The sequence below is a fragment of the Pelecanus crispus genome, chromosome 6, assembly GCF_030463565.1.
Source record: "Pelecanus crispus isolate bPelCri1 chromosome 6, bPelCri1.pri, whole genome shotgun sequence".
NCBI classification, from domain to species: domain Eukaryota; kingdom Metazoa; phylum Chordata; class Aves; order Pelecaniformes; family Pelecanidae; genus Pelecanus; species Pelecanus crispus.
In genome coordinates this window covers 43,321,054-43,393,142 of record NC_134648.1, presented here as the reverse complement: position 1 = coordinate 43,393,142, position 72,089 = coordinate 43,321,054, and the positions used below count along the sequence as shown (strand labels likewise).

Here is a 72,089-nt window from a genome sequence, read left to right as displayed (position 1 = left end):
CTACTATGATTCTACTATGACTGGAATTTGTATGGCAGAACCGATTCATGCTCTAAATCAGTCAACCCACTTTACCAAAATAGACTAACTAATGAGAAGACTAATCTGTAGGTTTGTGCATTGCAATCATTTGCCAGTTGCTTATTTTATGAACTAATTTGCTATTGAAGCTCAGTTAGGACTAATGGGGGAAAGGGAAATTGAGTTAATACATAGTGAATACATTTAATTGTCCTATTTTTGTCTGGTTTAGAACAGAATACTATAAACTTGCATGACAATATTTTTTTATTTCAGATTGAAAAGGGGAAAGATAAAACTGGCAGGCGTTACTGCCGAAGTAGATGCTAATTTGAATCAGTGCATGGTTAACACTCTGTTGACCAATTAGGGGAAAAAAACGTATCAAAGAATCGAGGTTAGCTATGAATCCAATAAATACAGATTCTTACCCTCATGTAAGCACTGCTGGCACAAAGCAACCCTAAGGCTGATGTATCTGGAGATGCAAGGAGCACCCTGCATCCGTATCCCTCATTATTCCAACTGATTTGTACGAGTTGGGCATTAATACAGCATTACTTAGAGCTGATATCATGTATACTGGGAGCAGGGCGAGATCATTCTTGGGAAGAACTGAGCAAGACTGTATTTCTTACTGATGATATTTTGTCTTGCCCTGTGCTCACGTAACATTCAGCATTATGAGATACTAATCTGGAGTGGGTCTCCGCCTGTTACCACAACAGAGTGAATAATCATCGTAACAATGATAATAACAGCAATAATATTCTAAAAATTATTCTAGATTTGGTTTTATTTGTTTCTGAGCTAAACATGATCAATCCTTCGCAAATATTACTAGGTCTTTCTGTTACCTCAGGACTGTCAGATAGAGCAGCCTTTGTTTTTCTGGAGTTCATTATGGAAAACAATGTAACACCAACAGTGTTTGAATATAAATTGTTCAGTTGACCTTTCTCACAAGTTGAATGGCAGATCGCTTTATGTTGAGCAGCGGCAACTCATCTTCTGATGAAAATGAGGTTAACTGAGCAAATAACTTTTTCCTGGGGGTGTACATTATTTTCGATACTAGGGGTTAACACCTTTACACCAGTAGAAGTTTGCAGTTGATTTCTGTGAAATATACTATGGAAATAGTTTCCTGCCCCAGGTATGAGGCATTTATGTATTCTTCATTACCACATCCATTGGCAGGATTTTTTTTGTAAAAGGTCATTGCATCAATGCTCGTTTTCTTTATCACAGGCGATTTAGTAAAAATGAAACCAGTGTCCATATACGGTAATGCAGCCTGGTGCTCTTGGCATCTGCAGCAAGATGTAATCAGGCAGTTCTGCGTGCACTCTTTGAAATATTCCTCAGTGGTATCATCTACATGACTGAATACAGATGTTCACAGAGGATCACACTGTGTGTAAACTTTACATGTTGAACCTATTTGAAGACGAATTTACAGGCTTATGTAAGGGCTAGACACGATTTCGGCTCCTATGCTTATGCATCCCAGGCATTATTCCCTCCCCATGATGGTTTGTACCACTTCAAAGAAGATGGCCCCAGAGAACCCAGTTTGTGGAGAGGAATCTTAGTTTTCCACTTTGAGATTCAACCAATGTCACACTGTGGGAATAAGAAGACAGAAGATCATCTTTAAGATTTTTTGCATAGTCAAAACCAGTGTTTCATTCCAGAAGGGATTATTTCTTCAACTTCGTAGCAGCAGCTAAAGTAGTGGAATTAAAACAGAACATCTCAATCCCACCGAACTAGCTTGTTGCCAGCAGAAACCAGACCTGATGTCTGTCTGCCAGTTTGCTCTGCTAGGTAGCTGGTAGGATGCAAAAACAATCCAGACATGGCTGGGCATCAGCTACAAAACCGCAATAAGATTATTGTTTGCTTATTTTTAAACTAAGGAATGGTTGAGCAACGTCTGTTTTCCCTTTATGAAGGCAGAACTTGAACTCTGAAGACAGAATTCAGGAAAGAAAGTCCCCCCAACAGGAATTTTCTCACGACCAGTGAATTTGCTTATGAAAATTTCCAAGGGTGGAAGTCATTCCCGACGATTTAGCAACCTCTTTCGGTTGGAGCACCTATGCAGTAGGGGGAAAAAAAAAAAAAAAAAACAGGTGAAAAAGCCGGAGGGGCCCATGTCTGACCTTGTCGGTCCGACACAGGATGACTCAGTGACTTGGGATCCCATCTCCATTTGGGTTCAAAGCTTCCACTGGTGAAACCCAAGTGTAACAACTTTTGCAAATGTTGGGTTTGACAGATGGTTAAGAATAGAAACGGCGCGTTTCTGTCACCGCAGTGGTGCAGTGCCAGGGTCCCTCTCCAGAAAGTACAGATGGGTGCCTAAAATCGAAGTCACGGCAGACCCCGATCAGAGCCAGGTCCAAATACAGTGACAATTGAGCCACCTTAAAAAAAAAAAAATCACCAAGAGGAGTTCTTTTTTCTTGTTTTCGGCGGGAGAGCGCTGGCCCCTGGCCGTGCCCCCCTCACGCTGCCGCAGCGAGCGGGAGCAGCGCAGAGCCCGCTCCCCGCCCCAGCGGCTGCAGAGCCGCGGAGCGACCCCGGGGGCGGCGACCCCGTCCCCTGCGGCTCCCCGACACCCCGCCGCGGCCCTGCGCCTCCGGCCCGCCGCCGCCCCGGGGCTCGGCGCTGCCCCGGGCCGCTCCCGCCCTCCGGAGAGCCGAGGCCCCGCTCGATGGCTCCGGGCCCGATTGCACAGCCCTGAGCGGCGGCGCCGGCGCCCTCCCCGCTGCCGGCCCCCCCCCGCCGGCGGGCGGCAGCGGCGGCGGCCCGGGCGCAGGCCCCCGCCGCCCCCCCGCGCCGGAGGAGGGCGGGCGGAGGGAGCCGAGCCCGCAGCGCCGCCGCCGCCGCCCCGCAGAGCGGCGCGGGAGCCTTGCGGCGGGCCGGGCCGGGCAGGTACCGCGGGCGGGGAGGGGCGGAGGGCGCCGGTCCTGCTTCGCCGGCCGCCGGGGCAGGCGGGGAGTGGGCGTCCGAGAGGGCGAGGAGAGGGGCGTGGGGAGCCCCGGCGGCCGCCTGGGCGAGGGCGCGAAGGCCTGCGGGGGGGGGACGGGAACGCAGCCGGCGGGGGGGAGGGCGGGGATGAGCCTAAACCAGCGGGGTGCCGCACCCCCGCGCCGGGCGGGAGGGGATGCCCGGGCACGGCAGAAGGCGGCCAGAAGGGCCGAGGGGAGCCGCGGAGCTCGCTGAGGGGCTGGGGCGGCCCGAGGCCTGCGCCTGGAAAGTGCTCGATCGCCCCCGGAGCTGCCTGGGTGGGTGGGTGAGGCGGCCCAGCCGGCTCCGAAGGCGGCGGGCGGGCGGGCGGCTCCCGGGCTCCCTCAGCCCGTCCCGCCCCCGGCGGGGCAGGGCAGGGCAGGGCAGGTCTCAGGCCCGTGAGGGGAGCGGAAGGGTCTTCCCGCCGCGGGGCGAGGCAAGGCGGCCGCAGGCCTGGTGCCGTCCGTGTCGCCCCCGCGGTGTCACGGGGGGGGGGCGGGAGAGCGACCGTGCCCCCGGGTTTGGGGTGAGCAGGAATGGGGCGCGGGGTAGGCGAGGGTGGGTGTTCGCCTGCGCCGGGTCGGTACAGACTGCAGGGACGGATTTGACATTCGCTTGCAGCGAGTCTTCGTGGTTTTAGGGGCTGCTTTAATATTAGCTTATCAATCTTTTTAATTAAGAATGTTTTGGGAGAAGGGTGGCAGGGTTGGACGTTCCGGCATGCAGAAATGTTATTGCAGGCTCTTGCAGTTTGAATTCCTGGCTGTCCAGCTAGGGCAGTGAGCAAGTCTGCAGTGTGTAACTGGTAAAAGCTTTGCACGGGGATGTGAAACCTGTGAAGTTGCATTAGTGTTGACGTTTTGGAATGAGGGAAAGGGTAACAGGCGTCGTAAGTTAAAGTTAGTTAAAATAAGAGTAAAGTTTACTGAGATGTGGGTGAGAGGGTGATAAGAGAGGAGGAAGGAAGATAAAGTTGAGTTCAGCTTCGTGCTTCTGTAAAAGAAATTCGATATTTTTGGAAGTTTGGATTCCTTATTTGTAATGTTTCTTTAAGTTTGGGGTTTGATTTGATAGGATTAATTGTTTATAGTTGCGACCATGAATAATAGGATTAATTGTTTATAGTTGCGACCGTGAATTGTACCGAACTTTTATTTTAGTCTCACGTGCCGGAAATATTTTCCCTGTCTTCAGAAATAGTCAAGCTGTATTATATGTCTTGGTGTCTTGCTACATGCTACGTAATATTCTCAATTCATATATGAAATAACAATTGAGACCCAGAAGAGAGATCACTTCTGGTTGTGCACTGAATGAAGTTTGGGTTTCTTTTCCTTTTCCTGAAGGTTTGACACAATGAAAAGGAGGTGGGGGGAGGGAGGAAGCCAGTTTAATGTTAGACTAAGTCTAGCGATATGCTGAAAACTTGTGCTTGATTCTTGAACAGAGGATTGTTTTTATTGCCAGTAAAGTATCTGAATTACTGACTAGTTCATGATGTTGTATCCCAACATGTCAAAAACTTTGTTAGTCAAAGCAGGATGATTTTCTGTTTTAAAATTCGGAACACCCTGATGAGACAGGAGGTTAGAAACAGCTTCTTACACAAATATTTTCAGATTGTGGGATGTTTGTTTTATTCAGTTCTTAGCCTTGCAATTTTTACTGGTTTAAGGAAGCAGAACCTTAAAAAAGACATGAAGTACGTCTACATCTACACTGCAAACCAAAAAAAAAAATCATTAAATCTCTGTACAGTTAAGTTTTTTGAGCTGTTCTGGAGTTTTCTTTGGGGAGCAGCCATTTAAAGTATCTAGAGAATCAACCATCACAGTGAGGTATGTCAGTGATTTATGCCTGGATAGTGGTCTCTGATCTGCCAAACAAGTCTCCTGCAGAGTCTGCACCTGTGAGGGCTTCTGCTGCTAAATTTCTGTGTTAGTGTAGTTATTTCAGTGCAGTTGAAGCCTAGTCACACCACTAGTTAAGCTAGGACAATGATAGCCAGAACGATTTTCAGGAAAAATAAGTATACTTTTTCAGGATTTCAGAATATCTTCAGCAAAAATGTCCCATGGTTTAATTTAATGCTAAGCTAGACTGGATTCAGCGTTTACCTTAATGGAAAATTGGTAATTAAAATCAACCTGCCCTTTGGATTATCTGTATGTATATACATCACCTACTATAAGTCAATTTAACATTTTAACAAATAATTTAATTCCACAAAACTCCTATCATTGTGACAAAAAAACCCTGTCAGTGTACTCAGTTCGATACATTTTGTCTATATTAGATAAACAATATAATCTACAATATTGTCAGGAATAAAGCCGTGTTCAGACATATATTGAAATTATTTTTAGGATTTAGGTGGATGGTGATACTTCTGTGATTTTTGTGCACTTGCCTTGCTATCACACCAGCTTTTAAACCTGCAAAGAAATAAAACCAAAGCATACTATGCATTTTTATTCAGAGTGAAGTTAGTTATTGCTTATTGAAGTTTAGTTAGACAGATTGGGGGGGGGGGGGGGCGGAATCTTTTAAACTCACTTTGTCAGAATCAGACTTCCAGATATGATACCATTTATCAAACTATTAGAAGCATTGGTTAATTATTTATATGCAGTTTGCCAGGTTGCCTGTAAATAAAGTAATGTTCTGAGGTTCCTGTAATGGAGTCAAGTTTATCTTTTGACTTAAAACTTTCGGAAATTAACCTAACTAATATTCAAGAGGTGTGGATGCTAGGGGGGACAGAACATGCCAATAGTGCCTGCTGTGGAGCTCAGGAAGTGGCTGGTTTATATTTTTCAATAACTGAATGTGGCTGTTTCTTGGTTTCCTGGAATAGTTCTGCTCATGTGGAGATGAAGAGTAAAGTGATGATAAGAAAAGCAAACTACATGTACTTTTTAACACGATGAATGAATGTCTTTCAAAATCTGGGTTTTTAAAAATGTCTTGAATGCTTTGCATTGCTAAAACAGCTATTGCATTTCCAGGCACATTTTTTTCAGGGTATTTTTTGTCTAGTTATGTCAAGCTTTGTCCTCAAAACTTCAGAGAAATCATTCAGCATTCCTAGCAGACATTGTCTTGTCATTTCTTTCACACTTCAGCAAATGTATATTGTGTTGTAGTTCTTATCAATGTCACCGTTATGTATGAGGGTTGTGGGTGGTCACATTCTTTGTGCGAATATTTTTAAAACCAGCAAGCCCAGAACAAGGATTCTGATAGATCTAACTTAGATCTTTGTTGCCTTTAAGCTTTGTTCCTTTTTCGGATATAGGGTGATTCTTCTGAAACTTGGAAATCAATAACATTTGATAAGCATTTTTCTAGGAAAACCAGTGGTTTGGAGTAAACAAGTACTTTGTCTGAGCATCAGTGTTCACAATACATCAAAATACAGCCCTTTTGTTTTGCAACACAGATGAAAGTAGCTGAGAAACTAACAAGAATTCTGTTTGGGCTGCATGATATTTGTTCTTTAGCACAGTGTGAAATGCTATGTGAACGTCACAAGACCTACATGGAAGGTGCAATATACGAAGATGCACTTGGATTACATCTTTAACAACTACCTGCGTAAATGCTACCAAATTTTCAGTGGCAGAGTAGATGCATAGTTTTCCTGGGGCAAATTGCTTCATCCAGAACACTGTTAAGTGGAGAGCCTGAAAGAAAGGGGTCTTGTTTCAACATCTATGATTTCAGAATCGTGTTTCTAAGCTGGATAATTGCATACAAAAATATAACGTAAGTGGAAGTTGTCCCAGTGTGAAATCTTTGGCAGTAGTTAGAGGAAATGGATGTTTGTGTAATAATCTGTTATTTTTTGTTGCCCTTAGTCAAACAGATTCTTCATTGCTTTTTGCTATTTGGGATAAGCATGTGATGCAAGTGCATACATACTTTTATTTAAAAAGGAAGATAGCTTGATTTGTGAGTGCAATTGAATCCCTTCATAACACAGAATAGGCAATAAAACATACGAGTACTTGACTGTGAGATTTACTGTCTGGTGTGTTTTTCACATGCTAGTGCACTTAAAATCTGATATTAAGAGAGTTACAGTTCTGCTTGATTTAAAAGTCTTAAAATCTTGGACCTTCTCCTCCGTGGCCTGGTATTCTTTTTCCATATGCTCTGGGTTATGGACTTGTGATGACTTTCTCTTGTGGCCTGTTCTTGCAAACTGCTGTTGAACATCACTGTTAGTCCCATCTTCTCCACGCTTGGCTTCAAATTTCCCCACTGCTGACGAATATAACATAACACTGCAAAATACCTGGCATTCTTATGGCAGTATGTTAATTTTGGATGAAAAGCAATCAAGTCTGTTTGATGCCAAGGAGTAATTTGGTCCAAACTGATGAGACCAATCACGGATAAATTCAACCATGTGTGTGTATGTATTTAAAGACTGGGCTCTGGTTTCATAACCTCTTCATAGTCCTCCTCATCAAGGGTTTAATCAATTCAAGATAGCAACGCTTCTGCTAAAGAAACAGTCGGTCTTCAGGGGAGTTAACTTCCTCTCTTCCCCCTGCCTTCTCTTGGTGTTGAAATGCCCTAAATTTGCTTGTGTGTTTTCTTTGAAACTACATGCAGGAAAGCAGTGAAAGGGCACATGAAATTCCTAGCTTTTTTTCAGTTGAATGGGAGGCCAACAGTGATTAGCACTGCTGAACATAAAATATATACAGAGGGGTCAATGTTGTGTTGGGACCAGCAGTTACCTGCCATTGCTTCACGTGGCTCTGCAGAGTGCGTGATTTAAGGCTTCTGTGCACAGAGAAAAGGCACAAATTGGCTGAATGCTGAGCATCCTGCCACACAAAGGATATGGGAGTACTGATGTACTTACACTGACACTTTTATTTAGCTTTGCCTTCTCTTACTGAAGATTTTGAGGCAGACATTGCTTCTGTGTGTTAGCTGGGTAATAGTTTGTAGAAGTCAATAAGTAAAAGGCTGCCCTGTATTTCTCTAGCTGTTGAATATTCCCACTTCAGTATATTTCCACTGTCTAAGTTCCAAGCTCATCTGAGCTGGAATTTTAGTTGTTTTTTATTTCTTATCAAATTATTAAGATCCTATCATTGTAGTTTACTTAAATTATTTCTATGTGTGCTATAAATTCTAGTTAGATTACAGGTGAAGATAACTCCATCCTTTGTTCCCTGGTGAATCAGGTCTCCCATTTGAAGTTGCTGGGAGTTTGATCCTGCGCTTTCTACCTTCTCCAGACTTCTTGGCCTCCTCATGTTTGCCTACTAGCATAAACGATGCTAGTAGATCCAAACTATTGGATTTTGGTCTATGTTTCATTCATCAGTAGCTGAATTTGGCTGGTGGTTTTTTGGCCCAGCTGGCAAAAAGAGCATCATACTCAGTTTCTCTTGTCAGAAGTAAGCCCAGGGGAGCTGGGCAGGAGTTTTGTTCATGTTTGGGAGACACTCTAAGCAGGTATGTGTAAGGGCTTAGCATAGGCTTGAGCATTGATCGTCTTGCCATGCAGTCAGCTCAGATGCACGGGTAACGATCATCCCATTAAACTTTTAAAACAGTGCTGCAGGAGTAACATTGATCTGAACTGTTAATGACTAGAACTAAATGTGTCAGGCTGGAAGGCTTTCTCTTAAATGTATTGGTTCGCTTGTTAGATAGATGATAATAAATCTTGCTTTCTGAGGAAAAAAAACATGAATTTGAAGTCAGTTAAAATACCACTGCGATGCAGCAAAGGACAGCTTGATGCTAATGAATGTGCTTCAGCTCTGTTTTTCAGCAATGTGATGGTTATGACATTGATTGTGTAGTCAGCCCAATGGCAGCCGTTATGAAAACACTGGTAATTATCACTGGTCATTTTTTCATCTTACTCATTACTATTACTCATTGCTGGCAATGAGTAATAGTGATCATTCTTAGAAGAATAATGTCCTTTTTACTTCTCTGCTAGACTGGTCTTTGGTACAAAATTGAATCCACAGGTTTATTATCTTTATGCTTTATATCAGATTTAATGTAGGATTATTTTAATACTTGTGAAATTAGAAAAATATAAATAATTATTAAGTTATACAGCACTTTATTTTCTTGACTATGCAGTAGATGTAAAGGACCTAGATTGTCATCTAGATTGTATACTAGATCATCTGCGTGTCATGCTCAGAGGGCACAGGTTGGTCTGATTTCTGTTTGAGCAGCACTTGTTCCTGGCAAAGACAAGCTGCTGGTACAACGAAAGATCAAATGTGAGAAATCTTAAGAGAAAATAAATTTGTAAGTACATACATGATCTGTGTGGTAGTTTCCATTACTTGTGCTGATTTTCCTTGAAATGATGAGTCATAATTTAAAGGCTTGATTTTTTTTAGTGAGAGATCAGTTAGGAGTCTGCTTTATTGCAGAGTATCTTTTTTTTTTTTTTTATTAGCAGAGACAAAATATGCCATGGGGTGAAAGGAAGGGGAAAAGTAAAATTCATTAAGTTGCCACTACTGCTCATAGCTTTTCCTTTGTTGTGTATTAATTTTTGTCTTAGACTTCCATGTGAAAGAACAGTCTATGGACTGCTTCCCTCAGCTTGTGAAGCATGAGGAGATAGCTGTCTCAGAACAAATGATATATGTAATAGATCTATTTTAAATTTCAGCTTGGTTTTTTGGCTCTGTTATAACTTTGTCACGGGTGATCTGTTGGTTCTCATATTTTAAAGCCAGTTGCTAAAAGCACCTATTCAGATCCATCTTCCCCAGGTTCAGTCACTTTTTTTAAAAGAAGACTACAAGTCCCTTTTTTCTCTCTGTGTTTTATCAGGAACTTTTGAAACTCAGTTGCTGTTGCCTTTTAATGCTTGATTCACCTTATTCCTTTCATTTTTCAGGGCAGCGTTCCATCTAGTGCTTGTTCTAAGAGCTTTTCTGAACTCTCTTCTGATCAGTGTTGAACAATCCTGCTTGCCAAATTGGCAGTTGGCAAATGAAAAATATTTCATCAGTAATAAGTAGGAACAATTTCTGCCTTGTCCAATAAATCTTTGTGGCAGTTTTGTAGCACAGTATAAATGTAAAATAAACTTACCTCATAGGAAAAAAGAGGGGTTTTTGTTTGATCTGCTGTTGTATCACTGATGGGAAAGTAAATCTTGTAATTACTTCAGTTATCTAAAGACAAAACCAAAACAATGGTGCATCCTGCTAGCTAGAAAATTCCGATTTTTTTTATCACCCACGTATGCCTTTTCATTTTTGTTGATGGCATAGTATGTTATTCATTCAATGACATTTCACTTTTTTTTTTTTTCCAGATTTAATTTTCAGATTGAGAAGGATCAAAATCCTAACACCAGGGGAAAGGGACTTTGAAATCTTTCAACATTTTTCAGCATGGGTTTCATGTAAATATGGATGCATCTTTACATGCCTAGCTTGTACTTGCATCGATTTACTAGGGTGTGAGGACGTTCAAGAAACTGTCATACCTGCAATGACTGGCATAACATTCAGTCTTTCATCATGCTTGCCTAGCCCACCACATGGCTATGCCATGTCTCTAATTAGAGCAAAGTTGTGCCCTTGTCTGGACTGTATGTATTTAGGTTTCCTTCTGCACTTAGAAATTGCCTAGTAACATCTTGTGTGCATAACAAGGACATATTTAATATTAATCAAACCCAGCTCGTCCCCACATTCTGTTCTTGTGTTCTGTTTTGCGTAGCTTTGTAAGCACCGTGCCTTTTGCGTTGTTCCCAATATGACTGCAAAATGAATATGCTGCAGTAAAAACTTGATTCCCTACATTCTCACCTGTCTTCTCACAAGGTTGTATGCCTGTGCCTTTTTTTATTATTATTTTTGAAGCTTCATATCTCTGGTGTGCAGGCTTACAACTCATAAAGGGGAATCTCAGTAGGTGTTTGGGATAAGGTTTTTCTTTTTGATAGGATGGAGAGTATACTGCTGTGTACGTAGCTTCATGGAACCAAGGTTTGGTTGTTGGCCAGCACTGGAAAGATCAGGTCTGTGTTTTTTTTGTTGGGTGGTTAGTTCTCAGTTTCTACAAAACTAAATCTTGCATAATGACCAATCAGCTTCTGTAATTCAGAACTGATAGAGTCTTTCCTCTGAGAAATGCTAGCGGTTCTAGCCACGTTAGCAGGTGTTCATTACAAAGATCAGCAATTACAGCATAACATTTTTCTTTTTTAATTTAGACTATGCAAATCCTAAAAAAAAAATTTCCAGTTGATTTTTGCAAATATGTGCTTATATAGTAGAAGTGTCACATATAGAAACATGTTACAATAATAACTTTAGTTATAAACATGAACTTTTACCTTCGACTAACATTAACAGAAGAATGTATGTTGGCAGTGTGAGTTGTGGGCAGGATAGTTGACAAAATGTAGACTCGTCCAAGTTGGAAGGGGCCCAAGGGGAAGTCTTTTTGTCCAACCTTTCGCTCAAAGGAGGGTTAACTCTTGAGTTCAGACCAGTTTGCTTAGGGTTTTTTCCATCTAGTCTTAGAAATCCATAAGGGTGTTCTGCAGCCTCTCGGCATGTGTCCCAGTGGCTGATAATCCTTACAGTGAAAATATTTCTTTCTTCTGTCCCATTGGAACCTTCCCCATTTCAATTTATGATACTTCTGATATTATTCCCTCCCATACACTTCAGTAAAGAACCTGTCTTCATCTTCTCGGTAATCTTCCCTTGTGAAGGCTGCTATTAGGTCCCCCTGAGCCTTCTCTTTGCCAGGCTGAACACTGGTTCCCCAGGCTGAAAGAAGCTTAGATTACTTTGAAATCTGCACATACGTTTAATTTGTTCTCAACTTCATTCTTTTAAAGACTGATTGAAAACTGATTGCTTTTAAAATAGCACGCAACCTATATTTCATGTCCTGCCAGACTAAGTTCAAGCTGAATGAGGTTTAAAAGGAAATGTTTTGCCCGTTGATTCTAATATTAAAATTCTATCTGTGAGTTAGGAGAATGGATTGATAATCCTCATGTCTTTTTGCATCCATAGTATTGTACATGAATATTTCGGAACAGCTGAGTCACCTTTGCCAGCTCTGCTGGTTGTTGATTTAGACATGAATGCTGTTGTATTGCTTATGACTTAATGATAAGGGCATGCTCATTCATGATAGCATTCCAAATTAATATAATAAATATTTGCCACCTATCCTTTTTTAGCTATATTAAAGTAATACAGGTCTGATGAAGGCACTGAAATAATCTTCCTAGAAAATAATTATGGTATTATGCTGTCTGAGCCTACTTTTTTTTTGTTTGTTTGTTTTAGAATTAATCTAACAAAACAGAAATAAGAAAGGTGGTTTCAGTAGTTACAGGAATCAAATTGTATGGTGAATATGATGGGTCTGCCCAATTCAAATGCAATATATAAACAGCTAATAATATTTATTGAACTTCAGTTCAGTGCCTTTTGGTGAGCTATTAGCTAATAAAAATTGTCAGTATGCAAGACTGGAATTGGGTGTGGGTTTTTTTGGTAGAACAGACACTTGTATTTCATGTGCTTTTAAAAAGTTGATTTTTGTGTTAACTCTTTTTCTAGAAAATCGAGCTCTTGACATCCTTTATCCAAGAACCTGGAGCAGCAGAGGACCACTTTTTACAATGAGGAGAAGTTATCTGCTAGGTAAGTGCCAGTGTGTGACAATGACTTGTAATCTTTTCAGTTTGGGAAAACAGCTATGAGTTGTAGTCCTCAGCTCTGTAAGTAAGTTGCATCAGTTGCTGTGGCAGTAGGTGATTTAGATATACTAGACATTGGGACAGGCCTTGGGTGAGATAAAAAGGAGGATTTGTGTAATTTCCATGCTGAGCAGTGATGAAACTCTACTCAAATATTCAATGAAATATGTAATCCTACCTTTTTTGTATGTTTCAAAAATGTGAGGAGTTAAGTTCTGTGGGTGTTCTAGGAGTGAGGTAACTGGTAAATTGTGAACATCTGTGTACCTAGGCAGATTAAATATAGATAGGTATACTTAGGTATGTATACTTATCGCTGGTTGTCATTTTATGGTGTGGTACCTTGTCAAACCGCCTGGTATTTCAGGTAAATTTGAAGTGACAGTTCACTAAAGTAAATTGGGTGTGACTAATTTCTTTTGTGAGTAAATTTTACATAAAAATTATGTAGAAAGGATTAAAGGTAACCCTCTGCTGTGCATTTGATGACAACCCGACTACTGAATTATTTACCATTGCTTTGTATTGCCCATTTACTATTTGATGGATCATTTTACACTATTAATATTGTTACTACATAGGAAGAAAAAGTGTATTCAGCAGTCCTAGCGACCTCTGGAAAAGAGAATTTGTTTGGGAATTTAAAATACGGTTGACATTTTACCAGAATTTCCTTGACTATTTTTGTTTGCGAAGCCTACAGAATATTATATTGTGTAGTTTGAGACTATATGGCATTTAAATAGTGGAAAAAAAAGTTATCATTAGAAGTATTTTTCTTCTTGGTTTGCTTCTAGTTATGCCTATCGACAATGTGAAAATTCCCAAAATAGTCCGAGAGACATAAGTAAAATATAACTTCTTTTGAACTTTGAGTCTTTGAAACAACCTTTTTTCAGGTGTGGGGTTTTTTTGAAAAAAGCATTAGAGGTTGTTCAGCAATGAAATTCTGTTTTTTCTTTATGCCTTGCTTGGCACTGAGAATACATGAAGTGTTTGAGTGAGATGTTAGCATTTCTATTTATGAATATAATTAACATGAGTTTGCTAGGTGTAGGTTACTGCTATTGCTGCACTTAATTCTAGATCTCAAAAGTCATTATATTTTGGGCCAGCTGATCATTATTTTCAGGCATATACATGATCAAGTACTAGTAAACCCCACTTCATGCAAAACAAGATGAAGAAAAAATAGTAGTTCAGTGAGAACCCCTCTGATTTTTCTGAAGTATATTTAACTTTAGTTTGTATATTACATCAATGCCATTATCTCATTTCCAAAACCATAACTATCACTAAAGCCACCTAAATAAAACTACTGTAATCTTATTTTAAGTTTTCTTTTGAAAGTTTAGTTTTAATAAGCCAAACATAAATATAATATGATTGCTGACTGTCTAGTAATTTTTTTTCTTTTTCTGTTTAGGTGTTTAAACTTCTGATTCAGTCACCACATATTAATGGGGAAGAAAACCTGATTGATTAACACAGTTCTGGTAGTTTGGTTTGTTTTGTTTTGTTTTTTTTTTTCTATTCCACGGTGTTTGAGGAGAGATTTGAGGAAGATTTCAAGGAATGGAGTTAGCTCACAGTTTATTACTTAATGAAGAAGCGTATAACCAGCTTGGTGAATTTCAAAGAGCAGAGTTTATTTTTGAATGGTTACAGTTTTTGGAAAAACTTTTACCAGTGACTAGCAGAGTAAGTATAATGAGACTTGTGAATAAAAACACATTATACAGCTATTTCTCTCTGTCTTTTTTGTTATTTTGTTTAAAAACAAAGAACAGTATTCAATTTCATTTGCTTCATGTCTTTTATGTACATGCAATGGAAGTATGTTCAGTGTTAGCAGTAACTTTCTAAATGTTACAAGTTTTTGATCACAGCCCTTCAAGTGACAGAGCCACTTGTCCAATGAAAGGAATTTGAGAAATAAGCATTAAGTGATTTTTAAATTTTTTTTTTAAACTCAGATTGTTACTGCAAGATTTTGCAACACCATGATGAAGAATAGTAGTCATGCTTCCACCTAGCATGGCACAATTATGTGGTAGTTCTCTAACAAGCAAAAATGTAACACCTTTCTCTTTTGTTTTTTATTTTCCTAATCAAATGAGAAAAGATCTGTTTCCAGGCAACTGTCCAATTGTTTGGTTCACTGTTTAGTGTATATTAAGTAGCATAGGTGGATATTTAACAGTAAACCAACCTAGATAATGCTGTTTAAGAGCTATGTTATTTGTGTTAAAATATGTAACCAAAATACAGTGCCAGGCTCGTAATCTATAAGACTAAAATAGATCATTATTTTAAGGGAGGTTCTTTCCTTTCTAATGCTCAACTTCTTGAAACTCTGGTAATGTTCTTCTTTACTACTTAAATTACTATATTTCTATGACTTGTTTTGTTTTGAAACAGGCATAAAAGAAGCAAGAAGTGGCAATTTTGTCTTATCAAGATATAACTATTCAAATAGCATAGGGAAAATACTCCTGAAATGCTACTAGAAAGAATCATGCTCTGAAAAATGTGATTTTTTTTTTTTAAAAGAATAAAATAATCACATATTTGAGATGGCTTTTCTCAGAGTAGAAAGGTGCAATAAAATGTTCATTTTTAATTCAGAATGTCAGAGTATCAGAATGGTAGTAATGAAAAGTGAAGAGAATTAGCATTAATTATCTTTAATCGACTTTTGAATTTAATTGAAATTTAACTGGTTGCTGATTTTATTTCCAGGCTGATATAAGGGAAAACCAGAAGAAACTGGTTGAACAATTGACTTCTTTATTAAACAATTCACCAGGACCTCCTACCAGACGGCTTGTTGCCAAGAATTTAGCTGTACTTTATAGCGCTGGAGACACTTTTTCTGTTTACCAGACAATTGACAAATGCAATGAACTCATTCGGAGTAAAGATGATTCACCAAGTTATCTGCCTACGAAACTGTAAGTGCTTTTTTAACCCAAAACTTCAAATCCAGTAATAACAAGAGAGACAGATTTACATGGTGAGAAGTTAATGTAAGAGAGAGTATGCTCTTGTCGTTTCTGCCCATTGTCCAGTAGCTTTATACCATACAACACACAGAATTTGGGAGCCTCCCTGATTAATATCATTATTGTGGGTGTATCCAGTTGTAAAAAGTAATTTTTTTCTTTGATATTACATCTCTAAAATTTTTAGACTTGAGTATTACAAAGAGAAACGGAATTCATCTGAAACCTGAAAGCAAATTCAAATTGCTACCTTCCCTCTAGGTATTATAACACTTTTATTTTAATCATTTAATATATGCTGCCTTCAGGGAAGAATTATGAGTGGTTAAGTACTTGTGTAGCATTTTATATTTTCCTTTCTGTGTCTTTACTGGAAAGTTTTGAGTAAGAAGTTCAGCTGCATGTTGGAGGGAGGGGATGTCAGGTCAGTCCTTTACAACATAAATTGCCCTTGAAAGTTTAATAAGAAAATATATTTTTTTCCTTGTTTAGAAGTTTCTTGTTACGATTCACAGAAATATAACATAAAATCAATCACATGAAGATGCTTTAAAATCACATTACTTTTGAAGCATTTAATGCAGAGGCAATTTGGTGGCTCATGTGAGTCAGTGTAGATTGCATATGTTAGAACAAAATTTGACCTGCCTAACTAGCTAGTGTTTACTGGATCCACTGGAAAGAAATGTCTTGAGTGATTTGAAAGCTAAGCTAAGCTAAATTAATTTATTTAGGAGTGTAGGAATGCTAAACTTGTTGCTATCATTCAGAACTATAATGACCATAGTATGCTTTAAGGTAATAGGGTGAACTGAGGCTGGTTTGTGCCTTATGTTTTTGTTCAGTGAGGGGACAAAACCGGCTAGCAATACATACTGCCATATTGAATAAACCATGCTTTAAAGCAAGTCAAACAAACACTGCTTATTACAAAAAAGGTGAAGAAAGCTTTTTGTAAGTAGCTTATTTAACATTAGTAAAAGAAAAAAAAATATTTACCTGTCATGATGCATCCGAGTTCACTACCACAGGATAGATAACAAAACAAATAATGTGGTAGTATTAGATACTGTATGTGTGCAGCAGGAACCAAAAAGGTAGAAGACAGTTGGTATCTCCAGCCAGACAATAGAAAGTCAGGCCAGAGAGAATACCAGCAATGGATAACAGACTTATGAGGGGGCAGGTGTTTGAAAAACAAGGAAAAGGTAATATACTGCTGAGTAGAGCAGTAAAACAGAGAAGTACAACTCCAGGTGCAAAACACAGTTATTGAGTGCATTTCTTAATCCAACTGGGAAACTGGATATGGTTAATTGGAGACATCTGAATGTTTGTAACTAAATGCCTAAAACCTAGCCAACAGAACAGAGAAACGTCAACTGTTATTGCAGGATGTGAAACCAAATCTTAAGGTGCAGAAATATTATGAATAACCTTAATTCCTGAAACAATGCACATCTTTCACTGTAGTGGAGAAAATTAAAGGTAGAGATAATAAAACATCACTCTGCATTAATGATACAGTATACAAAGCAGGGAAGAATCTGTCTTCCTTCTTTACGTCACATGCTAATCCAGTTTGTGACAACTCAAGAGAAGTTTCCTGAAAATAGATTTTTGCAAGGATTCAGTTGTATTTTCCAATGCCATAATATTTTTTTGTTTCCCTCTTGTTCCAATTGTGCAGTCTTTTGAGTTAAGAGTAAGTTTGCTGTAAAGGGTCTTAGTCCTGCAAAGTAAATTACTGCTCTACTACTGGCTCCTCAACAGTGAGATGCATTAACGTTATACGTGAGTTGTAGTATGGGACAGAGCTGTGCGGGTCTTCCTTGCTTCAGCTGCAGGATGCCGCACTGGAGGGAGTAGGATGATGTCGGCATAGCAAGGAGGGGTGATGGAGTCCATTAGCAGTAAGGCGGAAATAGCAAAGACAGGTAGAAATGGCAGATGTCCAGGCTCAGAAGGCAGAAAAGTAGCTGGGGGAGAAAGAGAGAGGTGGCAGCGTTCAGAATCATGCTGGGTATGTAAGCAGTAGTGAGGAGAGGAAATAAGAGATGAAGTGGAGAACAAGGTAGCAGTAAAATACGGTTTACTTCAAAAAAGGTTTGGAAATGGGATTTCTTATAGTACTAACACTGAGACAACAGGCTACAGAAAAATAATTGGAACTACAGAACTCTTTATTGAGTAAAATCTTTCATCTTGGGCCGCAAGTATATGCGATACTTGGTGTTCAGTGAAGAAAGGCTTTTTTTTTTTTTTTTTTTAAATCTTGATTAAAGTGTTGTCTTTGTTTGCCATCTGTCCGTATTTAGCATACATGCCCATGTTGTATGGTAACAACACTTTGGCATCACTGTTCACAATATGTTGATTCACCTGGAAACTCCTTTAAATACAGTTTCCAGTGAATTGTTTTCTTATCTCATAAATTATCATCGTTATTCCTTCATGTAGGTGGAAGATGGAATGTTTCAGGCAAGCATTTTAAAAAGAACCTTAGTTAGGTGCTCATCTCCTTCTAAAATTGAGTGTGATGTGAATGCTATATCAGATCAGATAAACAGGTCATGTGATGTGAATATAGCTTATTACTTTACTTTAAATTACAAAGTTTTTAAAATATCCACCAGGGTTTTTTTTAAATGATAAGCATTTTGAAAGCATTTGGCTGGTCAGCAAACTTTCATAGCTGATCTCAGTGCTATTTTACCATGTGTTTAAGTATCTTAGGTCTGCATTTTTGTTGGTACCTCTCCAAGTACAATTGTTAAGGCAAAATTTGAGAGAAAACAACTTAAACGTATCTTATAGAGAGAGTCATGTATCAAAATGGAGGTGTGCTGCCAGGGAGGAAAAAACACAGGCACAGAGCCTTTTCCCTGCAAAACTTGTATAAATTTACAGGCTTCCTTGGAAACTTCTGTCTGTTGCTTGTGATTTGCCAGATAAAGTGACTCAATAGTTAATACAGTTCGGACTTTGTGAAGAAACATTTGTGGGAAACAAACAGACAACTAGCATCATGATACAATTCTAGAAGGCAGTCAGAAGAGCTTCCTAAGTCCTATGCTTTGAACTTTTATAGAAACTTAAATATTGATGTGCAGAAGTAGCTGGATTCTCATCTTCAGTTGACTTAGATGTTACTCATCAACAAATATTGCCACTTTGTTGCTAGAAATCACTATTCAACACCGATTGACTCTTTTATACAATGCTTAAGCACATGGCAGTACAGCCAACCATGTAAGAGTGTTTGCAGGTTATACCATCATGTAATAAGGTAGTTCTGGTTTGGTGGTTTTTTGGTATATATTTGTTAAATATTCCTTCTTTGGATTATGATGTGAAATATATATTATTTAGTCTTGAAGCTAATTAAAGAGAGTATATGTGACCAGCAGATGATCAATTTAGTAGTAAGATGGTGCAATTGTAATTTTATGCCCAGCCACACCATGAAAAAAATTGAAATCCAAACTGTTGGTGTGTACTGAGTTGGATAAAAGTAATAATGAAAAATGTTGCTTTAACAGAAATAGTATTTTGGGTGATAAGAGATAAAGAATATCACTTTTGTTTTTCTTACTGTGCTTTGTCATTTAGGGAATTACTGTTAATATTAAATGCATTTTTCTAATTAAGAATGTGTTCAGTATGAGATTTTAAAATTCTTTATGTGAAACTTAAATTCAGTTGGGGAGTAAGTAAAATGTTGTTTTCTTGAAGGGGGTGCTGGGCAGTGTCACTGCATATTTAAGTAGGTCTGGCCAAAGAGCTGAAAGCTGATTAAAGATATAATTTCTTTTTTCCTTGTATTCATAAAATTAATTGGTTAAGTTATAGATCTGTCAATACAAGCCCAAAATGTTTTCCTTAATTAATTATGCAAAGGAAAACACTCTTTAATTAAGGAGCTCTTTCTTTCTTTTTTTTTTTTTTCACCTCAATATTTAGCAATTTTTACTTTTGCTAAAGGAGATGCCGATGAGCACAGATTCCAGTTGTCAGGTATTTCACCTGGAAACTAAATTCAGAATCTGTGTGCCATGAAAAGGATATGGGCTCATACTTTTATTTCCTTCAAGTTGTTTCCTTATTATGTATTGTTATATGTAAATGCCAGAGTTTTAATTACTAGACCATATGCAGTCTACTGTTGACCATCAAGTTGTAAATAAACCTGTCCCTGGCTACTCCTAGCAGCATCTGCCATAGTACAGTGCTATAGACTACATGATCCAGGGCATGCTTAGTTAGAAATTAATGTTAAGGTTTAAAGGTAGATACGAAAATTTTGTTCCTATCGTATAAATCATTGGAAGATTGTATTACCTGAATTCTTGTATTATCCAAGTTATTTTCCAACTGTTATATCCACATTTCTCCTAGACCGTGAGTATGTGCCACACATAGACCATTTTTTTTTTTTCTTTTGATAATCCACTTACATTTTTGGGACATCCTATTTAGTTACTTTGTTGTTTGCCCATTGATTACATTCGTCATCTTAATCCCTTTCATCTATTACTGCATCCATTTTCACGCGTCTTTGGATTTGCTTTTGTTTTAGTGCTGCGGTGGTATGCTTGGGCTATTTATACAAAAAATTGGGAAGAATTTTGGGAAACAGTTTTACTGACACCGTTGGGAATGTGCTTAAAGCAATGAAGAATGCAGAGGTATTGGAACAGCATGTTTAAAAAATGATTGGAAAAATAATAGGATGTTTACTATTGGTAGCTGGACCAATGAATAGGAGAAAGTGCATGATACCAAGATGTGAAAAAATTGTGGAAAGTCATAGGATAAAAATCAATGCCTAATTTCCAAAGAATTACTAGAGAGTTAATGGATTATAACTATAAAAGGATGGATCATAGCTATTCTCAAGGTGATTTCGTGGAAGAACTTGATAGACTAGAAAATCTAATTGCCTTATTAATGAGAACATTTTTGCTCCAGCTTGTACTTCACGTTTTGAGTTTTAGACTGCCAGCGAGTTTTTTCCGGTAGAACATAGAATCACTGTTTTCACTTGCTTATAGTGTTATAGAGCAAGTTATCTGCTTTAACTCACTTCCACATAAAAAGATCTTTAAAAGTCTAAGACAGTCAAACCATTGTTTACCTATTTCAGTAGTCAGTGTTTTGTATTTCCAAGGAGCTTAGGGTTACAAAACTTTAACATTTCTCTTTCTCATTTTTCAGTCTCAAGGTCGTTATGAAATCATGCTTAGTTTGCAAAATATATTAAATGGTTTAGGAACTGCTGCTATCCCCTGTCATAGAGATATTTACAAAGCTGCCCGCTCATGTTTGACAGATCGATCCATGGCAGTCCGCTGTGCTGCTGCAAAGGTAAAGTGCCCTAATAGCTGTTTTTATTAAGTAAGCTCCCTAAATAAAATTCTCTTTTAATGGATGATGAACACAGCAGTAAATACATTGTTTGCTTATCTTGATTTCTTTGATACTGCCTCAGCAGCAAAAATTCAAGTCATCTTAGTATGAAGGAACATACATATTTTGTTAGGGAGAACTCTGTGTACTATGTAGCAAGCTAAAATTTGTACTGAGTGCTTTCCCACATCAAAACGTTTTTATTTCCCTTTTTTGTCTAGTGTCTTCTTGAACTTCAGAATGAAGCAGTATTTATGTGGAGCACAGACCTGGATAGTGTTGTGACCTTGTGTTTTAAATCCTTTGAAGGTTCCAATTATGATGTACGATTAGCAGTTTCGAAACTCTTAGGCACAGTATTGGCTAGAGCTCTAATGTCTAAACAGACAACAGGTAAAGTATGTACTTTGTTTGCTGATTCGTCATCTGTAAGAACCTGTCAGATGATCAGAAACTCAAGTTCTGTTGAAGCCCAAAGTAAAATCACAATGTAAACTCCATCTGACTCTGTGTATCTGTGGTTTGGTCTTTTTTGTAACATTTTTCTTGTGAAGTGCTGTATTTTTTGTTGTGTTACCCCATATATATATATATTTTTATAAAATCATAAACAAGGAAAAATATTTGATGAAACTAGTTGGCTCCGTTACAAGATTGTTATCGTATGGAGAGAAATTAGTAGCCTCAAGAATTTAAAGGCAAGATTAATTTCAACAGTGTAGAAAACACTAAGATTTGAGGTAGTGTCTCTTTGTCAAACTAAAGAGTTAAGGATATCTTTTCAAGCTGTTTTTCCACAATCACCAATACCAGATCTGGATTGTCTAGCAGTACAAATGTGATCAGAAGCAGAAGTGAGCAGTTTTGTTCACTCAACAGAGCATGTAACAATTTTTGCTGACAGACAGCACTTGATCCAACTGAAGCATCCTGGCACAAAGTTAACATCTCAAATCTTTGGTGTCATTCAGACTGGGCATTTTCAGTCCAATCTTAGGAATCCAAAGCTAAATATTTAACTGTAATCTAAATGAGGCACAACAGGATGCTGAGTAAGTGTGGTTCAGACTGTTCGTCTGCTTTTAATGGCATCAGAGAAGACCTTCAGTGCAATAAGCAGAAAATGACAAAATTACATGCCTTTAAGACCAACTTACTGCCTTTCAAAAATCTTGAGGCTGTGTATTTGCATTTGCAAATTTGCTGTAGTCTTGATTTACAAAGCATTTTTCTAAGAATATCTTTGGAGACAATTATTGTGTTATAGAAAACAATCAGCACTTATCTTTTCTCATTAAAAGTTAAAAAAAAAGTACTCTGGCCTCCTTTTAAACTCACTAGTTTTCTTTAATTTCTGTAAGCGATGTAGTTATATAATCCTACCTTAGCATTTTGGAAAAACAAGAAGCTCATCAGCTGTTTGGTTGCTTATTTTTTGCGGGGAAGCACTGGATTAAAAACAAGTTAGAGCTAAGTGAGACAGGAGCTTGGTGGGGGCTAGAAGGGTCTGGGGAGAAGTGGAGGGAGCAATGCATGAAGAATTGTGTAGACCTGAAGTTTCTGCTTTGTATCTGATAACCAGCTGATGTTGGTGGGTTTTTCATTTTTTTGGACACGATTGTCTTAAATCCTCTCACTTCTTTTCCCAATACAATACTTCAAAGAGAATGAAAAATGCAGTGAAAATTTTAGGTTTGCACACTTAGTTTGCACACTATGCTATGTTTGCATACACATGTCCCAGCACGTACTTTAAATGAACTTTCTATCAAGAAATAAAACAACAGAATAGGAACTAGGCATAAATAATTTTCCTAGAGGACTGTAAACATGTTTTATTATTCTCATTATTTTGGAGAGCTAACTTAATACTAAGGTGAGATGCTTCTGTTTCTGAGAGACCCTGTTGCTCTGCCCTTATCTGGCTAAGCATAGCAGAATGGTAATCTGCCCTGTCTGGAGTTCAGAATAGAGGGTTTTCTTTGGCGGTAAGCTGGAATGAGTTAGAGTCAGGGCTTTCCTGAAGCTTCCAGTGGTAGGAGTAGGCCATACAAGACCTTTTTGCAAAGGGAGCTTAGATTGGAAGGTAGAAACTGAGGGAGAGCAAATATATGTATACATATTAGGTGATGGCCTAAACTGTTTAAAGATAGCTGAAGCAGAAAAACTTGAGAGATATTGTGGTTCACTGGAGCACTGAGTCCTAAAATGTCTTAGTTTCTGTTGTGAAATTATGCTCAAACAGTATTTGAATTTGGTTGTGCTACTGAATTTGTGCAAATTGTTTTTTCTAAAATGATTAGAGTTGAGACTTTTCTTCTAAAATGTAGCAAGTTTTACAGAACTATTCCTCTAAAGATTTATATCTGTTCTTAGCATCCACCAGGCATAACTTTCGCAGAATCTCTTTGGAAGAAGTGATGGAGCTATTGGGAACTGGATTTCTGCGTGGAAGTTGTGGATTTCTACGAGCCAGTGGCGATATGTTGAAAGGGACCAGTTCAGTCAGCAGAGATGTTAGAGTTGGAGTCACCCAGGTTTGGATTACATTATTTATGATTTTCTGAGATTGCTAAACATTCCTATAATAACTGTTTTGCTCTCCATGTATCTCTTATTTTATCCTTTTTTGTGTCTGTGACAAAATGTGTGTAACTTAAAATAAGGATGTACATCTTGAGTTATGCTAGAAAGAAAAGAAAAAAGATTTCTGATGTTGCTTATTGTTTACCTGATAGTTTGAAATTTTCAAAATTAAGTATGTATTACTTGTGAAAGCTTCACGGGGTATGAATTTCAAGTAAGTGATATAAATAAGTACTATCCTCAAATTTTTAATTTAAAAAGGGGGGAAGTTAAAAGAATTCTTTGAACTTGGAATAGTTTCCTTCTATATAGGGACATTCCCAGTCCCATTCTGAAAGAATGGTTCTGCTTTGAGTAAGTGCAGTCTCTCATCCTACTCTTGTCCTACTGGGGGACTTCAACCACCCCGACATCTGCTGGAAAAGTAACATGGCAAGCTGTAGGCAATCCAGGAGGTTCCTAGAATGCATTAAGGATAACTTCTTAAGCCAGGTAATAGACACCCCTACCCGAGGGGATGCAATACTGGACCTGAGGGTCACCAATGCAAGTGAGCTCATCAGTGACGTCAAGACTGGAGCCAGCCTGGGCTGCAGTGATCATGCATTGATGGAGTTTACACTGCTGAGGGATATGGGAAAAGCAAGGAGTATAGTCAGCACCCTAAATTTTAGGAGAGCAAAATTTCAGCTCTTCAAGGAGTTAGTCAGAAAGACCCCCTGGGAGATGGTCCTCAGGGACAGGGGAGCAGAAAAGAGCTGGCAGATCTTTAAGGACACCTTCCATAGAGCACAAGAGCTCTCAGTGCCCAGGTGTGAGAAATCAGGCAAGGAAGGGAAGAGACCAGCATGGCTGAGTCGAGACCTGCTGGTCAAACTAAAGAGTAAGAGGGAACTGCAAAAGGCAGTGGAAGCAGGGACAGGTGTCCTGGGGGGAATACAGGGAAAAGGCCCGGTTGTGTAGGGAGGAGGTCAGGAAGGCCAAGGCACGGCTGGAGCTGAATTTGGCAGGGGGTGTAAAGAATAACAAGAAGGGCTTCTACAGGTATGTCAACCAGTAAAGGAAGGTTAAAGAAAACGTACCCCCCACCCCAATGAACAAGAATGGTGACCTTGTATCAACAGATGAGGAGAAGGCTGAGGTACTCAGCAACTTTTTTGCCTCAGTCTTCACCAGCAACCTCTCTCCTCACCCCTCCCAAGTCGATGGACTGCAAACTGGGGACCAGAGGGGTAAAGCCCCTCCCACCATAAGGGAAGATCAGGTTCAAGACCACCTGAGGAACCTGAAAGTACATATGTCTATGGGACCTGATGAGATGCATTCCAGAGTCCTGAGGGAATTGGCTGACGTAGTTGCCAAGCCACTCTCCATAATATTTGAAAAGTCATGGCAGTCAGGTGAAGTCCCTGGTGACCGGAAGAAAGGAAACATGCCCATTTTTAAAAAGGGAAGAAAGGAGGACCCTGGGAACTACCGACCTGTCAGCCTCACCTCTGTGCCTGGGAAGATCATGAAATAGATCCTCCTAGAAGATATGCTCAAGCACATGGAAGACAGGGAGGTGATTTGAGACAGCCAGCATGGCTTCACCAAGGGCAAGTCCTGCCTGACCAGCCTAGTGGCTTTCTATGAAGGAGTGACTGCATCAGTGGACAAGGGAAAAGCAATGGATGTCATCTACTTGGATTTCTGTAAAGCCTTCGACACAGTCCCCCACAACATCCTTCTCTCTAAATTGGGGAGGTATGGATTTGATGGGTGGACTGTTCAGTGCATGAAGAATTGGTCAGACGGTCGCATCCAGGGGGTAGTGGTCAATGGCTCGATGTCCACATGGAGACCAGTGACAAGTGGGGTCCCTCAGGGGTCTGTACTGGGACCACTGCTGTTTAATATCTTCATCAATGACACAGACAGTGGGATTGAGTGCACCCTTAGCAAGTCTGCAGACGACACCAAGCTGAGTGGTGTGGTTGACATGCGAGAAGGATGAGATGTCATCCAGGGGGACCTGGACAAGCTGGAGAGGTGGGCCTGTGTGAACCTCATGAGATTCAACAGGGCCCTGGGACGGGGCAAGCCCCAATATCAATACAGGCTGGGGGATGAAGGGATTGGGAGCAGCCCTGTGGAGAAGGACTTGGGCGTACTGATTCATGAAAAGCTGGACATGAGCCGGCAATGTGCGCTTGCAGCCCAGAAAGCCAACCGTATCCTGGGCTGTATCAAAAGCAGCGTGGCCAGCAGGTCGAGGGAGGTGATTCTGCCCCTCTGCTCTGCTCTGGTGAGACCTCACCTGGAGCACTGCGTCCAGCTCTGGGGCCCTCAGCACAAGAAGGACATGGACCTGTTGGAGCGGGTCCAGAGGAGGGCCACGAAAATGACCCGAGGGCTGGAGCACCTCTCCTACGAGGCCAGGCTGAGAGAGTTGGGGTTGTTCAGCCTGGAGAAGAGAAGGCTGCGGGGAGACCTTATTGCGGCCTTCCAGTACTTAAAGGGGGCCTACAGGAAAGATGGGGAGAATCTTTTTAATAAGGCCTGTTGTGACAGGACAAGGAGTAATGGTTTTAAACTAAAGGAGGGTAGATTTAGACTGGATATAAGGAAGAATTTTTTTACAATGAGGGTGGTGAAGCCCTGGACCAGGTTGCCCAGAGAGGTGGTAGAGGCCCCATCCCTGGCAACATTCAAGGTCAGGTTGGATGGGGCTCTGAGCAACCTGATCTGGTTAAAGCTGTCCCTGCTCCCTGCAGGGGGGTTGGGCTAGATGACCTCTAAAGGTCCCTTCCAACCCAAAGCATTCTATGATTCTGTGATTTTAAGTGCATGGAAAAATAAGGGAAACCGAATTTAGTGGAAAAAAATACCTGTTTTGCTGTGTTCCAGGATGCTCACTTAGAGGATAGAACCTTGTTAACTGAGCACGACTGAAGTCAGACCATATAGTGCATGCTGGTAAAAACAGTATAAATTTTTCAGATAGTATCAGATTGGCTTCTTCCTGTAAATATTATTTTAAATGGCATTTACATGCTAAGACCAAGATATTCAAATGTTAAACCTGTAAATCAAGACTAAAGGTCCCAGTGAACATTTACATATCAAACAGCTGTGATTATTTTAATGTCACAGTCCCCACAGCTATTTTCTGTATCCCTTTTGCCAGTAAGGGAATTTTTCAGTGCATTTCTACTTCTGCAGTACAAAAAAATCTGTAAACTACCTTGAGTTAGTGATAGAAGTTGCCAGACTTCATACTGAAACAGCTAGAAGGTGCTTACAAATTGTCTTCTATGCTCAGATCATGCTGGGTGGAAACATTAACTTGCAACAGAGAGACTGAAAAGCTGGGGAACAATAATACCTTGACAGCTATTTGCCTAGGAAATGCGTGCCAGGCTCCTGGGGTGTTCTGTATACATGGTGGTTTTACTAGTTTTCCAGGAACAGATATTTCAGTTCAGTGTTTTGACTATTTGTACTGGTTTTTGGAGTCTGCTTTTCATGCTTTCTATGTTAACACAATAGTACCTGTGCTAGATGGTACACTCTTAACTGTACCAGAACAGTTAAAATAGTGCCATGTTTCTATAAGAAAAACTTGAGAAACTGTGTGTGTATCAGTGCCTGTAAGTAGAAAATGCTTGCAGTTATAAAATGTATTATTATGTGAATTTCAGCTTATTATAAATTAAAAAATAAGAAAAACACTGAAGATGACTTCTTATATATGGAAGAAGAATTTATATTTGTTCAAGACACAGCCAGGTTCAAGATGTAGCCATGGCAGTATGACTCTTCACAAATCTATTTATCCTGTTAAATTCCGCAGTTTTCAAATCTGTAAAATAGGGGTAATGTACTGGTACATTATGAAGCCTAAGTAGTATTTTTCAAGAGCTATTAGATGCTTACAGGATCTAGTAGAACATCTACGGTAGATGTTCTCCATCTACCATCTCCATCTACAGTACTTCACTTTCTTTTACATGAATAATTTAGTTGTTAATATTAGACATGAGACAAAGTATGTATGAGGCAAATATAGAAGTTCATTGAATGGGTAGTATTTGTGAACTTTCTTATGAGGAATTTTTTGTGTTCATTTGCATATTCTCTTTTTTTGTATTCCGTTTTCTTGATGATAGCACATCTATTCATTAAAAAAAAAAATCTAACACAGGCACATGGAAGACATTTGTAAGGGAGCGTATTATGTGGCAAAATAAATGGTCTTGTGGTGATTAGATTTGTAAAGTGACTCTGCATTCTTTCTCTTTGTTGTGACAAACATAGTCTTTTTATGGTACCTCCATTGCAAGGCAAACAATTAAAATTCATTGAGATGAAGAGCAGTGCTTGGGGGCTGCAAATATTCCCTAATTCAAAGCCTATAATAACAAAATTCTCTCAGGGTTATGGGTTATAGGTTTGTAACATAGTAGTTCTTAAAATGCATTCATACATTAAATTTGGGTTCCATGTGCAGAATGCTAAATAGCTGGAAGCTGTTGTTCAGTGAGACCAAACACAATGTTTTACATAACAAGTGCCTGTGCAGGGTAAACTGCCATTTCTCACACTCTGGAATGAAATAACATGGGCAAGCAGCTTGAATTAACTTACAGTCAAAGAATGCTACAATATTGCTTGTACGGTTCTGACAGTAATTTAAATTATTTAAATAGATCCAAAAAACTTAAGCTACCTGAAGTGAGAATGTATGTGATTTGTGGATGCATAAATAATCTCAGTTTAGTGACGTTCTAGTTGTGGCAATGTGCAGAGATTAAAAAAATTATGTATGTGGGATAGCTGGCAGTGGTTTTCCAGACGATTTTGCTCTAAAATATGGCTTCTTTTCAAATCTCTTACAGGCATATGTGGTATTTGTCTCTACATTAGGAGCACAATGGCTTGAAAGGAACTTCTCTGCCTTCCTTTCCCATATTCTAGATCTCGTGTCTCAGTCTCACCCTAAGGCTATTCAAAGTCAGACGGATGCTATCGGCTGTCGCCGCTGTGTTTCATTTATCCTTCGAGCTACAGTAGGAGGCCTTCTTGGGGAAAAAGCTCAAATTGCAGCTGCCAAGGAGATTTGTCAGGCCATCTGGAAACTGAAGAAAGTTGTGGGTATGGATCTAACAAGATTATCCATTTGAGCCTCTGTTTTTCCTTTTTTAAGTGATTGTCTGACTTCCTAATCCAGAGACTGCAGAAATGGAATATATAGTGCTGATTTATTACCATAATAACGTAGAGGGCTTTTGATGGACTGCTTTGTTTTTAACTTGGGCTGGTTATTTGTTTGTGTGTGTCTGTGTTTCCGCATGTGTGTACCCACACAAGTGTAAACATCTTTTTTAACACTTCTTCCCTGAGGAATATAATTTTAACCAATTACAAATATAATAAAATAATAAATATATGCAGTAATAAAATGTAGGTGATATTGTAAAGTAAGTTAAATTGGCAGTTGCTGTATGTCTAGCCAGATTCTGCCTTCCTGTTTGGAGCAGCTGACACTACTGCTGGTTCAAAAAAGAAGCATTTGTTCCTAATTGACAAAATGAGCGTTTCTCCTGGAGAAAACAGATCTCTTGCATGATAAAGTCTTGCACACAGCTTCCAAAAAAAGCTGCTGATCTTCCACTGTCGTCCTTGTAGGGGAAAAGAAAGAGAAAGCTGGGTATAACCAGTCGTCCCCTGGTGTACAGCTGCATATTGTATCCTAGTTAAATATCTAAATGTTAAATGTCTAAGCTGACATAATCATTTGTGTCTCAAAAAATGAACTTTCAAAAATCTCCAGATTTTTCCTTCCCTCTTTATTCCCCTCCCCCACAGTCTTGCTCGCTTGCTCTTGCACTATTGCACTCTTTCCTTCCCTTTTTTCCTACTATGCAGTGAAATATGGCAAGTTATATCAAAGCATGACCTCTTCAAGTCACTTTCAGTGAGGCTGAGAATAGCATGCTTCTTCCTAGCCACTGTTCCCGTCACTTAAAGATAAGCAATTTGGTAGTTTCCATTTTATCTACCTTCCTGCCCTCACAGACATTACTAGACTATCCATTTGAGTAATAGAAATGTACTTGTCTCAGTGAAGGTAAATCTTTATGAAAACGGTTTTGTCAATAATAAAAATGGTAGTGGTAAAAGCTCATTTGGTAATATAAAAAACTTACAATAGCAAAATCCTTTTTCAGGTCTCTTTGTTTCATTTTGGTAATGATTTAATGGGGATCTTCCTGTATTGTGTTATCAGATGCTGCAATGAGTGACAGTAACTTGGAAACAAGAATTAGTACAACAGATGTAACAGCAAGTCAGCATGTGCTTGTGTGTGCGCTTCAGGAACTTGGAAGTCTCATCCATGGCTTAGGAACTACAGCAGCACCATTACTACAAGACTCCAGTACAGGTACAAGCCCTGAATTATTTTGTGAACCAGAGTACAAAATAATTCCTTTGTTCATTGTGATCTTCTCCAGTTTCTTATGGCTAGACTGTCAATTCTTTCAAATCTGTTTGGATCCTTTGTCTGGCATTGACTATGGCAACTTTTCTTCTGGTGTGCAGTTTTCCTCACCTGGACCTTCTTAGTTCTTCTATCCTTTTCCATTTTCTTCCACTAAACTTAAGGAAAAGGAAGTTGGCTACCTTACATGCTGTAGGAAATCTTCAGGCATTGCCCAAAGAGTTCTGTATCTTCTCTGGCCTGTACTAGTGTGTTAATTAAAAAAAACAAAACCAGCATCAAATTTAACTCCATTAAAGGTTGTATTTAAAGTCCAACACTTCATATTTATAGTAAATAAGTTTGTTTGAGCTGGGTATCTTCATCTACCTTTACTGTTTTCATTTAGCTGCAGTAAGAATTTATTTTTTTCTGGATGGCTTCAAGTGGACCTCTGTTTCCACTGCTTGGATTTCTGCTTCCTAGAGAACACTTCCAGATATTTTCTGTGCATCTTGGTGAATAACTGCATAATATCTTAGGTTTTCTCCATATTGTTACTTTTCATCCAGGGTAACTTTTTTTGAAAAGTATTGAAGTATTTAAATTTTATACGAAATATTTCACAATAAAAATCAATAGTACTTTTTAAAGAGAAGTATGGAAACAGGACAGTGGTATGTTCACCAGTCCTCTGTATACATTTTTGCTTGTTTGACAATCTGCTTGCCTATTTCGTAAGTGTGTTTATGCATTTTATTTTTCAGGAGTTCTGGAAGCAGTAATTTCTGTCATTCTTCATCACAGCATTTCAGTTAGACTAACAGCAGCTTGGTGTTTACGCTGTATTGCAGTAGCATTGCCCTCCTATGTGTCTCTACTGTTGGATCGTTGCATTGAACGTCTTGGTGCATTGAAATCCTCCCCAGAAGCAGTAACTGGCTACAGTTTTGCTATTGCTGCTTTGCTGGGTGCAGTAAAACACAGTCCTTTAGGAATTCCACATGGAAAAGGGAAGGTATGGTCTGAATACTTTACTTACAGGCAGTTCTTTGATGTTTTTGCAGTAGTATTTGCATATATTCTTTATGACATGATCACGTAACCCAGCATATTGATGAGATATTTTCTTTCCTCAAGAAAGGGATTTGAAGCATACCATAACTCAAATAAGCAAGCATTTTTCTCACACGTGTCAGGATTGTGAATTTCTCAGGAAATGTCACTAGTGACTTCATTAACCACTCGTACTGCTACCTTTTCCTAATGAAGATGTTTGTTAGGGGAGAAGTTTGTTGTTTTGGGACAGAGGTCAATTCTGTGGAGCTGAAAGGACTTAAATTGAACAGTCTAAGAAAAGGTTTACCTGGAGAAAACACTTCTTGAGTAGAGTTATGTTTTTCAGAATTTCAAACTAAATTCTTTACAGCAAGATCAAACCTTCTGCAATTCTGGCCCAGTTTGACATTGGCTTAAATTAGAAAGCTGACATTTCAGCAGAGTTAATGGTAAAAAAGGCTAGTCTGGAGTACATACAGCTGAAATGTATCAGACTTTGCCAAAGGAAAAGAGCTTTCTTTTATTAAAAAATAATTAGAAGTATACATACAGATCTATTGCGTGCTGTGATGTTAGAAGTAGGTTTCCTGGAAGGAAACTCGTTCAACCACAGGCCCATCAATAACTCTCCAGTGTACAGTTTAGTCAGTGCTTACACCAATAACAGTAATTACATATTATCTTGAAAATCTTTGGTCAAGTCCAACAAAATCTTTAATCAAGTCCAACAGATAGACGCTTTCATTTTTTTTTTTACAGAATTTAACAGAAACCAATTTCTTGCATTGACATATTCTAAGATGCTTGCGTCAATCTTTCCTCTAGCGCAGATAAGTTATACTGTGCTCTGAAGTTTTAGGCATATGCAGATGTAGAAATACAGGCCAGGAGAAGAAGCTGTTTCCATCTCAATGCAAGCTTTATCCATGGAGTTACTCACAGCTGGAAAACCATGGTGCAACACAAATATCAGCAGTACAAGCTAATTCTCTGCATAATGTAGAAACTTAGATTTTCAGTTCTGAAAATAGCTGTTTCAGAGCCAGTGAACATTGAAGAAGTGGCACACTTTGACACAAGGATTGTGGGTTTTTTTTCTTGTTATTACACCACTGTAAGATGAAAGGAATGTTTTAGTACATTGGAAAACATGTCCTTTGCAGTGATTCCAGCCCACGCTGTCAGTTGTTGCTGAGTACTAACAGTTCCACGCCACTCCTTAACAGACATTGCTAGCTACAGTTCTCCACATTCAAAGTCCCAACTGCTGATGAAACAATTTAGAAATAAATAAAAAAAAAGCCTGTTTTTCTTAGCTTTTAAAAACTTTTCTTTGTGATTACTGAACGACCATGGGGAGAGAACAAAATGAGTATAGTTTGCCCAGTTATATAGATAAGAAGTGCCATTCAAATACTATACACCTAAGCCGAGCTAATGTTTCTATTTAACAGAGAAACATAATTCTTAATAAGGATTTCTTTTAGAGGAATAGCATAGGATGAAATAGGGCCAGGAGGAGGTATGGGAGGGCACAGAAAAGTGTGGGAGAAACACTGTATTCTGTACTAAGCAGACAGGGGGGAGAACAGAGGAGTTGACAAAAGCCCTTTTCCATTCTCTCCTAGGAACACTGCCAGATTCCAGACTAGCTCCTCTTCTGAGGAGCTGAAAGAGATCAGTGTTAAATAGAGCAGTTTTGAAAAGGAAATATCAAACATAGGCAGTAGTGACCTGGACCAAAGCTGTTCTATATTAATGCATTTTCCTTTGAGAGAGTGGTTAGAGTTGCAGGTGGAACCTATTCAAGAGAACAGAATAATTGGTGGGTTTGCATATATTTAGCATTCCATACTACTGCTTATACTTCAGTTCAAAAAAATCCTTCAAAAATAAGACCTTTCTCCTAGTACATAGAGAAGAAAATTGTCAGAAATCATTACATGCAATCCTTTCTAAGATGCTTGTTTATCAGGTAATTTAAGTATACTAAGCTGTTAGTAATTTTTAATAGTATAATTTAACAAGAGTGCCATTTTAATTTTAGAATCAAATATTTTAAATCTATCAAGAATCTGTCGAAATAAATGTCTTCACTTGCAACCTTCTGATAGCATTACGGAATTGGGGAAACTAGTATTTTCAGACTTAATATTTCACTGAGTTTTGGAAGTGTACCAATTTCAAACTTTCATGAAGTAGACTTTCATGTGCAAAATTTCATGAAGTTTTATAACTTTTCAAATAAATTACAGAAGGATGCTGTCTATACTGTCCAAATAAATTATAGTGTGCAAAAAAATTATAGAAGGAAATTGGCTATACTGAAGCTTTTAATGATATTATTGATAATGACACTTCTTACTTGTAATGCTAATTTACAAGCGGTTTGTTTGGCAACCAGACATAATGCAAGATGTAAGAAATACTTTTTTTGGTATATGTGAAACATAATTGAAGCAAAACCCATTTGCAGAATACTTTTGTTGTAGGCATACAATGGGAAGTGTCCATGGACAGACTGTGTGTGTTCCTCCATGTAAATTGTAGGTAGCTCGGGCTTTGGTAACAAGCACGGATTGTCACCTTGTATTTAGCACATAATAGTAGGCACATGCAATTATTGTGGAGAAGCTAAGATAGGATTAATTCTAACTGTACCATACCATTCTAACTTGTTTGTTTAGTCATACCATTTGTTGATTAAAAACTGTCAGAGAGAATGATAGACCTTATCCTAAAACAGGGTGTCGTGGTTTAGCCCCAGCCAGCAACTAAGCACCACGCAGCTGCTCACTCACTCCCCCTGCCCCGGTGGGGTGGAGGAGAGAATTGGAGGAGTAAGAGTGAGAAACACTCCTGGGTTGAGATAAGAACAGTTTAATAATTGAAGTAAAGTAAAATAGTTATGATAATAATAACAACAACAACATAATAACAACAACAACAACAACAACAACAACAATAATAATAATATCCAAAGCAAGTGATGCACAATGCAATTGCTCACCACCTGCCAACCAATACCCAGACGGTTCCTGAGCAGCGATCGCTGCTCCCCGGCCAACCCCGCCCCCAGTTTCTATACTGAGCATGACGTCATATGGTATGGAATAGCCCTTTGGGCAGTTTGGATCAACTATTCTGTCTGTGCCCCCTCCCAGTTTCTTGTGCACCTGGCAGAGCATGGGAAGCTGAAAAGTCCTTGACTAGCATAAGCAGTACTTAGCAACAACTGAAAACATCAGCATGTTGTCAACATTCTTCTCCTGCTAAATCCAAAACACAGCACTATGCCTGCTACTAGGAAGAAAATTAACTCTATCCCAGCCGAAACCAGGACACAGGGATAAAAAGATCGTTACCCCTTTCACCACTTCTGAGCTCTGATTCGTGGGTCTCGTGCTACCCTTTTTCTACATAGTGGCACAAAGAGAGTACCAGAACACTTTTATCCATGCCACACATTCCTGTGAGAATTATCAGCTCTCATTTTACTGCTGATAAAAGAAGGGGACAAAGCAGCAAAGTAACTCGCTGAGTACCCCACAGGAACTGTTGAAGCTGTCCCAGAGTAGTACTGAAGGTTGGTCATTGTAACTTCGTGAGCCTGAGTTTCTTGCTATATTGTGAGAAGATGATGGCATTCTGTTTGGGGACACTGAAATTGCATTAACTGTCACAGCAAATAGTATTGAAAAATCATTTGGTAGTTACTAAGATGCTGATGCTCTGTTTTTCTCTTTAACTTTGAAGGTAATCATGACAGTAGCAGAGGATTTGTTGTGTTCTGCTTCTCAGAACAGTCGCATTTCACTGCAGCGAACACAAGCTGGATGGCTGTTGATAGCAGCCCTCATGACATTAGGTAGTAGCTTTCTACAATTATTCTTAAACTAAATTAAGCTGTTTTGCGTTCTTTCTCTGACTTTAGCACTTTTGACATTTAATTTAATTTAGCACTGCAAAATAATTCTTAAAAAACAAGGTAAATTGGACTCTTTAGAAAAACTTTCTAAAATAAAAATGTCATTTCTTCCAAATTTGCTATTAGTTCATTGGGAGCAATGTCTGAAAAACAGTGACTGGGTGGGAAGATAAATTTCAGAGTCAGTCTAACCAAATGTCTTCGTGGTCATGAAGAATTACACTGATATTTTTTAAGATCTATCCCAGAACAAAATGAGCTGATCGTTTGTATTCTTGTCAGGCATTTGAAATCTTACAGAACTTTCTGATACTGATTAGATGTCAGTTACTGATTGTGATCACTAAATTACTCATGAAGAATCTATTTTATCTGTTTGGTTCATATTTTTAAGGTACCTTTCATGTTTTCAGCTATTACTTCTGCCCAACGGCTCCCAGTTTTTTCTTAGATAGGGTAAACACACCTTGTACATTAACCTGTAACAAATATTTGCTTTTCTCAACACCACTATTGCTAATTACATCTCTTTTGTGCTGGTGATCCACAGGGTCTGTATTTAGTAAAACAGAGATTATAGTTGGCTTGGTGACATACTTGTAAATGTGTCAGTGGGTATGTAGTTATGTATGAAAATGGAGTACCAAGACAGTAGACATTTGAGAAATTATATATGAGATGGCCGGGAAAGTAGCATAGAGTTTTGTTCACAGCTGTAATGATTTTGTGAACATAGATAAAAGAACCAAAGAGAAAATGTTAATTTTATTAATCCTTACATTGGCATGAAAACTGTCAACGCTTACAGGTCCTGCAGTTGTCCAACACCATCTGCCACGAATTCTGTTACTGTGGAAGTGCATATTTCCATCATCTCCTAAAGACCTAGAAACAGAGAAGACACGAGGAGATTCATTTACCTGGCAAGTAACACTGGAAGGTCGTGCTGGTGCTCTCTGTGGTAAGCAGGAATTTACTGTGTCTTTCTCTGCATATTGATAGTTTGGGTGTTTGTTTTTCCTTCTGAAAGAACAACAATACTTCATATTGATTTTTTTCACTGGCTGGTAAAGGATATATGCCCTTCCCAATATACATGCTTGTATATATGTATTTACCTATATATCTAGATAAATGCGTTCCATTTTTGTAAAAAAACAAACAAGCAAGCAAAAAATCTAAGAGGGTTTTTCCTCTTGTTCTTCTAATCAGTTGATTTCCAAGCAGTAAACGGTATTAGGCAGGTTGCTTGTCTTATCTTGTTTAACATACATATCATTGTAATGAATGAGGACCCAAACCAGGGTATTGTTCTGTTGTTTATACAGTCTTTTATATTTGGTAAATAGCAGTTCTGTTTTCTAATAGCTGACTTACTGTAAGCAAAATAGGATTGGTGAGTCAGTCAAACACATTTGTGAGAGTGGGAAGACTCGGGTAAAAATTACAGTAAGGAAGTTGCAATTCTCAGCCAGTAGAGAGTACTATGTATTTGGCTGCTGTCTGGTAGGTTGCAGTTTTTCATCATGAAATATTGTGAATTTGGGTTTCCAACAGATGACTCCAGTGATCTTTAAATACTTCATGTGTTTCAGTCAGGTATCCTTGAGTACTAAAGGGTCCTTTGCATTGCAGAAATGTGAACCCTAGTATAGTGATCACCCCTCTCTCTCACTATTAAAATCTATCGGAAAGTGTGGAATTCAATAGTAATTTAATTTTAGAAGTAACCTAAACAATTAACCTTTAATTATTTTCTTTTCCTTTTGGAAATAGGTCTTTAATACTATATATGCTATAGATGCTTTCTGAACTACTAACTCAAGTTTAATTTTCTGTAAATCATGAAAAATACTTATGTACATATAAGTTGTATCTTAAAGTACAGCAATTAAGCTAAATTTAAATAGAAAACCAGCAAAGTAAGCAATAGGTCATCTGATCATCATCCTTCTCCCTTTTTTTTTTTTTGTTATTATCATAGAATTATCATGAAGTTGAGTTATATCCCATAACTCAATTCATAATAAAAAGCAAAAAATGCTTGCCTTTATATAGGCAATTAAAAGTCAGGTTATGAACGTCCAAGCTGAGACACCAAAACAGTGCCATCTGTAAATACAACTGTTTCCATTTGAGATTTTTGTCAGTTTCTTAAATTATTGGTCAAGATAGTTTAATTTTTTTTTTGCATGCTTTCTTCTACTTTTAAATTATTAGTGAGGTAATAATGTGATTACTTCACTAATGTGATTTTTTTTCTTCTAGATATCTCACACTAAGTTAAAATCCACTTCCTTTTCTAGCTATCAAAAGCTTTGTTTCCCACTGTGCTGGTCTTCTTACGGATGAAGTTGTTCAGAGACTTCTTCCTCCACTCCCAAGTGCTGTTGATTTATTGACACAGTAAGTGTGTGTATCAAACTGTTAAATGAGATTCTGGTTTTGAACAGCTACAGAGTAATCTTCTTGTATTTGGTTTAGAGTACTTTATAAAGAACGTTCTTTCCAAAGTACAAAAATTGAAGTATAGAATTCAGCTGCATAGCTGAAGACTTTAGCTGGCATAATGTGTCTTGCAGATTCCAGTATCATGTAAAAAAGCTAGGGAAGAAATTACTGCATGCTTTTGCTAAGTTAGTGGTTTTATTCTACTTTTTTAATCAAACATACACATTTGTTTTTAAGCATGATCATTTTTTATAAAAAAAAAAGTTCAAAAATACGCTTGGACAAAAAGTCTTAGAGACGGGCATTTTTCGTATTTAGATTCAGAGCTAAGCTGGAAAAGGGGTTTATAATTTTTAATTTTTTCCCTTCAGAATGTGTAGTGATTTAATGTATTTGGGCTCTAAACTCAAAATTACAGAGATATATCCACAAAAAAGTTAATTGTAATAAATATGGGTACAATCAAATGCAATAGAAAGCCTTATTTATTTCTCTACTATTAAATAAAAGTAATGAGTGGGAATGGAGGACAGAGAGGTTCTGTCAGAACATGTGAAATAACTTGTTTTACTATTGATAATGCAAATCAAAATTGTACTTATAATACTTATAGATTTTAAAAGTATTTAGTAGAGTGGTCCAAATGAAACCGGCATGTTGCATAATGCTTAAAAGTCTTTAACATCTCTGATGTGCTTTTTATATTTTAAGGCTTTCTTCAATATATAAATCATATGGAAATTCTTTAAAAACATCATCAACAGTTTACAGACATAAACTTTATGAATTACTAGCAGTATTGCCTCCGAAGACCTATGAAGGTATGTATTTCATTACAAAGAGATATCTGTTAAAAATACCGTGGGCTCACTTTTAAGCTTTTGTTCAACATATATTTGGCTAGCGAGGAGTAGTTCCATGTCTTCTAATAAACACATTTTATTCCCTCTGTTTAGATTTGATGAAATTGTAGTGGTCACTATGGTTTTGCAAGGCTGGTGTTCATGATCTTTTTTTCCCCTTTCCTATTACAAATATAGACTTTTGTCCTAGTTTTAGTTGAAATTTGAAGGTAGACAACCTTGCAATTTTAAACTACTTGAAGAATTTCCTTACTTTGGTGCCTGTTTTATTTTCCATTGAATCCTAAATCCAAAAGGTGTAATCTTAGCATAAACCAATTGCATATAGTCTACTAAAATAATTTAATTAATTTGCTTCAAGTAGACTTAGGTATTACAGGTATATTAATCTGATCCTGTGCAGATTGCAGATAAAAAAATTTGTATTTAAAGACAAATTTTAAAAAAAATCTGGGGATAGGCTCTCTTTTCTGTAGCAGAACATAACTAGTAGTATTTAAAATCTAACCGCTAATCCAGTAACTATGCACTGTAGTTAGACAGGTCTAACAGTTCAACTAAAACATTAAATACCTTTGTTGTCTTTAAATTGTCATGTGAAAGTAGTTTGCCATAGAGTACTGTATGGACTGAAATAAGGAACCAGTGTGTTTGACAGTTATAAAGACAAGTACAGGGTATTTCATCAAGACAGAGAGAATATGGGCCAGCCAGCCACTGACTTAATTGGCTGTCCTCTGTATCATGGAGGGAATCCTTACTCAAATAATCTGCTCCATCTAGTGGTAACTGCTAAGTGAATCTTCGTAAGGACAAGTCCCTGACCTTTGCCTTAAAGCTGTTGTCACATTAGAAGTCTGTATATGACACTTGAAGCATAGTGTGTAATACTGATTTGTGACTTGGACTTAAGAGACTGAAAATGACACCTCCATCCCTTACAGCAAGTTATTTCTTTAGTTCTTTTATTACAGGGGCAATGTTCTATAGAATACGGATATTTGTGTGTGGGTAGTTTTGGCAATTTCTTGGTTGGTTTGGGATTTTTTGCATATAGTCTAACTTTATTGAAAAATAGACAATATTTTACAGTGTGACCTGTAAAGTCTGAATCTTATGAGAGAGCACCCTAGCTGAGGATGCTGCAATCTAGAACCAATAAATAAAGGAAAAGCTTAAAAGGTTTGTTATAAATAAGTGGTCGCCCTGCTGAAAGCTTTGTAAATAGCCTTAGAATCAAAACAGTAATTTGACAGATGTAGTCTCAGAGTTATTCACCTGTTTGTAATACAGCAGTATAAGACTGGGGAAAGAATGGAAATGCGTATGTTACCAGAGCTTATTTTCAAGGTCTGTTACATATTTTAACATGTACGTATGTATCATTTAGAAATGCAAAAAAAGTTTTTAAGGTAAAGCTTGAAACGAATACCTTTCTTTCCATATTATTTCCAGTATGACAGTTTCATGCAGAAAGTGTGTCTTTGCAAATACTAGGATTTTTTTAAAATAAATTATTTGGGAAAACAATATGATTATGGAACCCAGGGTGGTTTTTCAATGTGTAATTTTAGTGATTATCACTAGGAAGAATAGTAGGTGTACTCTTGTGTTGCCCAGCCTGGCATATTTTGCATGGCTTGGGGTGGCACACTGAATGAGAAGCTTTCACCAGTTCATAGTTTTATTTCTTTTCATTTTCTTCGATCTGGGTATTTAGCCAGAGGCTAGAAATGTGCAAGTTGTTTCCTTTTGAGAAAACCGGTGATGGGGACATATACTAGCAGTTGTAACTCAAGCTTTTAGTATTTGCAAATAATGTGCAAAGCTTTTTTTCTTTAGCACAAGAGGAACAAACCAAAATACCCAGCAAAATAAACAGTTGAAAACAGATTCTTTATTCATAGCTCCAAGCCTCTTTCTCAACTCAAACCTTTAGATTTTGGAGGCTGGAGATACTAGGACTTGTTTAGGCTCGCTTGGTCCTTTCCTGCTCTCTTTCAGCCTCTCTGATGTTTCTTTTGCTTCTATCATCAATAAAAATCAGTATCTGCTCAAACAGCAGAATTATGAAGGCTTACTGTGAGTGTGCATGAGTAGCAGATTATTTTTTGCATTATTTCAGAAATGACAGATATGAGAAGAATGTATTGGGTTAACTTGAACATCAGTGAAAAACATTTAGCATGTTCTAGGTGCTGTCTTCCGTCATGTGTGAATGGTTGAGACTGCAATTTAGCTGATACAAAGTATGAACTTGTTAAGCTGGGAAAAGCAGGTTCTGTTTCTAAGATGATTATTTATATTCTTGATCATTTTCACACGTGATTAGTTTTGGATGCTAATGTGCTCATGTTTTTGAGGCTAAAACATTTATTTCCTGTAAGTTAATACAAAAATTTTAATTATTATAATGTGCAATTTGATAATTTCACACAAATCAGTAGTTTAAATTTTGATTATTAGATCTGTTGATGTTTTCTGTGGTCTGAAATTAATGTGTTTTGTCAGACAACTCATTAGGGTTCTTTTTGTTCTTCAGCTTTTTTTGCTTGTTATGTTCCACTGTCTAAACCATAAAATTGAATACAAACATTCACTTCTCTTTTGTAATAGGATGAGATGAATAGCTAGAATGCTGGAACAGCATTCTCACTCAAAATTTTGAACTGCTTTACATTGGGATAATAGTATTTGACATGTTGAGGATAGCCAAGGGTCTGGGACTAAAACAAACGTTAATTTGGTTAAAAATTGCTGAGTATCTCCGTTAAATTTTATTTGAAAAGCTGTTTTCGTAGAAAGGGGATTTAACAATCTTCTTTTATTGTGATGTATAATAATTAATGAAAGAGCAGTTTCTAGTTGTTTTTAATTATTGTGAGGTTTTTTAAAAGACTTGATTTCTGTCCCTTTCACACACTATCCGTGCATCTTGGAATATATTTGATAGTACTAACCTTTTACATTTAGATTTGAGTTAAGCATTTTGGGAAAAATGACATACTTGCTAATTAGTCGGGGAGGCAGGCAAAGCAACAGATGCCTGCAGGGGAGAGAGGCTGATGGGGACAGGAGTTTGGAGGGTAGGGGGGAAAAAGTTGGCTTTCTCAGAACAGATTCAAGATTCAGGAAGGGTAAAATAGCTGGTTGCAGCTACCAGCTCCAACTACACAATTGGTTCTGTTTGTGCTCATGAGGTGCTTATAACTGTGTTGTCCCACTTTTTGGAACTTCGTGTGTTGAAAAATTATAAGCAACTTCAGTGCAAAGAGATAATTGTGTGATCATCTAACAACAAAACTGGATGCAAAGAACTGGGTATGTGGAGTTAAGCCCCCCTTAATGCTAATATTTCTTAGCTCATGAGGACTTGACTTTGCAGTCTTAATGCTCTGCAGGTAAATTCTTATGTACTATTCGCACAAAGAGCATGTATCTTTAAGATCAGTTCTGCAGTGGTTTTCAACACGATTTACTTATCAGATAAACCAGACCTTTTTCATCACATGTGGTTCGGCACTGGAAATGTTCTCTCACTGCAGGGACTATTTTAATAACCTAAAATAGTCTGACTCAGAATGCCTAATGTTGTTGTTTATGTATAACACCCAATCTTGTCTGAAATATTAAGTACAAAAATATGTGAAAGTTTTAACTACCAGTGCAAATTATCATAATGTAACCTATAGTAAATTCCTCATGCTTTGCTTTTTGAGTGCAAACTCCTGAAGTAGGGAAGTACATTCTGCAGTTTTTGGTTATTTATCAAATTTACAGATGTTTTAAACTACATCTGCTTGTCAAGTCCAAGTATTCCTGCACAGTTATGTAATACATTCTGCAGCATTAAATTTTCAGCAAATTTGTAGTAGAAATATGTCTGTGCTTGTAACTGCCTTTTTTTCCTCTACTTTAATTGTCAATGTAACTAATTTACTGGATTAGCAGTTATATGGCATTATGCCTTCTGTAAAGGTAAAGGTCTCTTTTTCAGCTTCTAGATTGCTGTATGTGCTTGGTTTGCTTATCTCAGGTAGTGCTTTGTTGTTTCCCCTGTAGCAAGAGTGTTCTCCAATTAACTATTTGAAGACTTAAGAAAAATGTTAGATGGATGTTGCTATTTCAGCATAAATATCTTGCTCCCAAAGTTGCTTGTGGCAAGTAATTAACTGAAAATTTTGAATATTTTTTTGAATTTAAAGGAAGCTTCTGTGCTGTTCTAAAAGAGTTAGTGGCTGACTTGACTGTCCCAGATAATCAGATCGATGCCTCTACATTCTTGCTTCCACCCCTTTGTCATGAGAATGATCTCCTTTTACTTGGTCCATTACTGCAGGAGACTGACCACCGATTTATTGAGGAGCAGGTACTTTTTGTTCTGCTGTAATGGTGGTATTATATTTTCATAGAGTTCTAGTTATTTGGGTCAGTGCTGATTTTGACTTGGTCAAAAATATGGCTATCACTTTTTTCCTTCTTACAGCTCCTTTTAGGTAACAGCATAGCTGGCGGCAGCCTGGAGTATGACCCTTACTCAATTTATGAGAAAGTTGTGAAAGGTGATTCAGTACCTAAACCACTACCTCCTGTATTGTCCGTTATCAGTGCAGCAACTCGTCTTTTTGGAGTTATGTTTTCCCATGTAGCAGAATCTCACAGGTAAAGTAGTAACTGTAACTGTTGGGGAATTTGGGAGATGCTGAAAGATGGTCATGGTATTTGAGATTGAACACAGAAGAAAATGATTCTGGAAAAGTAATGAATTGTATAAGCGGATTCTGTAAACCATCTGAATAATAAAATTCAGAGTAACAAATTATTAGGCTTTCTGTTTAAAGTTACTCACAATGAGCAGGCACATCCAATAAGAAGTTATGTCATTATAATAAATTCTGTTGACCAAGAAAAATAATGTTTTGTTTCAATAGCCAGATCAAAATAGAAGTTATTTTAAGAGATACTATGCAATTATTATAATGCTTAATACATAATTACCAAATGCTTTAGAACCAAAAAGGGACAAGATGGGTAGGAAGCTATAGTAAAATTTTACCCTTATCCTGCCTCATTTTTTATAAAAAGTGGATGGGAAGAAATAAGAGTGTGTTTCTTAACACAGAATGCATGAAAGGGATCACAGACTTCTCTTGGTTTTGCGTGTGTGTATGTATCTTCCTACTGCACACATGGCATTTTGGTTTGTTTCACATTTATAAACACACCAATTGCTGAAGCATTCCTCAAGATTTTTGCATGCTGTTGCTTATTCTGCGTGCTGCTGGTAATTTTCTTCAATGCAGCATTAGAACAAATAAATTCTTTTTAATTTAAACAGTTTTATATGTTCAAAGCCAACTGTAGTTAGACCTCAGATCATGATCATTATAGGTGGTGATGGTTTTGTCATTTCCTGTAAGGGATGAGTGCTTAGCATGCGAGTCCTGAGTCTTGATGTCTTCACTGCTTAGAATGCCCAGGATTTAGAGTAATCCCAAGACAGCAGTTTATATGTGAGCATACCCGCCAGTAAAATTGCCACATGCTTTATGATATGTTCTTCTGACTTGCATTTTCTTTCTCATTCTGTCTTCACTGACTGCTTTTTTTTTTTGTGGGGTTTTTTTTGTTTGTCTGGGCTTTTTGCCCCTACTGTCACCAGGCTGCTGGTTCGTTTTCTTCACCTGCTTTTCAAGACCTGAACTCATTGCTGCAGATAACTGCATTTTCCTTTTCGTTTTCTTTTCCTTCCTCCTTTCTCAATTGTAAGCCAAAACGCATCATTCCCATACACAGTTCCTTTTAATAACATCTATCTAATGCTGCCTAGATATAAGTGATTATCTGTGAATATATTATAACAAAACAAACGCAAAAAGTTCATGTTCGTAACTACCTATTCTAATATGGAATACAAAATTTTTTTTGTAGTAGACAGGGATGCCAGTTGAAGGAAAACGCTCAAGAGCTAGGGTAATAGATTTGTTCCACCTCTGTTTCTATAAAACACAGGCTTTGTTATGTGTTTTAAAATAAAACAAAATTAAAAAGCTGTATTTGTTTCTTTAATTTTTAATTCTGTGGTTTGTTTTCTGGTTTTGTTTAAGGCTCCAGGTGTTAGAACAGTTGTTGAATTCCATAAAGCAAACAAAAGGATCACGGCAACAAATAGTACAACTTAATGTTGTGTCGGCTTTTTCTGCTTCCTTAAAGGTAAATCTCCTCTCTCCTTTGTTTCTCTCTCTCTTTTAGTAAAACATGGCATCTGTTGGTTCAAATTGGTCTACACAGAAGTTCTTATTTTGATTAACAATCAAGTGAAGATCGGTCCTGTTTTCTGTAATAATGTATTTTTTTATGATGTCACGCTTTCTACTGCTGAAGAGTCACAGTTTAATTCTTCCCCTTTTTTTTTAATATTAAGGGTTAGGGAAACCCATTCTAGTACACTGTAGCATACTATCATCCATACTAGTGTCATTCAAACAGGAGAGAGATGGAAAAATTCTGTTTGTATCATTTCTGTCTTTATCACTCTTTCATATTTCTTACTGTATAAATAAAAAAGTAACAATTGGTAAAATAAAGTAATCTCATAACTGCCTGCCATTAGTTACTTTTCCCTGATGGTTTATTTGTATTTTCCTCTGTTCGTGTGAATTTTCATTCTTCCCTTCTTAGGCTTTCTTCAAACTAAAATGTTTCCACAATAGGCAAGGCCTTTCATTGTACAATATTTGTATTTGGGGCATATTTAATATGCAATCCAGATAACTGCTGTAGCTTTTGCTAATACTCTTATTTTTGGACAGGGAGTTTTCTTTGTGTCATTATCCTGTTTTCGATAGGTTTCTTTGTGATATTATTTCCGGAATTTTATGCTAGTGTGTTGGTTTATTGTGTTCTACTGCAGTCTATCTAGTATTTCTTAAAATCAGAATGTTGATATTACAATGTTGTTCTATAGTGTACACTTATCTGGAGTTAGAATTCTAACTCGCAAAATAACAAATAAAAATAGAGGAATTTCTCAGATAAAAGGGGAAGAAAATCAAATTCCTTCTGCAGGTCTTGTAATTTTTGCATGACTGGCAGAAAACACATTCTGATTACTGTACTGTCCTGCTGTTTAATATGTTTGATATCAATTTTTAGCACTTGGCTAACTGCAAGGGAAGTTTAGGTCCAGAAGAAGTTAGAAGGTCTGCCCTGACATTGATAATGGGTGCCTTGGAAAGCAATAATCCACTCCTAAGATGTGCTGCTGCGGAATGTTTGGCCAGGTTGGCACAGGTGGTTTCTGACAGTGCCTTCACTGCTGGATTAGCACAAGTCAGTTTTGACAAGTAAGTTTAAAATAAAGTGTGGTAAGTTACTGGTTGAGTTTATAAAAATGTTTTGAGATACCTACCTGGCCCCTATTGTGATAATAATTTTTAAAAGCTAGTTTCATTCATGAATTTGATGCCACTTCAGAAATTAACAGGAAAAAGCACTGCCAGACTTCTGCATGTATTTCTTAGTTTTGCTGATCTTTAAGATGATTGTCTAAGCAAGCATGTAGATTTTCAAATAAATTAAATTGGCTGCTGTTCTAGCAACATCATTTAAGTATATCTAAAATATTTTTGGAACTTCCTTCAGATAAGAGATGATAAATGAACTTAGAATTTTGGCAATATAACAATGTCTAATAAAATATTTTGATGATTAGATACTAGAAATTCCATTTGTACATGTGCTTATTACATAGTATCAGTCTTGGTGCTTACGCTAACAGATTTCTTTCCTTATAATTAATAGGCTAAAATCTGCTAGGGATGTGGTATCAAGAACAGGTCATTCTTTGGCTCTGGGATGTCTGTATAGGTACCTAGGAGGAATAGGTTCTACTCAGCACCTGAATGCATGTGTTGGAGTCCTTTATACCTTATCTCAGGACAGTACTTCTCCTGATGTACAGGTACTTGTCACTTATATAAAAATGTTATGTTACAAATGAACTGATTTATATTCTGGAGTATAAGATTTTTTTTCTTGTAAGAATAACATTTCACAACCTCTTAGGCATACCTCACAGGTGGTGGCTGGAGTGCAAAGGCAATGAAAACTGTAGTCCCTGCTCAAAATCCACCTTCCAAGAAAGAACTATGATGAGATATGGGAGGTTCTTAGTTAATGATGAGTGAGGCTGATAAGGCTAAGATATGCTAGCTTCAAAACCAGTATCTGATGTTTTAGGAATTGATTCATTTCATATTCACCTATATCTTGACCCTGATATCATGTTCACCTATATCTTGACTAGATAGTAACTTGTTTGTGTCACTTGTTGTCTCTGCTAGGATGTCTACCTCACAGTATTTTTTGTTGAAGGGTTATGTAGTAAATACCAGGGATTTGTAGCCTGAATCCTGTAGAACTTGGTCAATATACTTCCCTGAATAAGGCAAGATGTTTTGGAGACTAATTCAAATTATTTCTCTGTGGCTAAAACTGTTATCTATCAGAATAGCTTTAAGAGACATTGAGTGTATTCCATGTAATTGTCTAAATCTCAGTTAAAGAATTTTTTTAAGCTTTATCTACAATATCTTTACACAGGGAAGAGCTGTATCTTGACATGAAACAGAGGTGGCTATTGGTGCAAAGTAACTGAGACTAAAACAATATGTTGTTTCAGCAGCTCTGTTGTGTTTTTTCATAATTCTCATCTTGCACATGGATCTGTAAGACATTTTACAAAGAGTAGAATGTAGTTGAGGAATAATAATCACTATTAAATTAATTTACTATTAGATTAATTTTTTTAATTAACAATGACAAATTTAAAATGGTTCTTTCATTGCAGAGCATACAGTTCCTTGTAAAATATTCAGAATGGCTTATTAAGCATCAGGGTCTTAAAGTTTCTTTCTATAACCTCTCCATTTGCCCCCTTGGAACCTAAAAGTGCAACTTTTATTACACTTAATTACTGAATTTCACAGGAACTATCAAATTTTAAAAAGATCTTATGTTTATTCTATCATATAGACATTACATGACTGCTTCTCTTGTTTTACAGGCATGGGCACTACACTCCCTGTCACTGATAGTAGATTTAGCTGGCCCCTTGTATCATGTGCATGTGGAACCTACCTTATCTCTTGTCCTCATGTTGTTGTTGACTGTGCCTCCTGCTTACGCTGAAGTTCACCAAAGCCTTGGTCGCTGTTTAAATGCACTTATTACCACGCTGGGCCCAGAGTTGCAAGGTATGCAACATACAATAGTGTCAGCTTTGTTTGTGTCGTGGTTTAGCCCCAGCCAGCAACTAAGCACCACGCAGCTGCTCACTCACTCCCCCTGCCCCGGTGGGGTGGGGGAGAGAATTGGAGGAGTAAGAGTGAGAAACACTCCTGGGTTGAGATAAGAACAGTTTAATCATTGAAATAGAGTAAAATAGTAATGATAATAACAACAATAAATAATGATAATAATAATAATAATATCCAAAGCAAGTGATGCACAATGCAATTGCTCACCACCCGCCGACCGATACCCAGACAGTTCCCGAGCAGCGATCGCTGCTCCCCGGCCAACCCCCCCCAGTTTCTATACTGAGCATGACGTCACATGGTATGGAATAGCCCTTTGGGCAGTTTGGATCAGCTATTCTGTCTGTGCCCCCTCCCAGTTTCTTGTGCACCTGGCAGAGCATGGGAAGCTGAAAAATCCTTGACTAGCATAAGCAGAACTTAGCAACAACTGAAAACATCAGTGTGTTATCAACATTCTTCTCCTGCTAAATCCAAAACACAACACTATGCCTGCTACTAGGAAGAAAATTAACTCTATCCCAGCCGAAACCAGGACAGTTTGGTTTAGCAATAAAATTGCTAAACATTGTTTGAATGTGTAATTCAAATTTTGTCAACAAATAAGTGCATGCTAAGTTTTTTTTTCCCTCGTTGTGAGACAGTATTTCACAGGCCATGAGTTTATGCAATCAAGATGACATGACTACTAGTCTTCCAAAAATAGTGTCTCTTTTTGACATCTTTTCCTTTGTTTGAACTGGCTCTCCAAGCCTTGCCTTGGGCTGAAAATTCTTACATTTAGCATGAAAACAGAAGGTATTCGTATTTCAAGCGTTAGGAGCCAGTCGATGTCTTAGTTATGATGCAGACATTTAAAATTTGCATCTAAATCAACTTTCAGATAGCTGGGCACTGAAATTTCCAGAGCGCAATGTGACCATTACTCATGGATATCAGAGTATAACACAGATATAGAAAGTATCCTTCAAGAGGATGAGAGTTATGGGTGGCTTGGGAAGAAGACAGGTTATCATGTTTTGAAAAAAAAGTTGATGTTTTAAAAACAAAAACCTTTTTTCTTCTGAATATAGGCAGCAGTACAACAGTTTCAGCCTTAAGAACTTCCTGCCTCCTGGGCTGTGCAGTGATGCAGGATAATCCCGACTGCCTTGTTCAGGCTCAAGCCATCTCTTGCCTTCAGCAGCTTCACATGTTTGCTCCTCGACATGTCAACTTGTCTAGCCTTGTAAGCTGCCTATGTGTGAGTATACGTTTACTACTCTACATCCTTGTATTTTAAAACATTTTGTTCAGAAACACTTAAAAAATGCAGATATTTCTTTCATGAGAGAAACTGATAATTGTGTAGGGGTGAGGTGTTTCATATCCTCCTACAGGCAAGTATTCTCTATTTTTTCAGTTTTTTCCTCAGTTTCTGCTTCCGGTTTAGAAGATGAGCACATTCTGTAGAAATCTTGGTCTTCTGAACTGCTTGCAAGTGCATTCTGCTGCTCTTATTAAGACCAGTTGTCTGGCAGGATATACCATCCGTTACAACTTTGTGCTGGATTTTTACCAGCTATTTTATGTTGGCTAGTTTTTTTCCTCTGCTGCTTTTTATGTCTTTGGCGAAGGATTGATTAAAAAAACCCTGTGTGTACTAATTACTGAGAATTGCTTTGTTTGGGTTTGTTTTTCATGATGGTGAAAAATTGTAGATTTCTCTATTTTGTAATTTCTGTAGCACTAATGCTTCAGTGTACTGACTTCTTGGCAGTCACTATAAAAATTTCTGACACTTAATAAGTAATAGTCAAAACAGGTCTTTGGGAAAAATAAACAAAACTCTTTTTCAGCCCTATTTGACAAAGAGGTGGGGGGTTTTGTTTGTTTGCTGGGGTTTTGTTTGTTTGTTTGTTTTCCCCCAAAGTCTCTCTGTCTTTGAATAGCTGCTGTTCTGAAGCACTTATTTATATGAAGAAAGCAAAAATAATTTTTTGGTAGTTATTAGCCTTGGTGGTTTTCAGGGGCTACCTAGGGGGGGGTTTTTGGTGGTGGTGTGTTTTGTTTTGTTTTTTAAAATAAGACTGTCTAGTCTCCCTGTAAATCAGAAACAAAAAAACCACAGACAGTAAAGCATAGTGGGTTTTTTTTAATCTATCCTGTCTATCTTAACACAGTTCTTATTCACATCTTTCCCTGTGTAGCACTTGTATATTGATAGTAACCATATATTGATTTTTGTATAAAGTTTAGATTCCTTCCATTTATCTTTATTCATTTTGACTAGAAACATGATAGTGGGAGCCAGGAAAAATTGAAGCAGCTCTTTCAGCCCCACATTGTGTTAGGCGTGAATATACTAGTTGCAGAAGAACTGGAACTTATCTGAAGTGCTCTTTCTTTTACCATATACCAGCTATGATTTTTTCTTCTCTGGGTAAAACACAGTTTTTCTTACTTCATAAAATCACAACAGTCTGAGCAAGTCACTCTCTTGCTCAGAGGATGTATTAGCATTTGCGATCATATGTAAGTCCACATACGGTCTGCTTCCCGGTACAGTCTGATCTCTCTAACTAATAGCAAGTACCTACTAATAAAGAGGATGTCATGATAAAGTTGTCTTGTCTATACGATATTACTGATTTTTATTGTTTTTACAAATTGTCTCAAAGTACTTCATACAGTACTTTATGAACTTTATAACATTAAATTACTCAATTAAGAAGAAGCATGGTTTGTGGCTCGAGTGTGTGTGTTCATGCATCTGCACATGTGTGTGTTAACCTCTACCCCAGAAATGATTGTGAGCTTCACGGGGGATGAGTCCACCAAAGTCAGTAGCCTTACACGGATGAACTTTTCTCATTCTCATGAACATGTTACAGAACTATGGCCAATGTTGCTGATACTGACAATTCAGTAAATGTTAATATGTCTCTCAAGACTGTCATAAACAAAGAAGGTTTAAGTGTGTGCTTTGCAGGTCTGTGAGAAAATCATTGCAGAAGTAGAATTCTGCATTTGTAAAACGCACCATCCATCTGTGTAGTTTCCACCCACTAAATCACCATCTCGCTAGGGAAGCAGAATATACTGTTGGACTGGACCTGAAATCCACTCTTGACTCTGTTGTTGGCTTGCAAGGTGACCCTCAGCAAGTTGTTTAAACTCCATGAGTTTAAATATCTGCAAGTGGAGAACAAGGTGTGACTGTCCTCCTTTGTAATGCATTTTGAAGTCTTAAGGGGAAGTAGACTATAAAAGCTGGGTGCTAGATACTGTGGATGTTCACCACTGCATTCTTTAAGGCAGAAAAACAGGAGAGGCAAAGAATCTGTGGTCAGTTAAGTGATTTTTCCCCTTCTGTGCATAGAAACATGAATTCCCAGTCATAAAATCTTTAAAACAAATGTGCAAAGAATTTCACTTTGTTTTTTTGGTTTTTCTAGTAACATTTGAACCAACTCCTCTCTCCACCTTTTTTCCCCAAGGTTTCTGGAGAATTTCTGTGTCTTCAAACTTGCCTTTTTAAAATTCTGAAATAAACTTTCGCTTCCCCTCTTTGCTTTGCCTCTTCTTTTCTCCTTCTCTAGCATTAGGCCTGCCAACACAATTGCTGTGAGCAGCTGCAAGCTGCCTCCTCCACCTGTGTTCCCACGCCCTAGAGCATGATATGATTCAGGTCCCCAAATTATTTAGACTGTTCAGTTTGTGACTATGCTAGCACTAACAAAACATGACTCAGGCAATGGATACACAGCTTCACTGGCTTGTTTTTTTGTTGGTTTAGTTTTTTAATTGTGTACATGTGCTTGTCATAATCTAGCTTCCTTTCTTCAGCTTCTGAAAGTATTCCTTGTTTGTCAGTTGGATCTTTTTTCATGGGCTTTGCATCTAACAGTAATGCTCATCCTGTCAGTTAAATTCTTGGCTCCAGCAGAATAGAAATCATATGCTTTTAATCATGTCTAACATTAGCTCTAAACGAAACTTAGGTGAGCACAGAGTTCTAAAGAGCTTATCCATCTAAGCTTATGATGTAGTAAACACCAATTTTCAGCTGGAAGACATTAAAGATATTCTGAAATATGATAAGTATACAATGTCAATAACTATGCTGTGCTGTTGTCTTGGTACTGTTTAAGTACTACTTTTAGGGGCAGCTGGCTTGGAATTTAGGTGTGTTCAACATTAAATATAAGATAAATGAACTAAGCAAATTAGGGGGTTGGTATGTTTGAGATAAGATTCTGAATTTTCATATACGCTGAATTTACATGTAACAGTCTCCATGTGTGGTTGGTATCACTGTGATATCTATATTTTGGTTTTGTCATGACTGGTCTGTCATTTGTTTTTGTGCAGGAAATCTTGTTGGATAATTCTGTGTTGGTAGGTCCCTGTACCTTGTTAATCCTAAACTTTTGCAGTTTGCAGTGGTGGTTTTTATTTCATCTTTTATCTTTTCCTTTTAACCATTTTAATGTACTTTCTTTTAGCATGTCAAGTGACATTTGTCATCCTAACCAGACCCTTCCTAACTTTCTGCAGATGGCAGACATACCTTTCATTTATGTGCTTAGTGAGGCATAATTTTGGTTTTAACGTGTTAAGCGCAGAAAGGGAACTGTTTGTTCATTTACATTTGTATGTGATGCTTGCATTTTGTGTGTGTTATTTAGTCCTGTCCCCTGCTTAGAATGTGGGAGAATGAGATGAAAAATGTGCATCTTGCATTATTCAGTAGCCTGAATTGGATCCTCTGTTTTGTCCCTATTAAGAATGAGCACGCAATTTATGCATGTCCAACTTGAAGTAGAATGTGTAGCCTGCCTGCATAAATATTGCATTAAAAGCCTCACTTGTTGTTTTTAAAGTTTCAATTAAAGTATCTTGCAGACATACTTACTGAATCAGGTTTCTTGTCTTTTAGAAGAATTATGCAGAGAGCGTATCTTTGTGTGCATTAAATACATCATTCTGAGTATTGTAGATTCATGTGCATGCATAGAAATTCAGAAGATGAAGCTTAGTTTTCTTAATATAACAAAGCTGGAATTCTGTATCACTCTTTTTGTCCTTAAGTTGTTCTTTTTAACTGTATATTAACTAATATATACTAGTCATTTTAACTAACATCTCTTGATCTGTTGCTGACAAATGAGGAGCATGACCTTAATGCAAGGTTTCCCTGCAGCAGACACTCAGCTCTGTCTATTTTAAGGATGGTGGCAGCTAAGGGTACACAATGGCTTAGTTGTAGAGAATAACTTTTTTGATGATAACCTAAGCTTAGTTTAAAAGAAGCTACATAAATACTGGCGCAGCCATCTTGCCTGGCAACACAGCTCATTCATTGTATCTTTGGGATCCCCTTCAGTATATTCTTAAAATTGAAAGCAAGCAAATGAAAATCAGAAAGCTCCACTCTTAGCAAAAAAACCCTGGAGGCTATGTCTTGGGGTTTTTAAGTGTTTTTCCTTGTTCCTGTAATAATGAATCTGTTATCATATATTTTTTGGTATAAAAAACAAACACTGGCCTGGTGGTGTTAAAATCTGGTGATGCTGTAAACTTTTTTGCTAGAAACTGCTCAGGAGAGCTGACTTGTCTCAGTGTGATACATTCACCAGTAACTCACCCTTCCTCTCACCTTCTCTAAAACGTAATTTAATGTAATCTGAGTGTACAATATTTTTTGCGATGAAATTGCAGCAGTGTTCTCTTTGCCCTTTCTTATAAACTTCCTTTCATGCATGGAGTTTAGATTTACTAAAGCGTGATTGACTGTCTCACCCTTCGTTACACTGGCATTTCTGTAGTTACAGCTGAGGATGATTTTAGTAATTTTCTCTTGCACTGAGTTTTCAAGCCAATTATATATATCCTGTGGTCAAAGAATACAGTTAATTGTTTATTAAGACCACGATTGAGCTATCATTGAAGTTAATGGAGGTCTTTCTACCGATACTGGTAGGAGTTGGATCCAGCCCCAAACCAGTCGTATAAGTTACCTTTGGAGAGAAGATGTTGAAAGTACTGATATGTTAAAATTGATTACAGGAGTTGCAAAACCTTTCATATGTTTTTGTTTTTTGGTTTTTTGTGTTTTTTTTTTTTAAAAAGCAAGCTGAGTAAAAATAGCATCAGTTACATGCTTACTGACTTCACAGATTTGTCATAACTGCAATTGTTAAGAAAATACTGGCCTTACTGAGGTATTGCTATAAAGGTTTGTTAGACATCTTACTGTTTCTTCTTGCATGTTTCAGGTGAATCTCTGTAGCTCATACTTATTATTGAGACGTGCAGTGGTAGCTTGCTTACGTCAGCTTGTGCAAAGAGAAGCTGCTGAGGTATCAGAATATGCTGTTGCATTAGTTAAAGAGAGCAGAGAAGATTTTACCCCAGGTAACGTATTGAAGTTTTGAGATCAAAGACCTTGACACATTGATAGTGAATTTTAAACACACTCTGCTATGGGTATGAAAACTTTGCTACATTCTTGACATCTTTAACTCAAAAAGGTTTTCTGCTTCAGTTCTCTATATAGTACCAAATTATGGAAGCATCCAAACCCTTTCTTAGTGATAAAATGAAGATACTATTGCTTTTCCTATACTGTAGATGGTAAGGGTCACTGAATGAGAAAATGCAAGTGGAGTTCCAGAGAAACCTAAGCCTATCTAGCCAGCAGCTGTTGTAGTAACTGCTTCATAGTCCTGCATTTTGCATGCATATTAATAGTTTTATTTTCCCACATAAATCTCTTCTTACATTAAAAATCTGTCATTGAGGGAAGGTGTACAAAACTTGTTAAAGAAATTTTCTGTTGACCTCTTTGGAGAACTAGTTAACTAATGATCAGCTGGGGTGCCTAGAATTTTTAACTTCCTAAAGGTTTGGGTATTTTCCTAAAAGGCCTGACAATGATCATGAGTTCATCCTCATGTGCCTTCCTGTGAGGGGATGGTGATAATAAATAATTTCACTTTGGATTTCAATTCCAGCTCATTTGGAAATTTTCAGAAAAGATAGACTATAGCCATTTCGTAAAACTGCTCATTTTTAAAATTGGTAATATTGGGCAAATAAAAATCGGTAATATTTATTTCACCAATTATTTCCATGTGTCTGGTTTTGAGCTTTGTTGGAGAATAGTTTTAACTTCCCTTTCAAGTTAAAACATTATTTTAGTATTACCTTATGAGTCAGTGTGAAGAATCAGATGGCTAAAGATAATTTTTTTTCAGGAGCTCAGATGCTATGGTGATGGTAAAACTGTGAAAGGCAGAGTAGAATTTTTTTTTTCCTTGGGGTAACTTTCTTCTTGTTGTTAGTATGTTTCTGTACAAGTTCAAAATTTGTTTTGTACTCAGATGATTTAGACATGGTATAAAAGCAGTTGATACTATTATTTCAAAAGTAGTTCAGGGCTACATACTTGTTGTTCACAAGACACTCTGTGTGCAACCTTCAGTGGGGTTTCTGTGGTCATTACTGCAGTTTTGTGATGTACAGCATTCAGCTCACAGACTTTTTCTTAGCAGATGTTAACATCAGAGAAATAGGCCTGGAGGGGGCATTGCTGGGCTTGCTGGACAAAGAATTGGATCAAAGATTGTGCCAAGATATCAAAGAGACTCTGACTCATATGCTTACTTCAATGGCAGTTGAAAAACTCTCTTTTTGGCTGAAGCTTTGTAAAGATGTTCTTGCTGCCTCAGCTGGTAAGTCCTAATACACTGTATTTGAGAACACCATGAAAATAAGGCCTGCAGCAGTACAGTATGTCACTGAGGGGAAGTATTCTTGTTTCTTGAATGTTTGACATTTATGAAGTGTATCATTGTCCTTCATATTGAAACACTGGACACTTTAACGTGGTTCTTTCAGAAGGAGTATGACTCTCTCCCTTCTGATTGCCTTTTCCCTATTGAACAAGTTTTCGTAAACATTTTAGTATGTCTTCCCTGTTCACATTCTTGTTGATTGTCCTAATGTTAACTTATTTCCGTGTCAGAAATGGAAATGTGCAAGTACCTACAAGAAAAATATTCAAAATGATGCAGACCTAAAAATTACTGTGCTGAATATTGTGGGGGGAAAAATTTTTATTTTCTTTTACCTGCAGTGCAGGAGGAAAACTTCCTGGATTTAGATTTTTTAATTTGGAAAGGTACTAGCTTCTAATGTGTCACACTTATTTTTCTTTCTTTCATTTCTTTCACTGCAGTCCTTCATTTACTTTCCTGGTATTGGTCTTGTTTTCCAGCAAGTAATATCAACCAAATGCAGACAGTGTCGTTACATTTCATTTTTAATTCTAGCATTTACTTTAAAACTCAAAGGTTGAAGGGAGTCATGGTGAGTTGGAGGCCAGAGATGGACTTTGAAGAGATTTTCTTATGAGTCCTTCTGTAGTTTTCAGTCACAGTAAGACAGAATATAACATTTCTTCTTTTCTTTTCCTTGTGTCCTAAATACAGATTTCAATACAGTAGCGTCAGTAGATACCACTCAAGAAGAAGAAACTGTCAAAGTGGATGATGCATCTGTATTAACGTCTGACAGCGAGGAGAGGTTCCATCCTTTCAGTAATCCACGATGGTCTACCAGAGTTTTTGCTGCAGAGTGTGTTTGTAAAATTATAAGCCAGTGTGAAAATGCAGGCAGTGCACATTTTGACATAACTTTGGCTCAGGAAAGAAAACAACGTGATTCAAGAGGTATGTGTTAAGCACTGAAAGAATTTCTCAGAATGCAAAGTATGCTTAAAATAAACGTTAGCTGTTTGCATCTTAATGATATTCATCATAAATTTGTTGTTTGTAATCGTTGAAACCTTTAATTATTCTGATTAGAAGCCTATATTTATTAAGGTGTAGAGCAATTTTTATTTGCCAAAATAATGGCGTATCACTGCAGCATTTACACTCACTTTCCTGGTTATAGTACCATGGCATACACGTAGGATGCCATTGTTTCTGCATAAGCATTGGCAATCAGAAGTGATAGCTGACACCAGCCTACAACATCACAGTTTGGTATCTGGGAGTATGACTAAAAAAACTCCACTTTTTTCCTTTCCATAATTTGCATAATTACCAGTAGAAACACAGTGCCAATTTTCAGTACCTCTCTGTGTTTATCTGGAGGTGTTTTCCTCAAAACTCTTTTTTAGAAAATCTTCCTCATACATAAAGATATTTATGCTTCATTCTGAGTACTTTTTTTGACGTTAAGATGGAAAGGAGCCTAGATCAGCTAACATAAGATGTCCAAGTAAGATTGTTTATGTGTAAGCTGCCTTAAGTGAATCCTTGATATGTGGTAAGGTAAAATGTAAAATACACATTTTGAAAATGTTGAAAGCAGTCTTATATACTATGTCTAAAGCTAAATGTAATAAACCTGTTTTCTTTTTTAACTTCTGTTTTTTTCTTCAGATGACTTTTTGGTATTGCATTTAGCTGACTTGATCCGTATGGCTTTTATGGCTGCCACAGATCACAGTGATCAGCTTCGTCTTTCTGGGCTTCAAACATTGCTAATTGTTGTTCGGAAGTTTGCAGCTGTTCCAGAACCAGAGTTTCCAGGTCATGTAATTCTGGAGCAATATCAAGCCAATGTAAGCACCATTGCTAATAACTTAGAAAAGTTTAGAGTTACAGATAATCACTAAAAGAATTTGCTTTTTGCAGTGCATAGTGCTAGAGCTGGGTTTCAGTTAGTTACTGAAACTATTAATTTCTTCAGACTTAACTTCCTTAGAAAGCATCTTTTCAGTTGGTATATGTTTTAGCCCCAAAGTTTTTAAAGTTTCAGCATTTTTGCCTCCTCCCTATTTGAATACAGCAGAAAGAAAATAGAACATGGGGTTTTTTTGAAAAGCATTGGTTTCAAATTGCGGAAGAATTGAATTGCAAGAAATATTAGGAACAACTATCATTTAAAACTCTGCTTAGAAATAAGTAGCCTTTGCACACCAGAGATCACACTAGGAGATGTTGGTCAGTAAATAAGCTAGAGGAGGTAAAAGCATGGATTGTACTCATAAGGTCTGTTTCAGTTAAGTCTTGATTGAAACTTACAGAAAAGATGTCCTGATCGTTTTGCATCCAAGACTGCACTTGCGCTAAATATGACAGGCAGCTTTGTTAAGCCTCCCATTCTTCAATTTCTAGCAGGCATTGAATAAGTCAGATCACTTTCTCTCATAGAAGTGGAGAGACCCTGACACAGAAGACATCCTAACCCACTTTGATCTTGCTTTTGCTATTAGAATGCTATTCTACTGGCACTTCTTTGTGGGGAAGGAGAATTGCCTTGATCTACTCTAGAACTACCAAGGGAAAAAAATACACTGTCTGTCCTTGCTGTCCAAAACCATCAAGCAGGTCTCAAGTAGAGCTAAGAATTCTCTTTTTAATCTTCACTACCCTTAAAATGTTTCTGCTAATACTATGCATAGATCTTCTCATCAGCTGTTTCATAGAAGTTGAAGAGATGTAAAGCAGTTAAGTATCTAGGCTTTTTCTTGTCAATTTTTTGCCATAACAATAACCAGAAATAGCTGGATGTAGATTTTTCCAGAGTGAAGTAATTGTTTCCTGAAATCTTGTTCAGAAGTTCCTTAAACGAAGTCTGAGCTTTAGGGGGTCTTAAGAAACTGTCATTAATTGTCATTGAAAACAACTCCTTTTCACTTATTTTAACTAACTTGTATTTGTAGTACTTGTACTACACTTTGTACTTTCATCCCAAGGAGCATCAGACTTAAGTCTGAGTTTTCAGATGTCAGCTAAAGCAGCAAGGGAAATTTTCATTAGCCTTTAGTGAAATAGCTTTCAACAGTGAGAGGAGGTGAAATCTCTTCAACCTAGTAAGTATATGTTTGTGTGTTCTTTATTAGGCAAATGGGGTTTGTGCTCTCCCCTTCTTTCACTTTGCAAAGTTGACCAACTTCAGCTGTTTGTTTCCTTAAATCTGTATTCTTTCTGAGTAAGTAATGACTAAGGAAATGTCACTCATTAGGTGTCTTGCAAGTCTTTCATGGTTTGGAACATTGTTTTTTGTTTTGAGGGCTTCTCATCAAGTTAAGAGTTCAGGAAGGAAGAGGTTTCTGTTTCAGTTTTAGACTGTGCTAAAAATAGAATCAGCTTTGAAGACCGCTCTCAAAGAGAACCATGTCTTCAGTGTAAGCAAAACAAAACAATAAAAGTACGACTACAACTGTCTCCCTGTTCTTTAACCTCACTGAAACAGTCTGGAAAAATGAAAAGGAAACTATGCTTTATAAAGGAAAATTGCAACAAAGCCTGCTTATGAAAAGCAATTATTTAGTTATTGTTCACTATGTATTAAATGTTGTATAACTTCTTTTTAGGTCGGAGCAGCACTTAGGCCTGCCTTTGCTCCTGAAACTCCTCCTGACGTCACAGCAAAAGCATGCCAGGCAAGTGTTGAAAGTCAGAAGTCTTAGGTAGCAGACCTTCTGAAATTTGCTTTTTGCTTGATACACCACACAAGGAAAAGGAAATAAATCATCTAGCCTCAAATCCTCAATGCACACAAAATAATGTCACCCATGTTACCTCTATATTGTAACAACCTAAACATTTTATGCACTTTAAAATCTTTTCAGAAACTTTGTAGCAGTTGGTACTTTGGCTGTTATTTATGACATTCCTCTCATGTTTTTGGGTTTCATTACTTATGTATACTAAACTGTAATGTCATTTAACATTGATTATTATCCGAGTGTAACTGTATCTCAGTAGAAATTAAATCTGGTTTTCATGATTTTACAGATGGAAAAAACAGTATCCAGTGGTGTTTGGCTCTTGTTTCTCATTATTTCTGTTTTACAACACTAGGTATGCAGTGCCTGGATAGCAAGTGGTGTAGTAAGTGATCTTAATGACCTTCGAAGGGTTCACCAGTTGCTTGTATCCTCTTTGGTAAAGGTGCAGGCTGGGAAAGAAGCACAAAGGCAACAATATAATGAAAGCACCTCAACTATGGAGATACTGGCTGTGCTTAAGGCTTGGGCAGAGGTTAGTTTGTCAGCTCTGTAATGATAGTCTTGATATCTGGTAGGTGAGTTAGAACCTTTCAGACAGAATGGTTTCAGGAATTTCTTACTTACTTCATTAAATAGAAGTTGCTGGTCCTTTGCTTTGCTTTGATACCTCTAAGCACTGCATGAACTTTGTAAACTTGACAAAAGCACTGCTAGTTAAACTGTTTGTATTATACTATACATTAAGAAATATGTCTAGTACTTCAGAAATACTAATTTCTTAACATGTTCTAATGTTTTAATATTCATTTTAAATTTGCATGGTATAAATGGCTATGGTTATGGTCCACTGAACGTACCATTTTAAATAGATGTCATTTTTCTCATTGTCTATTGGCATTTAATTTCTTACAGGTAGTTCTTGTAAGTTAACAATGTCAGTTCAGTACTGCATTGGCTAACTGCCTTAAAGTCAGCTCCCATGAATGCCTGTTTTAATACATGTAAATGCAAGGTTAGATATTTAAAAATCAAAAATGTGAACAATGTATGTAATCTGTAGATGATGTGTCTTAGAAAGCACTGATAATGACCTTGGATGCTGACAGCTGATAACCAGCTAACTATGAGCATGTTATGTAGTTACTATGATATTTCTGTGTATAACCAGGCAGCTATTTTGAAGGAGAAAGCAGGCAATAGATAGCTTTTATGTGAACATTTGTAGAAAAACAGACCAACCTCTGGTGTCCATACTTGAGAAACGATATTGGCAAAATAGGAAAGCCATTGGAGAAAAGCTAGCAAGTGGAATAAAGACCTTCTCACATTGAAGTTAACCTGTTGATGGTAATACCCAAAGTTTGCAAATGATACAAGACTGTACGCTTCATTCTTTACTGGTAACACAAGAGTAATACATAGTTTGGAGAAGTTGGTTGCAAATGCAATATGTCATTTCAGTTAAAACAAGATTTAGGAATGATTTGACCGTGATATCAGGATCATGGTTATAGGTATATTATTTGATAAGTTCTTCAGTCTTGTAGCTAGACCTAGAACAACAGGTTTGATGGTTGGAAGGTGAAGCTGGACAAGTAATATATTAATTTTTGAGAGCAGGGAAGTTAACTGCAGCTGTGTTTAGGAATTTTAGTAGGTTTCCCTTTATTGGGACTCTCGCATCAGGATTAGCAGGGAAGTGGATTCAGAAGGTTTAGAAGATAAGTGTTTGTTTACCCATGCCTACTGGACTTGAAGCAGGAATAGATTCTAGGAAACCTCATGCCTGTTCAACAGGCAGTCATGCTAATGATCGCAGTAGTTTTCCACGTGTTAATATTTCTATCTCTCTCCAAATATATAAACAGGTTTACATAGTTGCAGTTGAAAAGCAGAAAAATCAAAGTGATGCACACAATCACTGTTTAAAAATCGCAAACTCTGCAGACGAAAGCTACAGAGATGTAACAGCCAATGGACTTCTGGACTTAGTACAGGCAGATCTTGGAACACTGAGCAAGCTCTGGCTTGCTGCACTTCAGGATTTTGCTCTCTTAACTTTGCCTTCAGAATATGCATCGCAACTACCTGCTGAAGGTAAGAAGGCAAATCAATTGTATTTTCATAGGTCACTTGTAAGTGCACATCATTAATGTCCTAGCTGACTTGTGTTAAGATCATAGTAAGATTAAGTTGTATAGAGAATATGCATACTTCTGTACCTATCTCAAGATAAAAACTGCTTTTGAGAACAGAGGTTTCACTGATGTGAGAAGTAGTTTGTCTGGTATTCTTGTTTGTTGGGTAATTTTATGATTGAAAGAAGAGAAAGGTAATTGTATTGGATCCTATCCAAATAAATCTAAATGAAGTGCCCTCATTAGCCTGAATGTTAACACTGAATTTTTTTTAAAAAAAAAGTCATACGTAAAGTACGATAAATATAATTTCAATAAAAAGAAGGATCTCCTTTTATAAGAATGAGAAAATATGGTAGTTGAAAATAAATTACATCCTTAAAACTATAACTTCTTTTCTTGTAGGTGGTACATTTTATACAGCAGAGACAATTGAAAATGCCAGACCTCATTACTACAACTCCTGGGCGCTGATACTTTATGCTACAGCATTATGGCTTACTAGCACAGGTTTCATTGTTGCTGATCCAGATGAAGGAGTTACCAATCTCTCTAGACCTGTCACCCCAACAACAATGTGTCAAGATTCTTCTACCAGGCCCTTGGTGAAATCTCCTGAGGATGTGAATACTGACAGATTTCATCTTATCTTGGGTTAGTGAGTGCATAATCTGTCTAGATGCTGTAACCCAAAATGTCATTTTCAATAGATAAAACTGTTAGCAAACAAATATTTAATTATTCACATTTAACTGCATCGTTGAATATTGCATCTCTTAGAAAAATACAGAGTCAGAAGACTTTTAAGTCCTAGTGAGAAAACTGTAGAACATTTTCCCAAATGTGGTACAAAAAAACACTCAGTGTGAACTAAACAAGTCCTAAACAAGTGCTTACTGCTCTGCTCATAAACATGCAAGTTCAAGGGTGGATTTTACCACAGTTGTAGCACTACAATTACAGAGCGTACGGTTTAGCATCACTGAAGTACAGTTTTACATCACAGAATAGTGTGTAGATTGGAAGGAACTTGTGGAGGTCATCTTGTTCACCACCCCCTGCTCAAGCAGGGCCACCTAAAGCCAGTTGCCCAGGACCGTGTCCAGATGGCTTTTGAATATCTCTATGGATGGAGACTCCACAACCTCTCTGGGCAACCCTTGCCAGCGCTTGGTCACCCTCACAGTAAAAAAGTGTTTCCTTAAGTTCACATAAACTTCTGTTTAAGCCTCCACTACTGCGGAGGCTAATCAGGCAATTGAATTCAGTCCTAGTTCTCTAAATTTACACAATTAGGCATTTCTGGTTGTATTTTTTTTCTTTGGTCTGTCTTTTGTATCCTTCTTTTGTAATCCCTTTTTGGAATGGGTTTGTATGACCCAGATGCATATGGCTTCTTTTGAATTCCAGTCTTCCTGCACAGAGCCAGCTTCCTTTTGAACTCCATTGCTCCCTCAGTTAAAAGTGGGACCTCTGGTACAAAAGCTGCTCATTTCCCCTGTTCCCTATACTACTGGATTAGTGCTTCAGATTTCATATACTTTACCATGGACACCTGCCTTGTTTATTCTGCTTCTGAACATATTCCACTTGTTCATTTTCACTTCCTACGGGGAAACTGAAAGAAATTTAAAACATGGACACTTTCTGTTGCTTAGCTGTTTTTCAATGTACATTGATCAGTTCCCAAGTCATCGCACATTTGGAATTACAGATGTACAACTGGGATGAGAATAAGGATCACAATTTATATGAAGTTTATCTCCAGTGTCATAAAATGTCATCTGAAGAGTCCTGAAAGCTCAGGAAAAAATGATTGTTTATATCTGCTCTAGGATCTGCAAGCTTAGGCTTCATGTAATTTACTTATTGCTGGTGATCCAATTGTGGTAGCTGCGATCTTTAGCATTTTTGTAAAATGGGAAGATAAAGCCTCAGCCTTTGAGTTTGTGAACTAGTACTACTTTCTCCATTATTTCCTTCTATTACATAAATCAGTGTGATTAGGCAAATATTCTGTTACATACTCATTATGAATTGTCTGCCTATTCATTGGACCTAGAGTTCAGTGTTTCACTCAGAAATTGCTCTATTTGATTTATTTATGTTAATAGCCAGTTATAATTGTGTCTTATACTGTCTAGAAGCTGAAGTTCTTTCATTGTTTTGAGGGAAATAGAGTTCTTGCCCCAAGATATTAGCAACATGAATTCACTTAAGATAAACTGCAAATGCTATTTCTATGTGTGCTCAACCTACTGTTAAGTTACTTAGTAATTGACAAAATTACTCCTTAAAATTTCAAGCATATATGGGTTTTTTCTTCTGATGCTTACAGGAATTAGTGTGGAATTTCTCTGCTCTCCTCGATCAGATGCAGCAATGGAGAACATTATTGCTTGCTTACGTGCCCTACAGGCACTCTTTGATGTTCCGTGGCCGAGGTCTAAAATAGGTGGTGATCAGGTAATGTCTTAATGATCAAAAGCAGAATTAAGATATAATTTTAGTTGGAACAGTATCTCTACTCTCTATTGTATATCTAGGAATCTTCAACACGTAAGTAGTAGGTGAATTATATGCTTTACCAAAATCCAAAGCTGTAGAGGGAGGAAAGAAAAAGAGTACAACATGGAACCTGTAAGAAGACAGTGAGGGGCGGAGAACTCGAGGACATTTTGTCAGGAAGGAGTAATTAGATGAGTACGATGAGAGGCAGGTAAAGACAGAATTCCAGAAAAAAAAGTTCCCTTACTCTCTCTGTCAAGGGACAGTTCAGTTAATTCTGTTGTAAATACTGAAGATGATAAAAGGAAACTGGAAAAAAGCAGTGACATTAAAAAAAAAAAAAAAAGGCAAACCCAAAAAACTCATAACACACCAGTGATCCTAAAAAGAAGTAGTAATTTCAAAATTCCTTTTCTTTTTTTTTTTTTTAAATTAAGCTTTATACCATCCTGTGTGCCATGCAATTGTCTAACATGGCAAAAGTGACAGAGCCTGTGGACATGCCCGTGTTCTGCTGACTTGGTGCTCTCTCCAAGGAAATGCATAACTGTTGGAGGGATACAATGTACTATCCCCACGTTCAAGAGTTAAAAAGCCATAAGATAAAGATTACTTGGGGTTTTTTTTAGTCATTTTGAGCCTTATCTCTAAATTACCATGACTACTGTTTTGTTGCAAGAATTGAGCAGGAGTGCTGGGAACTAGGAGCTAGATGTTGAAGAAAATGCCAGCTCCTGTGATTGTATCAATTATACTGTGTTCCTTAGTGAGATAAGAGTAATACTGATGGCTTTAACAAGCATTAACAAGTTTCTAAAATTCCCGCAATAAAATGGGGATATATTAAGCATTTTTCTTACTGTAGGAGTTGGGTGTAGAGCTGCTGAATGTTTTGCATCGACTGATACTGACCAGAGAATCACCTGATATTCAGCTTGCTGCCCTTGAAGTGGTTCGGCTGATTCTTTTTGCAGCTCAAGAGCATGTGAAGGAAAAGCGGAGAAGTGCAGAAGGTACAGTAATGTATGAGATGTTGAATACATATTAGCAGGGTTAAAGCAATTCTTTCTTGGAAAGCTGGATTCTTGAAGGTGGTATTCCAAGATGCATCTTAACTGAAGTGTTTCACAGTTGGTGACTAATCCTGGTTTACTTAAGTCAGTCCAGATGCCTGACTTAAGAAATTGGGGTGGTATGATAGATAGCAGGTGGTTTTGGTGGTGACTAGAGAGCATGCAGTGAGGAGGAAAACTGGAGAAACTGCAGTTGGGATAGTCTTGTGTGGTGTCAGGGAGGGAGGAGTGAAAAGCTGGGATCAGCTGCAGTAGAGCAACGGAGAGACTCAGCACACACAGCTGTTACAAGCCAGACTCCACTAGTTACTCTGACTGTAGCTTCCTAAAGTTCATTTTCTAAAAGACAAAAACTGGCAGAAGAATCAAAACACTTATATCAGGTGACATCATATTGGCATGGTGCCTCAGCACGTTGTATGTCTAAATCTACTGCACACAATTTTGCCTTTTGACGATCAGTGCATAGTTTGCTTATTCAGAAGGATGGATGTTTGCCAGCAGAACTTTGAATACATATGCATGCACACATATATGTATCAAGATTGTCACTTGGTGATGAAACAGTCTTAAGAAGTAAACTTTTTGGAAACGAGGTACAGCCTGCACATTTCTGCCATATTTCTTCTTCTTGTTTTAGTTGATGATGGTGCTGCAGAAAAGGAAACGTTACCAGAATTTGGAGAAGGCAAAGATACAGGAGGACTGGTGCCTGGGAAATCATTAGTCTTCGCAACACTGGAGTTGTGTGTTTGTATTCTTGTCAGACAACTTCCGCAGCTCAACCCAAAATTAACTTGTAGCCCTGTCATTCAATCTGGAAAACATCTGTTATTGTCAGAAGATGGAAGTAGGCTGGTAGCAGTAGCATTAATTATTCTCTCTGATGTTCCAGCAATCTGCTCTCCTGAAGGTATGCTGTTTCATCATAAGAAAAGATTAACGAAAGAATATTGGGCTCTTCTGACCCCCCTTGTTATTACCAAATTTTCTCAGATGGATAAATCTGGCAGCAAGTTTTGTTAATTTGCTTGTGACAATTTCCTGTTCTAATTATTTTTTTGACTGTCAGATTACAAAACAAGTTACAGAACTGAAGCAATTAAAGGAGTAGTTTTTCCTTTCCTCCCACGTGTAGCAGTGCAATTAATAGATTCATTTTGTTCAAGGAAGTATACAGTAGCTACATGACTATATTCTACTTGAATTGTCTATTCTGGAATTTATAATGCAGACATAAATTAAATTTAAAAGGGAAATGTATCATGTTACCTTTCACTAAAAGCCATCATTTGAACATTAGGAAACCACTGTAAGGAGTTATGGTTGTTTTCTCAGATTAGTTGACTTCTACCCATGATTCATTTTGGATACAATCCAAACATTAAGATGGTTCCCCACCACCACCTCCCAATGTCGTATTCATACGTATGAACTTTCAGTACTGTTACAACCACACCTATACACCATTTCTGCCCTACTCCTCTGTCCCCAACTTAGGTATCTGTGTTACACTTTATGCAAATTTTTGCATTTAGCAGCCTTGGAAATTTCTTCTCTTCTCTTAATTTGTTCTCTGTTACTTCTTCGGGGGATAGCATACTCCAAATGGAATAGCAGGCAGTTCTTGCTATCATCGTAGGGTGATGATATGATTTCTCTTTTCCATCTGCAGCTCATTATTTATCAATTCAAAGCAAAAGGAAACAAACATAGGATGACTTAGATTTGAGGGCAACTATCTTGTATGAAAAACAATCTGTGATTTTTCTGTTCTCCCTGTCGTTCTTTTTGTCTTTAGCTGTTCAAGTTATTCCACAAACTAACAGCTTGCAGGATCAGACTAGATGGGATGTTTACACTAGAGAACTTAAGCATTTAAGTCAGGTGACTAAAATGAGGAGCTTAAACTTGCTTATACAGTCAGTTGAATAAGGAAGCATCTCCAAAAGTCAACTCATGTAATCAGAGAGATTTCCTATGTGGAATTGCATCATTTTTTCCCTTTTAATAGGCAACTGAATTTATAGTCCTGTGACTACCATGTCTCTTAGTTCAGGCACCTGTTATGATAATGTGTGCATAATAAAACTTTCAAATAAATGATGCCCATGAACTGCATTTCCTACTGAATTCCAACAGTCAATTTTCAGAGACTTGGCTGTTTAAAAATAGGAGGAAGATGTCCTCAGGTTCAGAAAACACGTATATGTCAGAGATCCTCATTATTCAACAGGTCTCTCATGAACATCAGTATATTAAAATCTTAAAAACACAAGCATTTTGCTGATTAGGGAAGGACATAAGCATATTAAGCCATATGCTTAACTCTGTGTTTTGCTGAATCAGAACTTAAGGTAGGAGCAACACATAAGTATGCAGGTTTCTCGATTGTCTCTAATATGTGCAGAATTCTGTATTACTATTGGATTCAAAGACATAAGAATATGCAAAACTGCTATGCCAAGTTATTCCTGTGATTTTTTTTTTTTTTTTTAAGAGTCTCTTATTCTGACAGGACAACTATCAGATTCTCAGGGAGAGATGAAGATCTGTTCAGTAGGCTGTGGAACAATTTGCTTCTCTCCTTAGGTCTTCTCTTTTCCAAAATATTTGTTAGATTTTTTTTATTATAATTCTAGGAATTTTTGTTACGCATTTATGTCCAAGATCCTGTTCTTATTAATCTGACTAAATTCTTGACTTCAGTAATTTCCTGGAGCAACAACATCCTTGGCTAACTACACTCATGTGGGAGAAGTATTTCCTCTTACCAGTTTTGAAATTGCTCCCTGCTAATTTCCTTCACTGTGTTGTCTTCGTTGCAAAATATGCTTAGGTGCTCATAATTTGTTTTCTACTATTCAGTACTTTGTATACTTCCATAGCTTCTCTTCTTCTGCCTCTCAGTCATTCTGATCGTTCTGTTCTTGCTTTTCTCTGAACATGACATAATTCCACACTTCATATAATAAAATCGTCAAGGAAAAGATACACAATGCTAATTTGAAAGGGGAAACGGTTTAACTTCAGTTAAGCAGTCTGACTCCATGTTTGCAAGTCACATGATACTACAAATCTTTCTTCAGTGCCTCCATTCATATAGGTGATTAAAAAAGGTAAATTATAAATAAAAAAGAGAATCCAAGCAAACTGCTTCAATTTTTTTTTAATGTAAAAGGTACCTGAATGTTTTTAACTTCTGTGAAATTAATTTGCTTTGTTTTACAGGAAGTGTTTCAGTTCTTCCTACTATCTTGTACCTAATTATTGGGGTACTTAAAGAAACTGCTGTGAAATTGCAAGATGGCCAGTTACCTTTGACGGTTGCTGCATCTCTACAAGCTCTTAAAGGACTCTTGTCTTCTCCAATGGCTCGAGCAGAGAAGAGTCGGACTGCTTGGACTGATCTTCTACGTAGTGCTTTGGTCACAGTGCTTGACTGTTGGGATCAAGGTAAGCACAAATTTTGGGTTTGTGTGTTTTAAAAAAACAAACCAGAAAATGTTTGGGTGAAAGGTTGTTTGGTTTTATTTAAATTAAATTCATGCACATCTTAAAAAAAAAGACTAATATCTTAGTCACAGGAGAATTAGTTGGCTACCAAGTATTGCTGAAACTATAGTGCAATCTTGTCCCTACAGTTCATATGAGAAGTCATCATCTGTAAAGGTATAAATGTGGGATTGCAGGCTTATGTCTTGAGTGTACAGTTGAGCATAAAAGACGGCTGTAGTGCATGCAGGTTCTCCACAAAGAATTAGTTTCTGTATCGAAGCAAAAGGTATTAAAACAGTAGTTCAAGAAAAAAATATTTTTGTCTTCAAGTTAGTTTTCTGTGTGCTGCTTCTTCAACTTCCCAAGTTTGTAGTACGTTTATCATTCCTTACATTTAATCTGCGAGTTGTAATTTGTTGTTGGAACTTTCGTTTATGGTGCTGTTTTTTTATGTTATAGCAAAAGAATATATGTTCTTGACGCAAATTTTTATTATTCTCAAAATAGGTTGTACCCTAATATGTCATACCAGCTCTTCAAAGATATTTATTTTATTTTATACAAAGGAACAATGGAATAGGAGTATGCTGTTATTTCTAAATATGCATATAACCACCCCTGAATCCCTTTTTGGCCTTGGCTTTTCTTACAGTAAAAGTCCAATTCAGTGCATCAGTGTGTCACGTATTTGAAAAAAGAAATTCCTAAAGAAACATAGACATTGATATTTCTATTCCACCTGTTTGTAACACTTGAATTCATAGAATTACTTTTTAATGCAAATCTAACAGACTGCTTACTTTATTGATAGTAGATGGGCTTCTCCAAGAACTTGATGAAGTTAGCCTGCTTACTGCTATTACAGTATTTGTTATGTCTACCAGTCCAGAAGTTACTACCGTAGAGTGCCTTCAAAAGCGTTGTATTGAGAAGTTTAAAATAACACTTGACTCAAAAGATCCTCTTGTAAGTACTGGTGAAGTTATAAGAATATCAGTATCATATTAAATGGTTTTCAGCTTATTTTCTGTTCAGCTGTTTCACTTGTCCTGTGTGTTGATTACAGTTAATTCTGTCCTGACTGTATCTGTTGTATTTTAAAATACAGTTTGAACAAGTTAGCAAGAACATCTCCAGCAGTGCATTTTATCATTTTTTATCTGTATACAATTCTGTATTCCTATGATTTTTTTTTTTTATTGCATCAGACTCAGAGCTTTATGCATTGATAAGTACATGATAGAGTTGTGTAGTTTTTCAGGCACCTGTTTCATTTTATTTGTTCATTTTATCTTCAACACGCAGATACTATCTTTTGCACAGGAAATCTCTCAGCTGTGGGTCTTTGGGAGCTGGAACAAATACCACTACCTAACTTTTACTGTCCCATAAGCATCAGCTCCTGGCCGCTGCTGGAGGCAGCATAGTGAACTAGATTCATGCTTTGTTCTGACCTAGTATAAATATTTTTACATAGCTGCTTTAGATTGTACTGCCACAGTTCATCTGTTATTATTCTTCATTTAAAAAACCCAATGTATCAGGGGAAGAAAAAAGTATTTATTATCATTCCAAATACAAATGGCTTCCTCACTCTGAAAGTCCAGCTCTGAAAACAACATGCATTAGACTTCATGTTTGACTGTGAGAATTCACTGTAAACTGGTTTTGTTGCATCTTCTCTGTATACATTCATGTAGTAACAAAAAATTAAATAAAGTTACCTTTACTTGAGAAATAGCTGTAAGAAAGTACTTTTCTATATATTAGTACATTTGAAGTATTACAAAAGTTGGTTTCTGCTGATAGGAAACTAGGGTTGCCAAATATGACAACAGGAAAACGGTAGTATGCATTTGCAAATTTTATCCAAGTGTTTAGGCACCTGAGCCTTTCAGAAATTATGTAGGAGCCTGACAGTTTCAGTCCTATTGACTTCCAATGACATGCAAGCTACTGGACCATTTGAGGCTTTTTAAAATTGTGCCTACAGTTTGACAGAAGTAATGCTTACCGTTTAAGCATCTTTTTTCAGTCAGCTGGATTTTTGCAAAAAAGAGTACATTTTCAAAACAGGACTAAGACATAATCTTCACACAAAAATAGTATTTTTTCCTTAACTCAGAAAGGTAGGAAGATGTAGGACTCCATGGAAAGAAATAGGAAGCATGATCTAGTTTCTCTTAATAATCTGATTACAAGTTATAATGCTCCTATAAAGTATTATGTATTATCAGCCTGCAGCCTGATGAATTTTCAAGCTGTGAGGCACGTTTTTCCCCTTCCCTAAAATTTTGTCTGACAAGCTGTGAGTTTTAAAACACTCTGACATGTATTTTTAAGTATAACACTTTGTAACTGCAAATTTTATTTTTCCCTTTAGGTACAGTATAAGTGCTACCAGCTGCTGCATTCCATCTTTCAGCATCCAAACAAAACTGTGTCATATCCTTATATTCATTCTTTAGCACCATCCATTGTGGGAAAACTGCAGGGAACAGAAAAAGCAAAACCTGAAAATGCTGGCGAACTTCAAGTCATTCAGGAGGGAATAAAGGTGGTTACAGCTCTTACAGCCACTGCTGAGGAAGAGCACCGTAAGTTACTTCCGTTACTAGTATCCAAAGCATTAGACATGCTGAAAGTTGCCATAAGTAACAAATTAAAACAAAACAACCGCTAGGAATCCAGTCCTGAACACTGATTGCTAACAAAATTGCTAACAAGAACGTGGGTTTATTTTACTGTACAGTTCAAATAACATTAGCAGCTTTATAGTTTGTGTTAGATGTTAACTTAGAGAAATACTTCTAGTTAGAATTTGAAGCTGTTTTTAAAAGGCGTATGTTGAAGCTGTATTTTCAATATTTATAGGTGCTCATTTGGTGGCCTGCCTTCTTCCCATCCTTATTTCCTTTCTTTTGGACGAAAATGCCCTGGTTTCTGCTACAAACTCGGCAAAAAATCTACATGAGTTTGCTTTGCAAAATCTGATGCAGATTGGTCCACAGTACTCATCAGTTTTTAAGAAACTAATGGCTTCCTCTCCAACTATGAAAGCCAGGCTTGAGTCAGCTGTAAAAGGCAATCAAGAAAGCATCAAAGTGAAGACTGCTAAACATGCAAAGAATCCTGGGAAAAGTTCAAGCATTCAGCTAAAGACCAATTTTCTTTAAAGTCTCATACTGTCATTTCACACACTTTGATATCAACAGCAAAAAATGTCCCTTTTAACTTCTGATCGGAGTAGGATCACTATGAGTTGATCTCATACATTTCAGTTTGCACTGAAGTATTACAGAAAGCTTTTAAGAGAAAGGAAATCTCTAGGTAACTTTCTGTTAGTGTAAGACTTCTGAAACCTCTCTAAACACTATGAATAAATCTGAGTTCATCTAATCTGTATTTTTGGATTATTTTGGGCTAAAATACTAGAAATGCACATGCCTATATTATAAAAGTATAGTGAACTTTACCATAGATATATTT

The 72,089-nt window shown here is 37.5% G+C and overlaps 1 protein-coding gene across 2 annotated transcripts; it reads left to right on the top strand.

The window, feature by feature from the left end:
• Positions 1 to 14,359: 14,359 nt before the first annotated feature.
• On the top strand, positions 14,360 to 71,844 carry HEATR5A (HEAT repeat containing 5A). Of its 2 annotated transcripts, none has more exons than XM_075711803.1 (35): positions 14,360 to 14,485; positions 15,527 to 15,738; positions 20,369 to 20,477; positions 21,007 to 21,156; positions 21,420 to 21,591; positions 23,575 to 23,735; positions 28,665 to 28,920; positions 30,056 to 30,211; positions 31,015 to 31,265; positions 35,063 to 35,174; positions 36,043 to 36,195; positions 37,541 to 37,640; positions 38,397 to 38,506; positions 42,754 to 42,917; positions 43,035 to 43,210; positions 44,656 to 44,761; positions 45,704 to 45,894; positions 46,352 to 46,511; positions 47,616 to 47,805; positions 48,942 to 49,111; positions 54,129 to 54,267; positions 55,407 to 55,586; positions 56,346 to 56,585; positions 57,306 to 57,487; positions 59,246 to 59,314; positions 59,736 to 59,915; positions 61,252 to 61,480; positions 61,927 to 62,175; positions 63,860 to 63,987; positions 64,895 to 65,042; positions 65,743 to 66,015; positions 68,334 to 68,558; positions 69,412 to 69,566; positions 70,984 to 71,197; positions 71,475 to 71,844. In XM_075711803.1, exons 1-35 carry the CDS (start codon positions 14,360 to 14,362, stop codon positions 71,774 to 71,776), a joined length of 6,138 nt encoding a protein of 2,045 aa, XP_075567918.1. In that variant the 3' UTR covers positions 71,777 to 71,844. The 2 variants fall into 2 exon arrangements, with proteins under 2 accessions (XP_075567918.1, XP_075567917.1); XM_075711802.1 differs by having other exon boundaries at positions 54,129 to 54,280; positions 55,363 to 55,586; positions 68,334 to 68,546; positions 69,415 to 69,566.
• Positions 71,845 to 72,089: the final 245 nt, after the last annotated feature.

What these genes read in the sequence shown, in the direction of transcription:
- HEATR5A (XM_075711802.1), top strand. Translation starts at nt 14,360, where the DNA reads ATGGAGTTAGCTCACAGTTTATTACTTAATGAAGAAGCGTATAACCAG. An exon ending in GCCTCCGAAGACCTATGAAG is followed by an intron (nt 38,507 to 42,753) that starts GTATGTATTTCA and finishes TTGAATTTAAAG; the next exon opens with GAAGCTTCTGTGCTGTTCTA. An exon ending in ACCGATTTATTGAGGAGCAG is followed by an intron (nt 42,918 to 43,034) that starts GTACTTTTTGTT and finishes TCCTTCTTACAG; the next exon opens with CTCCTTTTAGGTAACAGCAT.